General features: G+C 42.2%; 1 protein-coding gene across 1 annotated transcript; it reads left to right on the top strand.

The window, feature by feature from the left end:
* The first annotated feature begins 34,271 nt into the window (after positions 1-34,271).
* Positions 34,272-35,381, top strand: LOC147526419 (E3 ubiquitin-protein ligase Topors-like). The gene has a single exon (XM_086629751.1). It carries the CDS (start codon positions 34,347-34,349, stop codon positions 35,379-35,381), a length of 1,035 nt encoding a protein of 344 aa, XP_086485877.1. The 5' UTR covers positions 34,272-34,346.
* The last annotated feature ends 36,708 nt before the right edge of the window (positions 35,382-72,089 follow it).

Here is a 72,089-nt window from a genome sequence, read left to right as displayed (position 1 = left end):
GTTGTCATCACGTGCTTTCACAGCTTGTTCCAAAGCCGACGTAAATCAATCCTACTAAGGTTGGTAGACACTTGATGAAGACACTTGCATTGTACCAGTTTCACCCTTGTCCCCATTTTCACTCTGGCTTGGTGGTACAAAGACATTAAGGTAAGCAGCTAAGTGACTTTTGTTCTATGACAGTAATAGAGGAAGCTTGGAGCAGATGGTCACAGGTCAAACAAGTCTTCAGAGCAATGAAACCTTCTGAACATCATGTCAGCCTGCTCTTCTCCATGGCCTTGTTTTCCTCCCTGTTTTACACGTTCTTAGATCTGTTCTAAAGCAAACACACAGATAATATAAAATTACCAATAAATTGGTTAAAGTTGTTACATAATTCAGCCCAGGAACTGACATTTTCCTCTTTTCATTCATCAAGACCTAGGCTATTTTTAGAAGTTCCTGGTTAGAAATGGATCTACGTATGTGTCCTGAACACCTTACAGAAAAGTTTGATTTCCCATGGTTTATAATACTCTCCATGGGTCAAAAAAAAGCTGAGGCAAGCTCCTGGTAGAAGTTATTTGCAAAATCTTTTTGTAATGAATATGTAGTTTTAGAGACAGTAAATGAATGGTTTTACTACTCGTCTTTCTGATCATCGGGGGAAAAAGTCTGTGCCTGTTTGCATGCCTCTGACATCCCTAGTTATGCTAGAACACTGAAACAAGACCAATAAACTTTGCTTCATAAATTGTGTTGCATATCCATTTGGAAAAACTGATTATTCAGAAGAGAACCGTAAGCAGAGAGATCAAGCGAAATACTGCATAGGCTGTGATGCTGGCCCTCAAGAATTACAGAAGTGCTTCCACTGAAGAACAGAATTGGAGATAAAAAGAGAGGCAGATTGAAACGCGAGCTCTGAAATCTCCCATGTCCTCTGGTTGACTGTAGACTTTTCAAGACTAGGAGGTTTGTTTAGCACATAAACTACCCAGCACAGTGGGGTTTTTTTGGATAACCATTGCTTCAGTGTGTGTGCTCAGTAAGCACGTTACTATATGCACACACAAATACAAAAGGCTGCTAACTTAATCTGGTACTTTACATCATGATTCTAAGCATGGAGAAGTCTGAAGCACCTTGCAGGATCTCTTCCCAGTGTCATCTCTAAATCACAACAGTTTCCTTCTAAATAGTGACAGATAATTCCTTCTCTGAGAAGCTTTCCTTTTCCCAACCAGCCACAGCCAGAGATACTGCCATGGACTTCTATAGTCAGCTGCAGTTTCTTACTTAGATACATCTCTGGGAAGCTGCTGGGAGCTGGGTTGTCTGCCCAAGGATTGGGTTTCTTTCATCCGAGGTCAGAAGGGGGTTACCCTAGGTTTTGAGAACTGAGAGCTGTGTTTTACTATGATTTCCCTATACCCATAGCAGTACTGAACCAACTCTTTCTACCAAAATTCTACCAAATTCCTCAAATTCTTCTACCAAATTCTACCAAAATTCCTCTTCCTTGTTCCCTGCTAAAGCCGAAAAGAGAGTGAAAGAGCTGAGAGAGCAATGAAGATGAAACAGTCCCTTACTTTATTGCCAGAATAGCTGACAGATTAAGTCTTGCCATTTCTTCTGCTGAGAACACACATTTTGTAAAGCAAATTAGAAACCTAATTGAAACCAAATTAGAAACTCAACCTTGTCTGACCGCTAGATTCCAGTAACAAGGAAAAGCAAAGCACAGGTTAAAATCACATCCAGATACATGGGAAAACAGAAGATCAAAACTATAGTTACAGGAAGATAAAAGAGCTACCGAAACTTGGGCTAGCATTTTGCAGATAATATGCACTCTATCATTTTGTGGGCAAGTGTTCTTACATGTTACAGTTCTGGAGAAATACACTAGGAGTGGAAACAGGCTCTTGTAATAACTGACAATGACAGAGTCTCTCCTTATGCTGCGTATAGTGAAGGACTTTAAAAAGCTGCTTTCTACATAAAATCATTAAAGTTAAAGAAGCTGAAAGCATTCGTATAATTTAGAGTTAATTCCAAACAGAATCCCCCTTAAAGAATGAAAAATAAACAGATTCTACCTGCTACAAGATTAGCCAAAAAGCACAAGCTGCTCACTGTAATCTAAACCAGCTGAATACCTCCTCAATCACTCTGTTAGCTGACACTCCTGCTAACGGAGCAAAGATTTTTCCTGTCTCTGCTTACATGGCACTTAAATGGAGCATTCTGGGTTTGGAAGACGGATTCAGGCTTCTTGCTTGTTGAGTTCCAGCTTGTTCATGCACCTCTTGCTTTGCACAGCACGGCCTTTTGTTCTCCCCTGGTAGCAGGCTTACCAGATGCCTGTGGCAAAATGCTCAGAGGCTGAAACATACTGCTAGCAGACCTGGCTATCAAGCCAGCTTTTCAGTGTCTGGCTAGGGATCTCTGCGCTAAGCAGCTGAGACAGATGAAATGGATGTACTTATCTGACTCCTTTTGCATTGTTTATCGTGAATACGAAGTCCAACAGAAGAAAAGAATTTTTTTTTTTTTAAATATTATTATTCAGTTGCTTAGCCTCCTTAAGTACTGCTTTAAGTTTACTCAGTATAAACACTTTTAAGTTTACTAAGTATAAACTCTTCTGTGCCAGTGCAGGTTGACAAAGCAACTGACAAAAAAAAAAATTATGGGGAAAGTTAGAGAATGGATACCATCTAGTGGTACCGCCAATAAAATAGTGGATTTAGCAGCTGCTTCATTTGCCCATGGCTGTCTTCTATTTGGGGTTCTGGTACTTCACCTCATTCATGTTTGTCACTATCTTTCGGCAACATTGGCCTTTGAGTTGGCGACTGCTGGGGAGCACAGAAGGCAGTACTGGACTGAACCTTTAAGCTCCCCAGTTGCTTTTACATGTCACATGTTATTCTCTCAGCTCCTCTGTGGAGAAGTTGTACCTTTTTAGGGGACCGAAAAATGGTGTGGAAGAGCATTAGAGCCTCAGAAGAGAAGAATACACAGACTTTGTTTTCATGTAGTCCTTAGTGTTGAAGAGATGTATTTCGAGGGGGCATGTCCCACCTTTCCTCCTTCCCACATGCCCAAACACAGGGCCTTTCTCTCTCACAGGGAGCACAAAGCTTGCCTATGTCAGCAAAGGCTTTTGCTTTTGCTAAAAGGGATTAATCTTGAGACCGATCACAGTAGTCTCTTACTCTGAACCACATGCTGACTCTGAGGAGTTCTTACTCCTGCAGGAGGGTGCAGTGCCTTTGATGACGAGGTTTTCACCTGTCTGATGGGAGGTGATGCAATCTGGCCCTACATAAGAAGCTTTAGGAAGTATTTTTCTTGCTGTCAGACGCAGGATTGCAGAACATGCAGGCATACACAAATTAACTCTTATCTAATTGGTTTGACACTAGGAAGTCAAAAAACTACCTCACACTGCTGTCGGTTGCCGAATCTGTGGGATGGGAAGGACTTCTGCCCTCTCTGCCACCCTGGCACTTTACGGCACTGCATCATGCCTCTCGTGCAGTCATACCGTGTGTGCTGTAAGTGTGGTCCCTAACCGAGTGCCAGATCTCCACCCCTGAACGCTGGGTGGAGCGTTCTACTCCATAGGCAAGTGGAAGGAACCATGAACACACCTCGTGTTCCTGAGTTTGTAACACTTGCCTCATCCTTTCTCATTACCTTTCTAAATAGAGAAAATTGTTGTATTTCAAGGCCATATTTAATTGTTATATTGCAATCTGTGTTGTCTTGGTCAGAGTTCAGGATTGGAAGGCAATGATTTTTTTTCTTTTTTTTTTGGTTAGTTTTGATTCTAATATTATGCTTTAGTTCCCTGCAATGTGTGAGGTCTCTGAGTTACTAGAAAAGCTCATCATTTTTTTCTCCATAGACATTTTTAATTTTTGTTAGAAATGTTGGCTCTTTTTTTTAAACCATCAGAAAAAACAAGGTTTTTCAGTAGTTTTCCATTGGTTTGGGAACATCACCCATCTGCATGCCACACAAATGCTTCCAAAAATATATTCCAGTTTGATTGAAAAGCTTAATTTTGGGCTTTTAAAAAATATTCATTTTATTGGAAGTCAAACATTTTCTTATTCTAAGATTGTTATAATATTTTTCTTAAAGTCTAATTAAAAATGCTTAAATTTTCACAATAGTCAGTAGTAAATCTTTGCATACTCTTTGTTTGTTTTACTAATTATACTTCCGGGAACCACTTTTCCCCTCGTGGCTCTACTCTAAAGTGCTACATGCTACTCTAGCAATCAGAGCTGTTAATCCAGCATCTCTGAAGTCTGTGCAGACATACATTCAATGCCTGTCTCCCTTGTTCTGTATTTTTAACCATCAGTAAAGCTTGACTGGAAGACATTGTCCCAGAACAGGAATTGTGTGCTTTCATGTTAGAAGAGTTGAAAGAAGGACATGTTCTTCTAGAAGCCAAAATTGCCAAAACTTTTTATAATGCTAAATGGGGATTTTGTTTGCAGTTTAGCCTGCAGCTGAGCTTGAACGTGTCTCCTCATTCATTCAAGGCTGACCCATACTTCTTGGCCAAACCCTCAAAAGTTTTATTCCTTCAAAAGGCTTTAAAGCTGTAATAACCCTTTTTCCTATTAAAACTGTTTTAAGTAACAAACTTAGTGTTACTGTTTAATTAGAAAATCCTTTTGGTGAAAAAAATGCTCAAAGAGACTGAAGTAAAAGATTTTGCATTCAACTAAACATCTACCTGTGGATAATATTCCTGCTGACCTCAAGGCTTTTTGGACACAGTGAAAATCTCATTTTTACGCACATTGTGTTCACTCCCCAGCGTGCCCTGCTGCTTGTTAAAGGTGTGGACATTTGGCTGCTGCACTCCTTGTCTCATCTTTAGACAGCTCAAATGCCTGACATTTGCATCCAGTCTGTGTCCTTCTATGTGATCATTTGTCAGACTTAAGTATTTACACCAACCCCACTAATAATCATAATATAAAAATTATAATTATAGTTATTTTGTCTTCAAGAAGTCTACCATCTGATACCTTTGTCACATACCACAGAGCTTGCCAGTGGAGTGGCTCCTTGTCACACTCTAGGGCCTCCTATAGGCTGACCTTATGCAGAGATGGCCTACACCTCCATCCCATTACGAAATCTTTGCTTCTGCTATCAGGATTCACTCTGGTTCTGCAAAAGGGTCACGTCTACCCTCAGTGATTGCTCTTTTAACCAGCTTCAACAAGCCAAGAAGGCAGAAGTACATCCAGACACTGTCAGGGTGGAATATTGTCTTTAAATTCTCCAGAAGATGACTCAAACCTGAAACAGAGCTTAGAGAACAAAATCTTTACTATATTGGAACATGTCATGGTAGCAGTGAGGGGATGCAGAGAAGAGAATGGGATGCACTGAAAAAAATAGTCAATGGAAGATGGCCAAAGCATTAGAGAAAAAGATGGACTTTCTCAAACTGTCAGGATGTATCAGATATTCAGGACAACAAAGAAGAGAAAAACACACAGGAGAATTGTTTGAAAATATGTTTATAATACCCTTTCTGAAAATAAGTCACATATTTTAATTGAAAATAAGTGGTAGAAGAAAAGAACAAATATTTTGAGAAAAAGATCTCTTATTCTTGGGAACAGGAAAAGGGAGAAATGACAAAAGAAAAAAGGGGGGAAATTCTGATGAAAATATTTTACCAGTCATAACAGAAACCTGATATACATCTACACAGTGTTAAACTAATCTGACACAAGATCCACAAGATGAAAAAGACCTTCAACCATGCTTTTTCAACTCTGGTAAAGCCATCGATACTGAGGAAAACTGAGAAGTAAAAATATCAACTGAGGCATGCTTATCTTCTGCAACCTATGGATTACTTCAGCAGATACAGAATTTCACTCAAAGTCTCTTACAAGTAAATGTTCAGACTAAAGGAGAAGGAAAAAAAGACTCTAGAAACGATGTAAAATTTGAAGATTTTTTTAAAGATATGTGACTTTTAAACATTTTAACAACTATTGGTCCAATTACATCCAGTGCATCATTTCTAAAAATATTACATTAAAAAAATAAATGAGTGAAGAAGACTGTTTATATTCAAGAAAGATTTTCCTATTTCTCAGAAGGAAAAATCTAAGGTATATGATAATTGTGTTGAAGGGTTGAAGAAATTATATACACAAGGTTCTATTTTTTTGTTTGCTTGTTTTATTTTTGGTTAAATTTAAGACTTACACGAATGGTAAATTTATAAAAGAAATAAGCAAAAAAGTCAATGAAGTTAGATAATAAAAAACTCAATGAAGATAGATTTATTAGAAGGATTTGTCTGTTTCTGCATAAAGCAATTGTAGACAGGCAGCATTTATATTGGGTTTATAGATGCTTCTTTTCACTGGGCCTAGGGTGAGCAGGTAACAACATTTCCTTCTCATTTTGAAGATGAGAATATGTGGAGCTGCTTTTAGAAAATCGGGTAAAAGCATTAATGTTCTTTGTGGCTGCTTGCCTATATTTTCAAATGCCACTTTCCCTTTTCTCATTGATATTGCTATGATGTTATATGCTCTGGGAGATATGGCTTACTATAAAGCTTACTGTACTTAGCAAGAACCTTTTCTTTGATCTCAGTGAGAATAAAATCTAACAGACATTCTCCATGTCCAGAATTTCTGCGTTGGCACCTTTCAGAGGTCATTTATATTAAAGTTTTATAAGGAAAGGAAAGGATAGTTTGTTTGTTTGTTTGTCTTTCTTTTAACTTCAGCTCTAACTCATTGGGTTTGGGGCTTCTATAGTTTGAAGTTGGGTGTCCAAATATATGGATTTTTTTTGTGCTACATATTTCTGGCACATCAGACAATTAAGCTTTGTTGCAGATGAAAAGGAATCCTCATTTCAAAATCATGGTCTGAAGTAGAAGTATAGTGAATATACAGTACACACACTTTTTCCCTCCTTAGAAAGCAAGCTTGGAAGATTATTCTGGAACTTATTGTATCTAAACATCAAATAAGTGTACCTTAAAACCTTACGTACAGGGACAAGACTTAGCTAGAACATGAGTGGGTGCAAACTTAGTGTGAATGTAAAGATGTTAATAAATAGTTTGGATAACCTGTAGAAAACTTGGTTTATTTCATACTCAGAAGATCATTTTTTCATATATCTTGGAAGAAAAAAGACAAATATTTAGGCAAAATTGCAGTCTAAATAATACAGAATTATAGTTTTTATATGTGGAGAGATCACTGTGATGACATAAAGAGTATACACTGTTCCATCCATAGGGTTGCAGAAGGCGTGTGAAAGCAGGAGATAACATACATTGAAATAACCATCAAGTAGATCATTGGACAGATCTAAAAGGCAGCTAAACCTTCTTAATAGGCTGGTAATTTATATTTAATTCTATATCTGATTGCTTATGAACAGTAGAAAAGTAGCAATACTAAAGTTTCTCTTCTTTATCATATTGACTAGATGTTCCCTGAAAATAGACTCTTTACAGGAAGAAATCTTGAGAATATAGAATAATAGATTTTTATTTTGCTGAATTCAGCAGGGTAAAGTAAAAATTGAATTTGCTTTAGAAGTCTAACATCTCCTCCTTTTAACTAAGCTAATGTGTTAACATAAACTTTTGACCTGCTCTAGTTTTCAGTAGAAAATTACTGTGAGTTGCCCCATTGGAACTGATATGAGGACTAAAGAAAGCTTCGCAAAATACAATATTTTTATATTGTAATAAAATGTGCAACGGAGTTCAAATGAAACTGTGAAAAAACAGTTTTGCTAAAATTTCACTTCAGGTCATAGCTCTAATTTCCACATGATGAGTTCACGTCTTTTGAGCTTCTGAGTCTAAATTTTATTTGTTTTTTAATTTTGAAACTACTTTTTAAAATCACATGTTTTCATGCTGTACATTTGATTATAGATGCTTTTGTAATTAAAAAAGTCTTGATGATGATCGAATAAATTATTCTTTTTCATGATATTCCAAAACGTTTCTGTTTCTCAGTCTCAAGCCCCTGAGTTCTTGAACTTTTTTTCGTTCTTTTTCTTTGAATTTTAAATGCACCTTTTAAATTCTGCTGACACATAACAAACATAAGAAGAGGGGGTCATGGTGGCTGTGAAGCCTAAAAACTGACTGTAGAGCTTTCTAAAAGCTTTTAGTTTCCAAGTGAAAACTTGTGGTTTAGCAGTTCCTATTTTATAAATACAATGAGCTTATTTTTCCAAAGTGAAAATTTGGTGCTGACTATCCAGTTGTTTGTATTCAAAGTTGCATATTAAGGTTTGTTATGTGACAAAAAACAGTTAGTTGGAAGTAAGAGAATTTTTTAAAAGTAGAACGATACACAGAACAATATCGACAGTCTAACCAATAAAAGAGTTTAAATACGGAATATCAGGAGCTGTCAGTTTGAGAGTGAAATGGAAAAATAGTCTTTCTTCCTCCCCTGTCCCTCCCCAATTTCTGCCATAGCCAGTTTGCATTCTGCATCGGTAGACTCATGCAAAGCAGCAAAGCAACTTATTATCCCTGTTTATTAATGCTTTTAAGAAGTTTAGTCCCCAGCTTCTTTCTTCTCTTGAATTACCATTGCAATATTCCCTTAATGATTTCATCTTCCTTGTCCATCCCACAACAGGAATGCAAAGTTGTATTCTGGCTGAAGGAGATTAAGTGGAGAGGAAGGTGAAACGTCAGGTATGTGCTGTTCAGCCCTGGAACCCAAACGCTGCTCATAAAGTTATCCTCCAGCCCTTGGAAATGGGGTAAATCAAACTTTGGCAAGGCCATAATGTCAATGGAAACTACTTGCAGGACTGGAAGATGCTCTCTTCTAAAAAAAAAATACAGGTTTTCTGGAATTCAGAAATTACCATTCAAAATTACAAACAGAGAATTAGTAAATAGTACAGAAGTGTAATACCTTTTTCATAGAAAAAAGATTTGCTCCTTTTACATTGTCTTACTCATCTACATTGACAATGTTCTTCTAATTAAATCTTTTTTGACAATCATTTGAGCCAAGTACAGTACAAGAAAACTTTTTTTTTTTTTTTTTTTCCCCAGAATACCTCCCAAACTGCCATGGCTAAATAGAGAACACCATCTCACAAAAAGACACAGAAAAACTGTGGTGATGTTCACTTAGTCTGTTAAATAACTCCCTTCTCTATGATCTATTGACTCATGATATTTAAGGTAAATGTTTTCAACAACAACAAGAAATGAATATAAAGTGGTGAGTGAAGTGAATTTTAGCTAAAGTAAATGAATTCTCACATAATAAAGTACAGGAAGTTTTGCCAAATCTCTTTTCAACAATGTGCACAAAGATGTTATGCGCTACTGTTGGAATCTATTTGTTCAACTGAAGCTTGTCTGATTTTGAAGTAACTTTTGTTACTCCAAGAAATTGACTGAGTTGTAATAATATCCACTTGACAACATTCAGGTGAACAGACACAGGGGGAGGAAACGGGCTAGCTTTCTTTTGCATTTCCTGATCTTCTTTGACAGACAAATAATAGAAGCCAGGAATTTTTAACCTTTAGTGGTTATATTAATACCTCTAGATTAACTAATAATTTAATTACATTGCAAATCTCTGCAAAGAGTATTCACCATTTCTCAGTCACTTTGTTTACACTTTGGAGGAAAGAGAAATGTTGCATTTGGAATTAACGTTCTTAATTGTCCCGAGTAATTTTAACCCTACACCAGCAGCATAAAAGAGAGGTGCCCAGCCATATGTTTTGCCATGAGAAAATGCCTATAATGTTACTAAAAAAAACATGCACAGAAGGAGGTCTTCCAGCCAGCTACTTTCTCTTTACGTCACACAAAAGACCACAGTTGTGCAAAGACAACATAAAAGATATCACCTTGCAAGGACCTTTCAGCTCTAAAAGTTACATTTTCTGCCACAGCTGGATATACTGGGACTGATCAGTGCTGGGAAGAGACAGGTGGGAAGAGGAAAGTGTAAGAAAAGGGAATGGAAGAGCACTGCCCCTGGGGCCACGGAGAGGATCCCTCAGGCAGAATGTGCAGCTCAGAGAAGTCCTCAGGTCAAGGCTGCTATATTTCTGCTTCTCTGCCTCAGCCATAATGTTAGTGCTGTACCTCACTTCAAATATGGCAACAGTTATTTCTTAAATCAGAGTTTTGTACTGGGGCTGGAAATAGGGCTTGGCTAAAAAGCTTCTTTCACTTCAACAGCAATAACTACACATGGCTGTTGCTGACCTGATTGGTTTTAATTAGTTCCGTTATTTATGTTTGGGGTAACACTGACTCTAATAAAAGTTTAGCACATGTAGAGCTGACCTAAATATTTCTGGTTTCTCACTCAGTGGAAACATAATGCTGTATTAGCATACCAGTGTAATGCTGTATGGAAGCTATTGTTTGTACCTCCATTCTTCATTTGTGGGCTTGTTGAAGGATTCTATTTTTTGTAATACTGCTTCTTGTAAGGCAATCTTGTGCTTCCACCTTGAGCTGCAAGGTGCTACAGAGGAGGTATGAGTCTCATGTTTTACAGAAGATGCATTTTTGCCTGGTAGTGGGGGAAGAAGGAGCATCAGGCATCCAAAACACATGGAGGCAGGGAGAATGGGGAAAATACAATGTAACACTAAAATGACATAAGTTCATTTCTGCAAAGGGCAGCTTTCAGTGCAGTAAAGATGGAAGTGGATTAGGCAGATTTTTAAAAATCTTGTGAAGTTTCAAATTCGGAAACATTTGGATTTTTTTTTTTCCTGCAAAACTTAATAAATGTAAAAAAGATATTTTCATGCTCAACTAATTTGTGATTAAGAAGTATGTTAAATTTGAGATATTACAGATACATCCATGTGATCTGTACAGAAATTGAACGCAGAAAATGCCAGACAGAAAACTAAATTTTATCTGGTGACATTGCAAACATTTCTGTATGCAGGTATGAAGAATTATGTCTCTACAAGTTGAGGTAAGGGACAGTACACAAGCATAAATTTCTGGTCAGACACCTTGACTTGGACACCACCACTGAATTTCAGAGAACATCTCAAAAAAAAAAAAATCTTTTTTAATAGGTTAATAAGAAACAGCTCTGATCTTCTTTTGCATTATAACAGTTTCTCTTATCACAATAAAATCTTCTGGTTGAAGTTGGCCACCAGTGTTATGCTACCTCTACTCTTTTTCCTTTAAAATGAAAAATGATGTGTGTGTCTCATGTCAATTTTAAATGAATGAAGTATTAACATGGCTGAGATTTTTTAAGGAAAGCTGATTCAGAATTTTCAGCAGTATAATAGTGACTCACTTTAAGTCTAATTTTTGAGGTTGTAGATGATACAAACTATGTTTGATAGGGGATGGTATTCACAGTGAGCTTTTTTGAAATCTCTATGGGATATTACGATTATTCTATTAATTAAAAAAAGAATAATAGTGATTTTCCTTTTTATAATTCAATACTTATGTGTTGCTACTAGCCAAGAAAGAAAATTTAATTGACAAATTTCTGTTCTCCATTGTGATATGAAAGATGGAGACAGGTGGAAGATGATGTGATGATTCTACTTTTATGATAACTTCCAGGTGCTAAATTTAATTTGTTCTGTTTTGGATCACAGAGGAGCTTTCCAGGCCTCTTTGTATACGTATTTTAGCTGGTTTTCTGTTTGTGAATTATATTCAGATCCATAGAAATGTTCCTGTATGTAAAATAAATATTTTGACTTCTGCAGAAAACATATTCTAACAGAAGAATATTTCACCGTATATTTTCACTCTAGTAACGATCGATTTTTGTACTAGTTAAGAGAAGATTCTTTTTGGTAGTGGCTGTTTTGTCCAAACCTGGCAGCTTGTATGTGACTTAGGCTTCAAGATTCAGTAGAGCAGATGATGTGTGGTTAAATTACAATTACAACTTCCCAAAATTTAGCATTTAGAGATTGTTCACCTTTTTTTTTTAATTATTCCAGTCTCAAATGGACAAAAATCCCAATAATTGTCACTCCTTCAGGATAAAGAATTACACACATATTTTGGAGTAGACAGACAAAAGAATACATTTCACAGTACTGGGGGGGGGGGTGTGCTGCAGAACCTATTCATCCAGGAGGCCCTAACCATAATCCTCTGGACTTTCAGACTTTTTTGGATAAAACAAGAGCTTTGGTCTTGAGAGTTCTCACTAGCAGGGCTGCCCAGAACCACCTGGTTCTCACAGGAGGAAACCTAACACTCCTGCTAAGGTTGTGCTTGTTTTCCATCTTCGCAACAAAGCCCTGGCATGCTCCAGCATGATAGCGTAAAAAGCTCTGAGGTATCCATCAGTCTCATGAATCCAGATAAGGCTGTGGCTGGGACTCAGATACCCCTTTACTGCAAAATCTGTTGAATTACTTTTCCAAGAATATAACTCCCAGTTTTGATATAAATAATCAGACCTGCTCAAACAATAGCCGGAATTTGTTTTGAGTTTATTTTTCTTATTCTTTCTCATTCTTATTCTTACGTGTACTCCTACTAAAAATTGCTCAAGAGTTTCACTACTGTTACCATTTAAAACTTGTTATATTACTTGCCTCTGTCAGGAACAGTTTATTAGCTCTCTAAAAATGTCTACCACCACCATTACTGGAGAGCAGAATCTGACTGAAAACAATGTATATTCCTCAGTACCTCAGTGTTTCATCTGCTGTGTTTAAGAAATAATTTAACAAAGATTGTAATTTCTGTTGTGAGTTAACCAAAAATCTTCTCCCTTGTATGTTCACAGATGTCACTGAAAAAATACCTATTTCTTATCTGTCGTGCTACCTCATTGTATCTCATATAAAGTGCCTTACCAGTCATGTAACACAAATAAACTGCTCATGTTTCCAAATGACATGATTTTAACTTTATCAGGGAATGACGTTTTTTGAAAACTTGAAGAAAACTGCAAGACTGTGACCTGTTTCTAATACTATTCCCTTTTGAATACCAGTTCTTAGTAACAAGCATTATCACTAAACCACTCTGACAACCCTAACGAGGTTTTGAAAATAAGACAATCACTAAGAAAAAATGTGCAACTTTGTTTGACTTCCCTTCCTCACAAAGCCTTTCCTTGAGCTTCAACATTTATTAATTTGAATATCTATTTCTATCCATCCAGGTAGTGTGCACGTGTGTGCACAAGCACACTGATTGCCAGAAAAGGATTCACTTTGGAATAAGTATGTACCACCCAGGCATCTGAGTAGGACAACATGGCATATGGCAGTGGGTAAACTAGCGCTGGGTCAATACCAGAGACAATAAGCATCTGCTCACCTTGGCATGTTACTGCTTCCAGGGGCAGAGGTGCTACCAATACTGCCAGATGATTAATCTTGCATTTTGGCCAGTGATTACTGCTGTTACTCTTGCCATCTGAAACAAGCAATCTGATCTAGTGGAAGGTGTGCCTGCCAACGGCAGGGGGTCTAGAACTACACGATATTTAAGATCCCTTCCAATCCAAACCATTCTACGATTCTATGAAATAAGGATTCCAACAAATCTTTTTTTTTTTTTCTAGCATGATATACTGAAAAGAAAGCCTACTTTTTTTATTCACATCATCGATAAGTCAGCAACATCCAACTGCCTTAAATGGGACATAGTCATGGCACCCCTGAAGATACCTTTTGCACTCTGTGACTGTGATTCCCCATTAGTGCTACTGAAGGTACAGCAGTGAGCTATGATGCCAACCGCTCAGGCAAAGAGAGCGAAAAAGCAGCCTGCTCCTTCCTTTGTCTGCTTGCAGTTGCCACTTGTCCTTCAGAAACAGTCATGCTTTTGTACAGAGTTGACATGAGCTCCCAGACATACTCATGCCTTACACAGTCCTCTGCTGCTGATGACTCTTTCTCTAAGATCCGCGTTTAGATAAAGAGATTTTGGTGAAAAATAGATTTCTACATACAGCTCAACAGATATCACATATTAAAAAAATCTCTTCAGAGCTGAGAAGAGGCTTCTCGTCTTTGAATTTGAAATCTGCCATATGTCTGGGATGGTTTTTTTCAAAGCCTGATCTATTGAAGTAAGAAACTCCTGTGTTTCCATTCAAGGGTTTCAAGGTTTCAATTTAATTTATTAAATGGTGGGTTTACACGGTTACATTGAAGATAGTGCAGTTGAAATTGAAATATTCTTTAGAATTGTGAATTTCTGTGTTATGTCCTTGTCGTCAAATTGACTGCAATATGCAAAGCTAACTGCGAGCATCTATGTCTTTTAACAGCTGTGATTTTATCAGTCCAGATGGAGGCATGTCAGGCACATAAAATATTTCTAAAAAACTAAACTACTAAGGATTTCAAGGAGAAAAATCACAGAATCATAGAATGACTTGGGGTGGAAGGGACTTTAAAGGTCATCTAATTTCACCCTCCTGCCATGGACAGGGACAATTGGCTAGAACTACCCAGTCTTCTCTGACTGAACTTTCAATGCCTAGGTCAGGTTCTTTCCTTTATAGTGTACTTCCACAAGTGTAGTATAAAGAAACATGAAGGCAGAAAAAAACTACATCCACAAATAAGGAAACCCAAACATTTTTTGGCTGAACTGTAGCATTTCTATAGCAACATGCTGGATCTTACCAAAGCTGGTTTTGGACAATTAAAACTGATGGCAAGGGTATCGAAACATGTTTTATACATGCTTTAAAATTTATTTATTGCAGCAAATAACCTGAAAAATCAATTTAAGGTAGTAAATGTAATGTTACAGATAAGACAATTCCTTGGCTAGGTTGACTGGAAATTAAAGTTCATTGAATGTTTCTTTTTTTTCTTAGGAGATGGCATGAAATGTGTTATTTGCTGATAAAAGTAGTCTTCAGCTATATCCATCCTTTGCAGTTAGTTTGGCTGTGTTCATCTAAACTAGATTGATTTCAAAATCTCACAGCAGATTGTGTTCCCCATGCATAATAATTCACCTTGATAAGTTTTTGGCAGAAAAACAACTGAGCGATTGACAGCAATCAGGCAGCAAGTGTTACTCTTCATAACCCTAGGATGCTGACAGATTTTGTCCACAAACTGAAGAATTTCCAACCTAGTCCAAGTAATGTGATTTTCAAAAGTTTCATAAGGATGAAAATAGGTCATCTTTAGGCCTAATATCTTCTGTCTTGCAGTGGTCAGTAGCAGGTGCAGAGGGAAGAGCACAGAGTAGAAAGAGCATGGGGTAGTACCTCCCAGAACAGTGGAATTGTGAGTTGGAATTCAGGCACTACCTGAGACAGTTGTTGTTTATCAGTGTTCGATAGCCCTTAAAGTATTTTTAATCAGGACCTGGTAGGTACCCTAAGAACTCTTGAAAAACGTGGGTATGAAACATAACAGATTTTGAGAGTTCTGTACTTGAGGTTGCTTTCCCTCATGAGACGTTTCCCACGGAGAGCAGAGAGAAAGGGAATATCAACATTTCCTCCCTCAGTAAGGAGGGAGACAGCAATCTCAGATGAGCAGCTTAAGACTGAGTCCTGCTTGCACTCAGGGCCAGCCACTGGGGTACCTCTGAACTGCCAGAGATGCTGTAAGGAATCTTGGCATAGGTGAGTGTTACATACCTATAAATCAAAGTGGAATGTGTTTGATTTGAAATGTGGTTTGGAATACTGTACTGCCAAGCCAAAAAGTTTTATGCTTACAGGCATTTGTGACTACTTCTGCCTAAAGTATGTACCTCACTACTCAGCTAGTGGGAATAAACCTGCTTCCCCCTGTTCACAAGTCATTTTCAGTGAAAGCTGTCTATATAGGAAGTTATACTTTGAGGAAAGAATTATTGGATACCATCTTATGAGCTGCATTATACAAGAAGCTGCAATAAGTGGTCGTAATGATCCTCTCAGACCTTAAAGCTTGTGTTACCTGATATCAGAGGTCTGCTTTGTCTTACTTGATAGATTTATTTTGCTCAAGATGATAAATTCATCTGGTTAACCATAATGCTGCTTTTAGAAAAGCAAGCATTTTCAAAAAATGGGTGTATCACATTTCCAATGAAGCATCTACTTTTCAGTCCTGGAAATGAGCGATTTGCATATGGTGCATATAAGTGAGTCTGAGCGGAGACCATGAGCATGATGATCATTTTGTGATACAAAAGATTTATTGACATTAATTTTAGAAGATTGAGACTTAGGTGGGTGATGTAATCATCACATATTAAATCTGATTTATCACATCACAGCATTATACGTATCGCAGTAAAATTGTTCATAAGGATCAAGAGATATGTGTGGTTTTCTTCCATTACCTTTCTTTTTCTCTTTCCCTTTCCTTTTTACCTGACTGATACTTGTGCTGTACACTGGGTGCTTATCAGCTCCCAGAGAATGCTCCCGTGTTCTCTCTCTGTCATTTTGTGCTAGAAAAGGCAACTTTCATTTAGCAAGGCTATATGTATAGACCACAATGGTGATAGAAGGCAGTGGGCAAGGCAGGCATAGTTCATTTACAAATATCTTCTAAGACCAGATTCACAAAAGCACTGCAAAGCAAAACTTAACCTTTAGATTCTCGTCTTCCCAGCCTGTGTTGGTAGCTCTGAATTAGACTGGAACCACGTTCATCTCTTTGTAAGGAGGTGTGGGTGCCCAAGAATATCTATAAAAACCTGGAGACTAAGCTGAAATCCAGTTGAAATGAGAAAGGAGCAAGATTTGAGATACCTCATGCAGTCTTCAGTATCCTACTCAGGACTATAGTGAAGCTCAGATTATAAATGTCCATACTAAAGTGTGTCATAGCAGTAGATGCTACCTGGGTGTCTTCATTGTAAAACATGTCCAGAGAAGGAAAAGGAAATGTCAATGTACAACTCTGTTTAATTTCTTAGTGGTTGTGGGGCTCAATGAGGACACCATAGATATAAGCATACATCATATGAGTAACATAACTATGATTAAAAGACATGACCCCAGTCTCCTGTAGTCATTCTGTATAAAGAAGAGTAGCTTTCAGTAGAGGAACCAGCAACCACTGACCCCTCAAAAAGTTGAGGTCTGTAAGTCAGAAGCGCATTCCCAGAGGGACCTGGTAAGAGGAAGAGTGATCATGCCTCTTTTAAAAAAAGCCAGAACTTTTTTCTTTGAGGATAAGGATTCAAGATCCATTTTTCTTCTGGATATCCGAGGATCACACATGAATATCAAATTAACGAAGGACTATTGCTGTTTTGCCTTTATAATTGCATATATGATTTATTTTTCCTCCTATTTTTTTGGGGGGTGGACTTTGCATGTGTCTGAGGTGGAGTTATACAGAAAGGTAGGGTAAATACAAAGCTCCAGCTGTGATGACTAGGGATAGATGCCACTTCTCCTTTTTGGCGTTAATGATGATACATTTACACAGTTATTAACCAATACTCCTAAGACATGATTTTTGGCAAGTTTCAACCTTTACCCTTCCAAAACACACCTGTGTGGTACACACGCTCATATTAACACAGAGGAAGACTAAGAAAAACATGGTGAAAACATACATAAAAAATCTGAGGCTAGAAAGACCATTGTAGAGAGAAAACTGTGGAACACTGAAAGCAAACATTCATGCATGTGTTAATGATAACTGAAAGAAAGATACATCAAGTATCAGTAAGAACAATTAAACTATCAAAATGAGAATTTCCATTTGGGGAGTACTTAAAGCTGTCTGACAAGCACAGAGGAAAATCTTCCCAGTTCTCTTGACTCTATCTGTTATTGTTCATTGAAACACATAAACACTAAAGATAACTTACCCAGGTCTTCCATGTCTCCTTGTGTTTCTCCTGTATCCATGCTCATACTGATCAGAATTTTGTCTACAAGGAAAGCAAACTACTGAGCCGCTTCTTCAAGTGTGTATTATTTGCTCAAGGTCTCGATCAATGGCACATTTTTGCAGTTACTTGAAAGCAAGCTGTGAATTCGACAGCCAGCCATCAGAGAGGAGGCAGAGGACTGCGTGCCTCTGTGACAGGCAGACAGGGAGAAGAGTGAACTGTGAACAGCAAAGCCTGAAAGCTGGTGTTGTGCCTGGCACTTTGCAGGTTCCTGACAACTCAGACTTGACATTTTTGAGTAACCAGGTTTATATGAGGACAGCACACAGTGGTTTTGTGGCAGCTTAATTCTGTGTACACCAGAAGTATCTCTGTAACTCAATAGTTTTCCAAAGGGTTTAAGTGTTATTACAAACACTTAACGTCTTTACATTCCTTTCAATTGATGGTCAGCCACGTCTGCACCTTTCTGTGCAGAGTGCTGTGCAAATACAGAGAAATTAATTGGCTTTTCCAATATTCACATGTAAGATAAGATCTGATAAAATTTCAGAAAGGGAGTTTTACAAGGCAAAACAACAGATGGTCAGCAAGTGGAAGTCAGCAGAGCTGACCGATTTCAGTGACACTGTAAAAGTTGTACGTGGAAATTCTAACCCAGAACTTCTTGACTATAGCTGTACTATTTCATTCAAATGTGGTTTTCTTCTAGAAGACAAATACCAACTGTAAAATGTATTCTTTTTATAAGCATTTTATATTTTCTAAGATTCTTTTGTTATGTTTCATACCTATACCATGCACTTAATTATCACCTTTTTGCAATGCGATATTTCTTGTAAAGTTTATTGAAAGCAGAGTGAGTCTAGAGATTCAAAGGAATTGATTAAGAAATTATTTACAATGAAGTCATCATTCCAGCATGAGTTTTTCTAGTTAATGTCTTTCGCTAAGGCATAAAGGAAACAAAATACATCACATTTTAACAGTACCATTGCACTGTAACAGTTTTGTTGCCACGGAGACACATACTGTGTAGATGAAGTCATAAATTCTCTTGGAGGTTCTAGTAACTCAGTAGTGCTTAATAACTTGTTGGAAAAGTCCATATTCTTGTAACATTTCAAAGTGGGTAACAATAAACCATGAAAAATACCAAAATGTCGAGCATTCTTTAATTGTTGCTAATGCTTAGCCTACTAAAATTTCATTTTTACGTCTTGTTCTGTGCACTCTTTGGTACCATAGCTGTGTTAGACATAGAGTAGGTCTTGGTATGAAAGTGATAGCTCACTTTGTGGCAGCAGCTGCCTCCACATGAAGCCAATGATACCAAAGTAGAGGATGTTTCTGCTTGTTGATATCAATGTAGAGGATGATTCTCCATCAAGTACCCTCATGTAAAGATAATGTAGTAATTGAAGAGAAAAGTACTCAGTAATAAATGTGCAGTTTGCATATTTTAGCAATACCTGACAGGAACTGGAGTGCTGGGGTTCTTTCAGGATATTTAGATAACTAGGATGTACCACAGGCTGTGAAAAAATTTCTACTACTTGCCCCCAACTCAAGATGCCCAAGAGGATGAACTGGTTTTCAGTCTAATAATTTTTGCTTTTTCGAGGTTAACGATTTATTTCATTGCTTTAATTTTGTTTTCTATGGCCTATCCTTGACAGAAATGCAGATGTCCAAATACCATGTGGCTGGATAGGGACAGAGTACACCTGAAATCTAACTACTTCCTGAGATTTCTGAGCTACCTACTCACAACTTACACTATCTTTCTGATCCTGTTAAGTCAGATGGGACTTCTGCAATAAAATTCACGAAAATTAAAACCTAAAGTGGCTTTCTCTGTGTTCTCTGCGTACTGAGTCCTCTGTTCAAGTCACTGGAATGATGATATTTGTAGCTGACTGAGCCCCTTTCTGATCAGTGAGGGGGATTATCACTGCTCACAAAAAAGCCTTGCAAGGGCTGATTGCACCCTGCCAGATTCATGCATCAGATGGACACACACATCTTTGCTGTCCCTCTCCTTCCAAGTGGATTGTCCTGTTTTACAGCAATGGTTTACAACAGTCCCCAGCTCTCTAAAGAACACAACAAAACGTGTTTGCAAGTAAAACTAAGAGGCTGTTCTGCTCTTGCTGACTATGTTTTTAAAGTGCATTAGAAAAGATAATTAAGTCATCTGTTTTGCATCTAATGTCTGACACGGTGTGAAAAATATGTGTTGACTCTTTGTGAGATGTGAGAGTGTTCTGTTTTCGGTTTTGAACAGACTGATTTTCTACAACCTGTTAAAATGCATAGTCTGACTTTAATAACTATTGTCTCTCATTATTTAACTTTTCTTTCAAGACTTGAATGAGTACCCCTTCACTGTTTGGTTGTTGGTTTATTTTTTTCAGAAGAAAATACACAGATGGGCTCCAAATGCTGATTCAGAAAGTGAACATCTTGATGGAAAAGGTAGCTGACGTTTAATTTCACCTGAAAGCACAAGTCCAAACTTACATGAAGTTTCATATATACAGTTTCTACATTCAGTAGCATAAATGAAATGCAGATTATACAAAGGAAAATAGTACTGTTGATATGAGATGAGTCAGACTGCTGCCAAGTAGGCTATTATCGATGGAAGAAACTCTGAAGATGCCTCTGGATTTACATTGCCATCATTGGCTGCATCTTGATGATGGCTCCAGAAACACTTTGAAGCTGCTGCTGTGAGTGTAGGCTTTGGCCACATCTTGGGGTAGGGTGGGGAATAGGGGAGCACCTGCCCCAGTCATGTACTCTATACCTTGATTTTCATGGGAAGAAAGCAGAAAAACCCATGGGTTGTTAAGCAACGTTATGTCTTTTACCTAGGCATCTATTGTGAGAAGTTGAGAGGCAATGACCTCAGGGTCCTGCAGGTCATGCCTTTGCCATAAAGTATACACATAGCTCATATGTCTCCAGTTCTGACAGACATCCTTGGTAACCAAGACATTTGTCTTTGAGCTGGCCTTTCTCCCTTTGAGGTCAGTGAGAAATAATCACTTCCTTAAATTTACTTAAGTGCTTTGCTTGTTAGAACTGGTATTTAAGTTTAGGTCAAAACACTTTTCTGAACTGATGTCTGAAAATAGAATATGAGCTCTTAGGATCATAGAATCATAGAATCATAGAATCATAGAATCATAGAATGGTTAGTGCTGGAAGGGACCTTCAAAGGTCATCTAGTCCAACCCCCCTGCAAGGAACAAGGATATCTCCAACTAGATCGGGTTGCTCAGGGCCTCGTCCAACCTGGCCTTGAACGTCTCCAGGGATGGAGCATCCACCACCTCTCTGAGCAACCTGTTCCAGTGTTCTACAACTCTCATGGTAAAAAATTTTTTCCTAATATCCAACCTGAATCTACCTCCCTCTATTTTAAAACCATTACCCCTTGTCCTATCACAACAGGCCCTGCTGAACAGCCTCTCCCCATCTTTCTTGTAGGCCCCCTTGAGGTACTGGAAGACTGCTAATAATGGATAATAACGTAGGGTGCAATACAATATTTCGTTTTTTACTGCACTGTGCTGATACTCTGTGATGGCTTTATCCCTGTACCACAGCACACGTCATCCTCCTCCAGCTCCCCTGGGTGCTCCCTCTGTTATTTCTCACTCCTGCTTATGCTGTCGCTGCCACTGCCTGCCCACCCTTTTTCTGCCCTCTCTGACTCTACTCAGTGGTGCCCAGTGAAAGGATGAAAGGCCATGGGCTCAAAGTGAAATACAGGAAATTTGGCTTAAACATGAGAAAGCTCTTTTTTCAATTGTGAGGTTGGTCAACCAGTGTTTCAACACTGAAACAAGTTTCCCAGAAAGATTGTGGAGTCTCCATCCTCAGAGGTATATAAAAACTGATTGGACATGATCCTGTGCAATCTGCTGTATCTGACCATACTCTGAGCAGGTCTTGCACGTGAAGATAGTGGATTAGATGGTCTTCAGAGAACCAGAGAACCAACATGAACCATTTTGTGAGTCTCAGTGCTGGGATCGATACTGCTTAACCTCTTCTTTAATGACCTGGATGATGGGGTAGGGTGCACCCTCAGCAAGTTTGGTGATGATGCAAAACTGAGAGAAGTGTCTGATACACCAGTTGCATGTGTTGTCTTTCAGAGGCACCTAAACAGAGTGGAGAACTGGTCAGAGAAAAGCCTTATCATGTTAAGCAGAGAGAAATGTCCAGTCCTGCCCCTGGGGAGAAATAAACCCATGCACCCACCCAAAATGGGGGCCAGCTGACTGAAAAGCATCTTGCCAGAAAAGGAACTTGGGGTCCTGGTGGACAAGTACCTGAGCATGAGACAGTAGTATGTCCATCTGGCAAAAAAGGCCAAGACCCTCCAGGCTGCATTAGGAGGAACATTGGCATTAGGTTGAGGGAGATGATTCTTCCCCTTTAGGCTGTGGAGAGACATCTGGAGTGCTGTGTCCAGTGCTGGGCTCCACAGGACAAGAGAGAAGGATCTGGAAGGAATAAACCAAGCAGCGTCCTTACCTCTTTACTTGATCAGAATAGTTGGGAGAAAAAGACTTTCCCTATCAGTTATTCCCTTATTCAGTTCGGTTGTTCAGTTATTCCCTTTCCTCCTGCCTAATGGGGAAGAAGAAAATCTGTGATGTGTGAGAAAAAAACTGAATCCGACAGCCTCAGCATATGAAGGAAAGCTCTACAAAAGCCCCCAGCAGCAATAGCCCACTTCAAGTGGAAGGCAGTCTAAGTGAAACTTGGAACCAAACAATTACATCAAAGGTGAGGTATTGTCGTTAGCTCTTGTCTGCTCTTCTCCTGGGCTCACAGTAGCAACTGGAAACAGATGAAGAGGCTCAGATGGTTTTTTGTTGATATCAGTATATTTATATTTGTTTATTTTGAAATATTCCCTGTGATTATGCAAAGATTTTTAAAGGATCAGGTCAACTCAGGACAGTGGAGGCTACCTGTGCTAGTATAAATGCTTATTTGTTATTAGCAGATGATGGTTTCCCTTTGAAAGAGCAATTACATGAAATAGTGAGGTGATCTGAAGCCTTGTTTAGATTAGTGCACTGAAAAACCCAGCCTCTGTGTTAATGATCTGCTTCTCCTCCTAATCAGTGGGAAGAAATAGGATTTATTTTATATAATTCCAGTGACTTCAGATATCTGGTTTAATGTGTTTTGTCAGACACTCATATTCCTTTCCAATGAAAGACACTTTAGGTCACTAAGAGACAGAAAATTCTACTAGTTAATGCTATGTGAGACCGTATGCACTGTGAACAACCATGCAAAAACCATGACAACTTTGAAAAAAAGTCTTTATCATAGCTCTCATAAAATGCAATGTCCTTCTGAAAGCTCACGACTAAGAGGCGAATCGTCAGCGTGGATGACAAGGAGCTTCTGGACCAACTTGGGCACAAAAAGAAGGCCCATAGGGGGTGGAAGCAAGGACAGGCAGCCTGGGAAGAATACAGAGAGATTGTCCGAGCAACCAGAGATCAGGTTAGGAAAGCTAAAGCCCTGAGAGAGTTAAATCTGGCCAGGGACATCAAGGGCAACAAGACAGGCTTCTATAGATATGTCAGTGATTAAAAAAGATCTAGGGAAAATGTAGGCCCTATCCGGAAGGAAACAGGGGACCTGGCTACCTGGGATATGGAGAAGGCTGAGGTTCTCAATGACTTCTTTGCCTCAGTCTTCACTGGCAAGAGCTCCAGCGGCACAACCCAAGCCACAGAATGCAAAGGCAGGGACTGGGAGAATGAAGAAATGCCCACTGTAGAAGATCAGGTCCGAGACCATCTAAAGATCCTGAAGGTGGACAAGTCCATGGGACCAGACAAGGTGCATCTGCGGATGCTGAGGGAACTGGCAGATGAAGTTGCTAAGCCACTATCCATCATATTTCAGAAGTCGTGGCAGTCTGGTGAAGTTCCCAACGACTGGAAAAGGGGACACATAGCCCCCATTTTTAAAAAGGGGAAAAAGAAGACCCAGGGAACTACAGGCCAGTCAGTCTCACCTCTGTGCCAGGCAAGATCATGGAGCAGATCCTCCTGGCGACTATGGAAAATAAGGCACATGGAAAATAAGGAGGTGATTGGTGACAGACAACATGGCTTCACTAAATGCAAAGCCTGCCTGACTAATTTGGTGGCCTTCTATGATGAGGTTACAGCATTGATGGATAGGCGAAGAGCAACTGACATCATGGACCTGGACTTAGCCAAAGCATTTGATACTGTCCCACATGACACCCTTGTCTCTAAACTGGAAAGACATGGATTTGATGGATGGACCACTCGGTGGATAAGGAATTGGCTGGATGGTCACACTCAAAGAGTTGTGGTCAATGGTTCAATGTCCATGTGGAGGCCAGTGACGAGTGGTGTTCCTCAGGAGCCAGTACTGGGGCCGGTGCTATTTAACATCTTTGTTGGCAACATGGATAGTGGGATCGAGTGCACCCTCAGCAAGTTTGCTGATAACACCAAGATGTGTGATGTTGTGGACACACTGGAGGGAAGGGATGCCATCCAGAGGGGCCTTGACAGGCTGGAGAGATGGGGCTGTGCGAAACTCATGAAGTTCAACAAGGCCAAGTGCAAGGTCCTGCACGTGGATCGGGGCAATCCCAAGCACAAGTACAGGCTGGGCGGAGAATGGATTGAGAGCAGCCCTGAGGAAAAGGACTTGGGAGTGCTGGTGGATGAGAAGCTCAACACGAGCCGGCAATGTGCGCTGGCAGCCCAGAAAGCCAACCGTATCCTGGGCTGAATCAAAAAGAGCGTGGCCAGCAGGTTGAGGGAAGTGATTCTGCCCCTCTACTCAGCTCTCGTGAGACTCCACCTCGAATACTGTGTTCATCTCTGGAGTCCCCAACACAAGAAGGACATGGAGCTACTGGAACGAGTCCAGAGGAGGGCCACGAAGATGATCCGAGGGCTGGAGCACCTCTGCTATGAAGACAGGCTGAGAGAGTTGGGGCTGTTCAGCCTGGAGAAGAGAAGGCTGCAGGGTGATCTTATAGCAGCTTTACAGTACCTAAAGGAGGCCTACGGGAAAGCTGGAGAGGGACTTTTTCCAAGGGCGTGTAGTGATAGGACAAGGGGCAATGGCTTTAAATTGAAAGAGGGGAGATTTCGATTAGATATACGGAAGAAATTTTTTACATTGAGGGTGGTGAGGCAGTGGAACGTGTTGCCCAGAGAAGTTGTGGATGCCCCATCCCTGGAGGTGTTCAAGGCCAGGTTGAACGAGGCTTTGGGCAACCTGGTGTAGTGGAGGGTTTCTCTGCCCATGGCAGGGGCTTTGGAACTAGATGATCTTTGAGGTGCCTTCCAAGCCTAACCATTCTATGATTCTATGATTCTTTGACTATCAGTTCACTTGAACTAAATTGAACTTGCATTTGGTTTTCTTTCTCCCCAACATGTCATTATGGAAATGAACTTGAAAAAGACCATAAGACATCTAGAAAATTGATATGCCAAATGCTATATTCTGCATTAAATGGGAGCTGAGACTTGTGATTTTTGAATTCTTGAGCTTGATATTATCAAATATAGAGCACAATTAAACTTCTAGTAAAAGTGGGTTTCTAGGGGAAAAAAACGGTATGTGAACCTGCTTTTCTCCCTATTTTTTGACGGTTTCTGGAAGGTTTTACATAAGTTCTGATTTGTAAGATTATTTCCCTTTTTGTTTCCTTCATTAGGGAGATACTAATTTGCACTCAGGTACAAAGACATTTTTACCTACAGAAAAGCAAAACAAAGAAAAGGTATTCCTTAAATGCAAAAATCTGTGATGGATGAAAAACTCAAATTTCTTAGCTATAATGGATGTATTTGGCAGGAAACTAAATAAAAAAATGCTTGAAAAAAAAAATACTATCTGAGCTTCTGTGTACATAGGTATGTTCCAGGAAATCTGTCTGTGAGAGTCTCTGTAATGACCAAAATTTGTTCTGTACAGCAGAGATGGAGGCCATCCATCCTTCTCCCCTTTCTCTGTCTGCCTTGGCCCAATCCCCTACTCTGGCATTGGCTAGAGCTTTTTGGACGCAGCTTCCTCAGCTGGTAGCAGTTTCTGGTGAATTCACTAACAATTGCTGAGGTTAATCATCCTGTGACCACTGTGCATGGAACACAAATAGTAACCTATTCTTTTTGGAGCAATGAAAGTGACCGATGCCAAAAAATTCCTCTAACAAAAATAGCAAGTTTTAAGAGGACCTGATGAACATCTGACTGAAAGTCATGTATATATCTATATGTATATATGCATGCATGCATATTTATATTCACAATGCAAATGGTGAGATTCAGTTGTGTATTGCCTCATATCATCTAATGGTGACATGTATATTACCAACAGTGCACCATGTTTTCTAGTAGGATTTGAAGGGCACCTTGAGTCAGGTCAAGGGCATCTCCTGCCTGATTACAGCACTTGTTTGGAGTTTTTCTTCTCTTTGTGGTTTTAGCTCTCCTGGCTGGCCTCTGCTTCCCCACAGGGCACAGCGTGTTGCCCTCCAGTGTATGGCACCCACGGAGGTGACGTGGCTGCCAACATGAGTGCCACTCAGCCTCAAGGGATTGACTTAGATTTGCCTCCTGTTTCTGGATCTCCAAATTCCTGCTGCTTCATGGAAGTGGCAGAAACAAGGGACTCCATTAAAGGCCCTTCATCTGTAAGTTTCCAACAACAAATGCCACAGTGCCCTCCTTTGAGCTCTCCTGTTTCTCCAAATGTCCTTCTTCAGAGGAAGAAAAGGATACCTCAGTTCATGTGGTCTTTTTTCCTTCTCAGTCCCCCTGGCTTCAGAACACTGCACTGGGATAACTCCTGGGATAACTCTGAGTCCCGCTGCATTTTGGAGGCATCGCCCTGTAAAGAGCATGACTCATGCTGGGCAAGTTGCGTGTGGGTTGCAGGGACTTCTCTGTGGCTCTGTGTCCTTCTTGGTAGAGAAGAGAGGAACCAGAGAGGAAACTTTCCTCTGACCTCCCAACTTCATGACTACAGTCTTGGCCTGTCTGTGTTCTCCCTTCAAAACCAAATCTCACGGAAGAAACTGGCAAAACCCTATTTTCCTGTCTAACAATTCCATACTGATATGCAGCTGTTTTCAGACACAGGATACCCAAGTGAACAGTTTTCTGGGGAGGTGGTATCTTTCCGTTTCTTCTTGAATAATTAACAGTCTGACATGTGTGCTTGGTTTGTGTGATGGGGTTTTGGTAGCAGGGGAGGGACAGCAGAGATAGCCTATGTAAGAAGCTGGGAGAAGCTTCCCAGGCTCCAAAACAGGTCACACCAGTCTCTGGCCAGGTCAGACCCCGCCTTCCCTGTGGCCAGGGCCAAGCCAACTGGTGCCTCTGAGAATGCCCTATTTAAGAAGCGGACAGAAGAACCTGAAAGGGACTGGACTTACAGTGAAGAGAGGGAGGAGGCAGGGAGACAGTGCCCAGCCTCCCGGGCAGGTGGCTGCCCTTGTTGAGCTGCCATCACTTGTCACGGCAGCACAGCTTGGAGAGCTCCAAAGGTCCCTGCTCCCAGGGCACTCACTGGGCCGAGTTCCTCCAGCCAGGACTGTCAAGGTTCGTCAGGCCAGCCGGGCCTGGCATGGCTGTGACAGAGAGAGGACTGAGACTGGAGAGAAATGACTCCACAGACACGGAGGTCAGCGAAGGTGGAGGAGGAGGAGGTGTACTGGAGTGGAGGTTCCCCTGCAGCCCATGGTGAGATGGCAGGTGGGCCCCCTGCAGATCCACCAGCAGCCTGTGGAGAACCCCATGCTGGAGCAGAGATGCCTGCGCCTGAAGGAGGTCAAAGAGGATTGTCTCCATGGGATGGATGCCCCACGCTACTGAAGACTAACGATGAAGCACAGATGTACCTGCCATGGAGGACTCCACACTGGAGTGGCTGACTGCGCTCTAAGAGGTTGTGACTCTGGGAAAAGCCCACAGTGGAGCAATCTGATAGGTAAGGATTGCATCCTACAGAAAGGACTCATGTTGGAGAAGTCTGTGGACTATCTTTTCTGTGAGGAGGGGTCCCAATGGGTCAGGGGAAAGAGTGTAAGGAGTCCTCCTCCTTTAAGGAAGGAGTGGCAGAAACAACATGTGAGGAAATGACCTGCAACCTCCTCTTCCCTGTCCCCATGTGCTGATGGGAGGACCAGGTAGAGTCAGGAAGAAAGGAAGGGGTGAGGGGAAAGTGTTTTTAAGATCTGGCTTTGTTTCTCATTATCCTCGCTGAACGAACTGTTATCAAATCATATTGATTTGACTCCAAGCTGAGTCTGTTTTGCGCGGGACTGTGGTTGGTGGGTGATGCCTCCCTGTTCTCATCTTGACCCTCAGGCCCATTTTAACATTTTTCTCCTCTCCACTGCACCAAGGGGAGGAGTGAGAAAGCAACCACGTGGTGGCTTAGCTGCTGGCTGAGCTAAACAATGACAACTTGAAATGTGGAAAATACAGTTCTTGTCACATTCTTTTTTGAAAATTAAAAAAAAAAAATTAATTTGATAATGCATGTGAATATCAGAGGGAGCTTTTAATCAATGTTTCCAGAAAAGAAATGGATATTTTACTTTTCTTTCTCACAAGAATGAGTACACTAAGTACTTACTGCATCACACAACATCCTTGTCTCTAAATTAGAGAGGCATGGCTTTGACAGATGGACCACTTGGTGGATAAGGAATTGACTGGATGGTCACACTCAAAGAGTTGCAGTCAATGGCTCGATGCTCAAGTGGAGATGCAAGCACAAGTACAGGCCGGGCGGAGAATGGATTGAAAGCAGCCCGGAGGAAAAGGACTTGGGGGTGCTGGTGGATGAGAAGCTCAAGATGAGTCAGCAATGTGCACTGGCAGCCCAGAAAGCCAACAATATCCTGGGCTGCATCAAAAGAAGCATGGTCAGCAGGTCAAAGGAGGTGATTCTGCCCCTCTACTCTGCTCTCGTGAGACCCCACCTGGAATACTCCCTTCAGCTCTGGAGTCCCCAACACAAGAAGGACATGGAGCTGTTGGAATGAGTCCAGAGGAGGCCCACAAAGATGATCTGAGGAACTGGACCACCTCTCCTCTGAAGACAGGCTGAGAGAGTTGGGGTTGTTCAGCTTGGAGAAGAGAAGACTCTGAGGAGACCTTCTAGCAGCCTTCCAGTACCTAAAGGGGGCCTACAAGAGAGCTAGAGAGAGACTTTTTGCAAGGGCATGTGGTGATAGGACAAGGGGCAGTGGCTTTAAACTAAAAGAGGTAAATCCAAGGAAGAAATTCTTCCCTCTGAGGGTGACGAGGCACTGGAACAGGTTGCCCAGAGAAGTTGTGGATGTTCCGTCCCTGGAGGTGTTCAAGGCCAGGTTGAATGAGGCTTTGAGCAACCTTATTTAGGGGAAGGTGTCCCTGCTCATGGCAGGGAGCTGGAACTATATGACCTTTAATGTCCCTTCCAATCCATACCATTCGATGATTCTAAGCACGAGATCTTTAGATTTTCCTATCCAGTACAAGCTTTACAAAGTCATGGACGAAAAGCATAGGGAGATATTCGCATCCTGTGTGCATTCATTAAGGGCAAATAACCTGAAAAGTGGCCTCTTTCAACAAAGTAACTGTACACTGTGGTGTGAGCTCATGCACATGGAGGAGAGGAGTGTGTTGACTTTCCTGTACGGACATTCTGGTGTCAGTCTAACTGAGATACCACTGCCTCTCCGTCGTGATATTAGTGCCATGAAGACAGTAGTGAAAACATAGGCAGGACCTTACTTTTATGCTGTTAGTATTAAATATGTGAAAATGCAAGTTCTCATGGGAAAAATAGCACTTTCAAAGCACTCTGCTAAATTTAAGCTGGTTTTTATCTTTACTAAAGCTTATTTTATTAAAATAATGATACTACAATTAGCAAGATAATTATCAAATTAAGCTGTTTCTTCTATAGGAAAAATAACACAATTTAAAAGATTAAAGTTTGAAACAATCATGCTCTCATGTCAAGCTTCCTTGGTCAAGGCAGCCCAGTTTTCTTGTTAAATCCAACAGAAGCTGCAGCATTGACTAAAATAGGACTGTGCCAAAATACATGAACTAATTAATTTGAAACTGGAAAACATGGAGAACACAACCAAAGGCCTTTACACCTTTGAAGAAATATGTAAAACCACAGTGTCCACTAGTGGAATCTTCCTCCAGAGTACCTGGGAGATAGCTATGGTGCAAACCTGTATGGGAAAAACTGTCCTGCCAGATCAGACCCACAACATACCTTTCCCAGAAACCTCTTTCCACCAGGGGCCAATGAGCTCTGCTTAAGAGGAAGGTCGAGTTCCCTTTCTCCTTCCTCCCACCCCCCAAAATCTTCAACAACTGTGAAAGAAAATTCTTTCCCCTGCTCATGGTGCAAGGTGACATAGACTTTACAGCAAGACGATATACTGGCCTACTGAAAGGCACTACTGAAAGACATGGTTAAGGGGTTTTCTCAAACTTCTGGTCAATTTATGTTACTCGTGAAATTATCTCACCCTATTTTGAAGTATTTGCTGCAGTGAAATCTGGGGTCAATGAGACTTACTAGCTAATTGTGAATAGTGCTAACAATTTTCCTTTCACTTTTTAATTAACATGTAATTTTGTTCTCAAATTCATATGTTTTCCTTTCCTTTTTCTTCCTACCTTCCATTTTAAAGCTTTTTTGAAGGCTTATTTTATGGATAATTCAGGCACACATACTGCGGAGATAAATTTCTTCTCATAAACAGTCTATGTAGTAATGTATTTGATATTACAGTTATTCAGAGGCACTTTTGGTAGAGAAGATAACAAATGCCACAAAATGGCCCAAGAGAAGAGCTAAACCGTGTCATTAAATAGTTCATGATTAGCAGTGGAACGCATTATGGGGCAACACATTATCTAGCTCTATCTGCACTGACTTGAATCTGAACAGGCCCTGAATCTGAAAGATTCAACAGACTTCAAGTGGAAGTCCCCAGCACCTTCTCCTTAATTGTATGACAAAATGCTGCTTGCCTTGACTTGCCTGACCATTCAATATACACACTCAGAACTATCAAGATCAAGAATAAATTTGCCTTTTACATCTCTGTTGTGTTTTCTTCTGTACGTTTGCACTGTGCCATGAAAAAACATCTGTTTTCAGGGAAGGATAAGGACAGAACCAGAATGCAATTCTGTCCTCAACGTGGCATCAGATGAAATGTGGAGATACCAAGTATTGGTTCTTAATACTGTTACTCTCTGGTTTCAGGGGAGCTGCCACAAGACATGCTCAAACAGCCACGTTTTCGGATGTAAGCCCACATCTTGCAGAGAAACGTGCTTCTAAGGAATTAAAGTATTCAGAAGGAATAGGAGAGAAGTTCCTACCTCTTCTGGGAACAAATCCTAAGCCCAGTTTCAATGACAACACTACTTCAGGGGAGTAAAAGGCTTGAGTCCCTTTTCCTCTCAGCTCAAGGAACCACGAACTGCACTGTGACCTCAAATCTTCCCTTCTGTGTATCACCTTTTCTGAGCTGCTCTTCTTTCATGCAGTTTAAGATATTCCTTTGATTTTGGCAAGAATACATGCCTTGTTAGGGATGTTTTGCTTAGATTACTGAGTACTGGTGGAAGAAAAGAGTGGTCATTGAAATTACGTGGTACTTCCTTCACCTCTTTTATTTGCTTGCTTGTTTTTCTTGTCTTTGTCTGATGCTTTGTGGCTGTGTTGCACAACAAGTTAGAAATATATGATTAAATTGGAGGATGGCTTTTGATAACATAATACATTCAAGAGCCTTTTTTTGCTATATGCCTGTTAATGAGATGAGGCAACTTATATTGAAATATCTAATGAAAACAGAGAACCTGGGGAGCTGTAAGTAAAGGCCATGCTATTCTTCCAGACTCCCTAGAGCACACTGTACACATCTATAAATGGAACGACTTTAACCTCTGAATAGCAATCTGCCCCCCCATCTCGCAAATCCTGTGTGCCAAGCCATACAAGTAATCTTATCCTTTAATTGTTTAGATCATGTCTCACCACTGGTCTGTAGGCAAAGTCTGTGAGGGTCTCTCTAGGCGTTCTGGGCATTCCAGCCCAAAACGTCTGTTGCAAACTGCATCAACAAATCTCAATAATGTTTCAAAGTTCCAAGCAAGGAGGGGAGGGAGATTTTTGCTTATAACTAAAATTGATTTCAGCCATTATCATGCATGCTGTCATATGTCACCATGCCCCTCGCTTTAAGAGAGGTATTTAGCTCCTGGGGCGAGTCCAAAGAAGGGCGACTAAACTGGTCAAGGGGCTGGAAAATAAAACTTATGAGGAGCGGCTGAGGGAGTTGGGGCTGTTTAGCCTGGAGAAGAGGAGGCTGAGGGGAGACCTGATTACAGCCTACAAATACTTGAGAAGGGATAGTGGGGAGGTGGGGGAAGGGCTCTTTACATTAGTGTTGGGTGATAGAACAAGAAGAAATGGGTATAAGCTTAGTCAGGGGAGATTCAGGTTGGATGTTAGAAAGTATTTCTTCTCTGAAAGGGTTGTCAGCCACTGGAATAGGCTGCCCAGGGAGGTGGTCGAGTCCCCATCCCTGGATGTGTTTAAGAATAGGGTGGATGAACTACTTAGGGATATGGTTTAATGGGGGATTAGGGACGGTTGGACTGGATGATCTCTAAGGTCTTTTCCAACCTAGAAATCTATGAGCCTATGAATCTATATTCACCTATTTGCAAGCAGCTAAATGTGTATTCCCACCTAGTCTGGACGGACTTACCTGAGATGGGACAGAGGACAAGAGACACAACCTTTGGAGGTCTCTTCACATCTTCTGGACTGTCCCTGCCTGGGTGTCCTGGGAGAAGCTGCACACAGATGTGATCTTGATGAAGTGTGAGTGCCATCAACACCTGCCATTCTCACAGCCCTTTCTCTGACAGTCCTGAGGCATCTGTGCTCAGATGTTCCCCTTCAACCTTGGTCATACCAACAACCAAACCACTGAACCACTCCTACTAGGAGAAGGCTGAGGAGGTCTCTTGTCCAGCCACTGGCTCGACAGGATGAACAATGAATACAGACCTGGATACTCCGAGTTGTGGCCACTCAGGTTTTGAAGGCTGGCTTCCAGGCCTTCCACTTCCTCTCCAGGCAACCCACTCCATTGCCTCATGATCCTCGCAAGGATTTTGGTTTTGATTCCTTAGCTCCAGCCTGAACCCCTCTAGTTTCAACAGATGCCATAATCTTTCACCCTCTCACCAGGCAGTGCTGGGAAAAGTCTGTCCCCATCCCCTTGATGCCTTCCCCATAGGCACCGGGTGTGCTATGAGGTGCATTGACAGCTTCTCAGCAAAGTGCTGAACCAGCCCCAGCCCCACAGACCGTCCTTGCCTCCCATGAGCCCCTCTGGTCTGTTGGCTTCCATCCTGTCCAGGACCCTAAATGAGACGTCGTGCCCGGATGAGGCCTGACACATGCTGAGCAAAGGGAATCAGTCCTACCCACCTCCCTCCACCCTGGATAGGACAGAAAATAGGAGAAAATTCCTGAGAGGAGCCAAATGCTGCCTGTGACATCCTGCAGTCTCCCAGGGAGGAGGCACAAGGTGTTATCCGCATGTGCCTGGAGACATCTGGCCCGGCCAGAATAACCTGGGAAGACATGGCCGAGGCCTCAGTGACGGGCATGGAACACCAATGCCAAGCACTAAACAAGAGATGGGGGGATGGAGGGGACACTGGAGTTGCGGTAACCCCGGACAAGAGCACTGGGGCCACAGCGCTGCTGGGGCTACAGCGCTGCTGGGGCTATCGCCATGGGTGAGGATCACCCATGGTGATGTCCCCCAACGATGGATGCTGATGTCACCTAGTGATGGATTGTGAGTTCCCTGAGCAATGGATGTTGATGTCGCCTAGCAATGGATCTTGACGTCCCTGAGCAACGGATTGTGACCTCACTTCCCTCACTGCTTAAACTCGGGCGCCAAGCATTCCCCAGCCAGTTCGTGCCAATGCTCCAGCCAAGCAAGTTAGCCAGGTGTGGAGTGTTGACAGACACCCGGTGCTGGTGTTGTGCTTGAGGAGTTGTTTCTCACAGCTCTCCGTGCCCAAGCCCAGAGCCACCTGAGGATCTCCCCCAACCCTGACAGCTTCAGACAGCTGGGGCACCCAGGAGGCGCACTCACAGCAGTGGAGGTGAGCTATGCGGGGACACCTGGCCCTGGAGTGGGGAGCTGGGAGGGTTTCCTTCTGGAGGGACCTGGGCGTTTCTTCCACCCCTCCCCAGGCCAGTCAATGACCGTGGCCTCTCTCCCTTTTCTAGCATGACACCCACTGCTGCAGCACCAGTGTGAGGGAGTGTCTAAACACCACCAGTTCCCCTCAGCCCACCGCAGCACTTGGAAACCATGGCCACAGAGCTGGACAACCGCTGTCCAATATGCCTGGACAGCTGGGAGGAGGCCAGCTACGTGATGCCATGCCTCCACCAATTCTGCTACACGTGCATCATGCGGTGGGCTGGGAGTAAGCCTGAGTGCCCCCTCTGCAAGAGGAGGGTGACCTCCATCGTGCACTCGGTGCGGGCGGACCACGACTTTGAGGAGCATGTCATCACACCACCTGCTGCTCCATCAGTCATTGTCCAACCAATGGAAGGAGCTCCTGGACATGCGAACACTCTCAACCTCCATCGCCCTGCAGCATCCCAACCACCAGCTGCAGGGCTAGTGCTCAGGGCTCCGGTGGGAGGCCTCCATCTCCACATGTGGGCCTTTCTCTTCCGACATGACCGAGCTCTGCTCCGGCCCATGCTTCCCTGGCTGCAGCAGGAGCTGGGCCTGATCTTTGGAGGTGGCCACAGGGAAGCAACAGCAGGACTGCAGAGGCGCGTCTTGTCCAGCCTGTGCCTCTTTGGGCTGGATGAGGAGACTCTGTTCCAGCTGCTGCGGGCTGCCCTGGGCAGGCACACAGGGAGCTTTGTGCACCGGCTGATAGAGACCATCCTGCACCGGTGCAGCAGGGAGGTCCATCATCGGATGAGCCTGGAGGACACCCCAGTTGCCTGGGAGGGGGAGGGCAGCTCTGCAGCTGCCCCTGGACCTGCGGCTGCCCCTGGCCCTGCTGCCTCCGAGAGGGGGTCTCCTGCCCCCAGTCCAGCCCTGTACAGCAGCCTTGGCAGATCGGAGGCAGAACAGGTCCCCAACATCTCATCGGCTTCCCTTCGTGGGGGTCTGGACAGCCCCCACTCTGCCCTCGTTCCCACCCACGGGGAGCAAGAAGAGCCCCAGGAGGACCTTCAGGAGGCTGCACCTGGGCCCTCCACCCCAAGCCGGGGCAGCCAACACCCCCCTGGGGAGCCGCAGCGAACCTGGAAGAGAAGGGCCAGCAGCCCTGAGGCCACTTCATCGCCCAACAAGAGGCCACCCTGCCAGCGACAGTAGGAGGTGCCCCAGGAGCTGCCACAACCAGAGCTGGGCCAGCAGCTGGGGCACCCACTGGCCCCCAAGGGAACCCCTAGACTGTTATTCTTTCTCTGGCTCTAATTATCAAATAATACCATAAATATATGAAAACTATAGAAAAAGTCTTGGTATTTCTAACAATGTAGTTGGCGTTGCTATCCCCACCCAGGTTGGTTTCTCATGTGGCCAGAAATGGCTACCAAGAGGACTCGGCCCATGCTTTCCCCATGGGCAGAAGCAAGGATGACTGTCCTAGAGGTCCTCAGATCATCTTCTTGCCTTTTTTAAAGATGGGATGCAATATTTGGCATTCTCTAGCCTTTGGTGCCACCCCCAAGATCCACAACATTTCCAAGATGGCAGAAAGCAGGCCTGCAGTGACATCAGCCAGCTCACTCAACACCCTCAGATAAATCCCATCAGAGTTGACGGACCTGTATGGGACAAGATTTCTCAGGAGACCCATGACTTGAATGTCCTCTGAGACTAGAATTCCTCTGCTCCTGAATCCCCATCTCTGGGCTAAAATGCCTGGGAACAGTGTCAGTGAAGACCGAGATGAAGAAGGCACCGAGAACCTCAGCTTTGCCCGCATTTGCTGTTACTGTATCACTCAATTCCTGTTGAGACAAGCAGGCACGTGCTTTCCTTGCCTGATTTACTATTTACGCAGCAGCAGAAGCCCTTCTTGTTGCTCTTCGTATCCCTTGCTAATCCTGGCTTAGCTTTGGTTTTCCCAGTTGCACCTCTGCACATGTCCGCAGTGCTTCTGTATCCTCTTTCGTAACCTGCCCTAACTCCCACCATTTTTTTTTGCATTGCTCTACCGTGAATTCCCTGGTGAGGCATGACAGCCTCCTGATACATCTGTTGTGGTTTTCTCTTGAGCATCAGCATAGACTTTTCTTGTGCCTGGAGAAGATTGTCTTTAAAGGCCTGCTAGCCCTTTTGACCTCCTTTGCCCTGCAGAGTTGGCTCCCATAAGACCTCTCTCCCACCTATCTTCTCCTTGAATAAGCTACAGCTTTCTCTCGTGAAATCCAGGGCTAGTTGCCTTCCTAACCACCCCACCCCCACCAGCATGTTAAACTCCTCTGTATCAGGATTGTTGCAGTCATGGCTCCTATTCACTATCACAGCCATGACCAGTTTTAACTTATTCTTAAGCAGTGCATCCAGGACAGCATCACTCCAAGTTGGTCCACACAGCATCTGTCTTGCAGAATCATAGAATCGTTGAGGTTGGAAATAACCTTGAAGATCATCCAGTTCAACTGTTAACCTAGCACTGCCAATTCCACCACTAAACCTTGTCCTTAAGTGACACATCTACACATCTTTTAAATATCTCCAGGGATGGCGACTCAACCACTTCCCTGGGCAGCCTATTCCAATGCTTGACAACCCTTTCGGTGAAGAAATTTTTCCTAATATCCAATCTAAACCTCCTCTAGCACAACTGGAGGCCATTTCCCCTTGTCCGACTACTTGTTACTGGGCAGAAGAGAGTGCCCCCCGGTTTTCTCCAGCCCTGCCAGCTTCAGACAGCCAGGACACCCGGGAGGCACGCTTACAGCTGCAGAAGTGAGCTGTCTGGGGACACCTGTACCTGGGGTGGGGAGCTGGGAAGGTTTCCTTCTGGAGGGACCTAGGCGTTTCTTCCACACCCCTCTCTGGGCCAGCCAGTGACTGTGGCCTCTCTTCCTTCTCTAGAGTGACACTCGCTTCTGCAGTGCCAGTGTGAGGGGTTGTCTCAACATCATCAGCTTCCCCCAGCCCACCACAGCGAGGGGAGAGCATGGCCATGGAGCTGGACAACCACTGTCCAATACACCCAGATAGCTGGGACAATGCTGCTGTCATGGTTTTAGGCTGATCCAGCAACTAAAACTCACACAGTCTCTCCTTCGGCAGTAAAGCGGAGAGGAGAAAAATATAATAAAGGGACTGAGGGTCGAGACAAGAACAGAGAGGGAGCATCCACCAACCATGGTCCCGGGCAAAACAGACTTAGCTTTCTTAAAAGCAAAACAATTTATTGATGGTTACTTAAAAGGACAAAGGGAAACAAAACCGGTTACGTCAGAGGATAAAAAGAAACAAAGCCAGATCTTAAAACTGACATCTTCGTTCCCCTGCCCCGCCCCGCCCCCCCCCCCTTTCCTTTTCCTCCCAGCTCTACCTCCTCCCCACAGCGACGCAGGGGGCAGGGACTGGGGAAGTGCAGGTCAGTTCATTCCGTGCTTCTTCTTTCTTAAAGGAGGAGGAGTCCGTACACCCTTTTCCCCTGCTCCAGTGGATCCCCTACTCACGAGGAAAAATCCACAAACTTCTCCAGCGTGAGTTCAGCCCACAGAAAACAATCCTTCCCCATGGATTGCCCCAGCGTGGGCTTTACCACAGTCTCAGATACTTAGGGAGTTGTAGCCACTCGCTCCGGCGTGGGTCGTCACGCAGACTCCAGATGCCTCTTTGCCTTGTCGTGCGTCCCAACACGACCATCCTCAGGCTCAGGCATCTTCTCCCCACGGGCTGCGAGTGGGTCTCTACTCCACTGAGGCCGTCCTGGTTGCAGGGGGGCCACCTGCTATCTCACCACCAGCTGCAGGGGAAACTCAGCTCCGGCACACCTCCTCCCGCTCCATCCGCACTGATCTGGTGTCGATGCAGCTGTTTCTCTCAGATCTCAGTCCTCTCCGGGTGAACTCAGCCCAGCAGGCACCCCGGGAGTGGGGCGCTCCCGAGTTCCCCAGCCAGCTCTGCCACCGCCATCCTCAGTGGGCGGCGCCGGCCCGACGCAGGCAGCTGCCCGGCCGGGAGCCAGGGAGTGGGGGTAGTGCCCTCCTCCTTTCTCTCCTCACCCCTGGGCAAAGCACCTTTTTGCAGTTCCTTTGTCCCGACTTAAATAGGCCAATTCGCAGAGGCGTTGATTGGCTCAACCCCAAGGGGGATGGCAGTCCGATCTGGTGGCCAGAACCAGGTCTGACCCGGTTCCAAAACCAGGGAGGTCACAGGGAGCAAAGCCTCTCTCCTGCCATCAGAACCCCCCACCTCCCCCCCCCCGCCATCAAACCATGACAGCCGCTTATGTGATTCCATGTCTCCACCAACTCTGTTACACGTGCATCATGTGGTGTGCTGGCAGCAAGCCTGAGTGTCTCCTCTGCAAGAGGAGTGTCCTCTCCATCATGCATTTTGTGTGACTGGATGACAATTTTGAGAAGCATGTCGTCACACACCATCTGTGGCATCATCAGTCATCCGCCACCAGAGAGAAGGATGTCCTGGCCATCTAGCTGCCTACAACCCTGCAGCAACAGAACAACAGCCTGTGGAGCATCAGCTGATTAGGGCTTCTCTGAGCAGCTTCCCGCCACAAACCTTGGTGCTCCTTTTCCAGGACTACCCAGGTCTCTTTTAGCCCCTTCTGCCCTGGGTGCATTAGGAGATGAGACTGATCTTTATGAACCAATATTCACAGGTATTCATAATGGAGGACCTCCTCATGTCTGCCCTGACCCTCTTTGGATTGGACAAAGATCTCCTGTTCTGGCTACTGTGGTTCAGCCTCCTAAACCACATGGTGATGTTCGTACAGCACCTTGTGTATGTCACTGGTTAACACTGCAGCGGGGAGGGCCATCGACTGCTGGACCTTGAGAAAGGCCATGCTGTCAAGTAGCAGCAGGGGCAGCCCTGCAGCTGTCCCTCATCCTGCTGCCTCCTGAAGGGGGTTTCCTGCCCTCGGCCCAGCCCCTTCTGGCAGCACGACTGCAGCTGATGAAGAGGGTTGCCCCAGCACCTTCACCGCTGCTCTTCATGGGGTCCCAGCAGCACCCCTGATGCCGCTGTTCCCACTTACAGGGAGCAAGAAGAGGCACACAAGAATCCAGGGAAGGCTGTGGCAGGTCTTTCTGTTCTCTGCTGGGACAGGGGTAAAAGGTGTGAATGCCCTGCACCAAACACTTCCTCAGGGCCGCTCTGGTTTAAGCAGAGATGTTGTTCATCAGAAACACAACCACTCTGCTGTGATCTGAAGGTGTTACACATGCTTCGAGGTTGTCTGTGTGAAGCCCCATCATGGAAGTACTTTATGACACACAAAGGGAGATCGTGTGGCTCAGAGATGGCGGAAGGGTTCCCAAACACATCAGCTGATGGAAACTGAAACGCCATCAGTCTGCACTGTCTTCACATCTCCCCAGGTTCTTTCTAAGTGTATGTGGATCCCTGGAGGAGAGATCTGCTTCTTGTTTGTCACCTTGGTTTGGCTTTCAAAGCCAATGCTACAATCAGAAATGACATGCTGGGGCAGTTGGTCTGACCTGACAGAATGAAAACTGGACAGTTCACACAAGAAGTGGAGGTAAAGATGTGCCATCGCTTCCTCTCTTGGTGGAGTGTGAACGGCCTTCTGAAAAAGCAAGGAAGAAGAAACAAAAAGCAAAGCAAGAAAAATCAACTCAAAAGACAAAGACAATTGCCCCCTACAAAGCAGCCAGCCCCTCCCTGTGGGGTAGTGCCCTACCCCACCATCCCGCTGGTCCTCCCTGAGCCCCTCCAGTTTGACAACATGCTTCCTGTATGGGTCCCCAAACAGGAGGCAGTGCCCTGGATGAGGCATGATGAGTGCTGAGCAGAGGGGATCACCCCACCATCCCCTGGCACCCCGGGCCATGCCCTCTTTACACTGCCCCGGAACCTTGGTGCTGCCTGAGCACAGGCCTGTCCCTTGCTCAGCTCGCTGCCCATCCCAGCGCCGTCCCCCAGAACTGGTCCCCAGCCCTGCCAGCATCGCTGCTGGGGTCTGTCAGCCCAGGGCAGGGCTCCCTCTTCCTCCTGCCCAGACTGCACAAGGTCCAACCCCACTGTCCCAGTCCCTCTGGATGGCAGTCCCACCCTTAGACATAGAACTGTTTCCCCTGAGTTTCTATGCTATGCAAATTTGAGAGCGCACTCCATCACCTGCTCCAGATAGGCAATAATGTTACTTCACTCTTTGTGTTACAGATCTCAATACATGAATAACAAGAAGATAGTTGCTATCTCCGCAGTCCTCCAAAATGCCTCCAGCACTCAACATAGCCTAACTACTTCTCATTATTACAACAACAGAAGGACCTGGCACTTCTGGCATGCCTGAGTGCTTCCTCTTCAGAGTCTCAACCTATCTTCTTTGAAGCTCCCTTCTGCTGAAAGGAGGAAATCTGTGTCACAGACAATATTTGGTACTTAGCCAAATATCCCAGCAGAAGCCAAAATAAAGTAAAGTAAAGCTTAGAGTTCATCAATTTATCAATGCCATTGGCAATGAAAATACCAAACAAGTAAGACACACTAAGACTAAGGAAGAACAAATTAGCTTTCAGTGAATAATTTTCAACCAAATCACTGGTGCGTGAAACAATACCACTGTTATGGTAAGTTTCTCAAAATTGACCAAATCCTTCTGTGCAGAATCCCTACTTGCTGCTGCTCTCTGTTTCACCCTGGGGTCGTACCCTGCCAAGGCAGGAGTCCCAACAAGTTCAGCAAGGGGAAGTGCAAAGTCCTTCACCTGGGGAGGGACAATCCCATGCACCAGCACATGTGGCGAGCTGCCTGACTGGAAAGCAGCCAGGGAAAGGTGATCATGCTGCTGCCCTCGAGCACAGGCTTTCTTTCCACTCTTCCAGATCCAGCCTTGGCTGTTAAGAAAAATACATAGTCTGCCTGAATGTTGAATGTCAGTCCCACCACCATTGAAACTAATGGGACCAGTCAATATAGTCACGTGTTTATTGCTGTAAAGCTGATGAAATACCACTTCAAAATTTTACACCAAGCTGAGCTGAGCATTCAGTCATCTGCTAGACATGACATTCCCATGGGGACAGACTAACAGTACTTCATGAGATAATATATACAGGAAATACGGTGCTGAAGGACATACTTGTGAGCCAGATGTTTGACTAGCATTCACTGGTTTTGGCTTATGCTTTCTGAAAAAGCTGTGCATTTGAGCAATGCAAATGGGTCGTAAACAGAATCTTGAAAGCATGACAGTACTCCCTTCTTGCCTCCAGACACTTGCCACCTGCTCTGTGCAGGGCCTGAATCTCCATAATCCTTTGCTTTATATTGCCATTCAGACAGTGCAAGGAGGAGTCTTATATGCCACCATTCACAGTCTTGACAACAGGAATGCAACAAGACTGTGAGTGGGGAAAGAACCACAAAGCTTGCTGACAAATGATGCCATTTATTTGAAAAGATAAAAGAAATAAGCAACAAAGCCTTTTGTATTCATCACCCATTCAGCAACTTTTTAAAAGTTGTTTTTACAGCTGATAATCTCAGTTTTTAAGGGAAGGTTTCTTTTTAGCCAAACTGGATGTTCAGACTCTAAAAGTCAAAGATTTTTCAAGATTCTGTTAACAGCGACCCAGAACCAACTGAAAGCAGTACCAGGACACATGAAAATACTGTTGCCCCAAGTTTGACGTTTTCTTGAGTCTGGCAGGAGGCAGAGAAGGTGTTTCAGGCAAGCAGACTTATGCAAAGAGCCATTCAGTTTCTACAATGCAAATACAAAATGCCTTCTGTTTTTACTTTTTAACCCAACCTTTTCACTGTGAAGTCATTTTCAAAGAACATTTGGCAGGTTTTGATATGAGGGAGAGAGTTTTCTCTCTTTGTTTCCTTTTTTCTTTTTGTCCCCCCTCATTCTGTCCATGATTGCACTTTTTCTTACAGTGTTCTCAGGTGTGTCTGCACCCTGGGAAGATAAGGAGGCTTTTCAAAAGGCATTTCCATGTCCTGATCCTCCTGAGTACAAATCAAATATTGATCTATTTACTAAACTAACCTGATGAAGTCAAGACTGTAAAAGAGTGTTTATTCAGGAGACAGACCCCATGACAGCTGTTCAGTGATGGGATTCTGGTGTCACAGTAGTAAATACCCTATAAACAGTGGATACAGAGGAAAATAAAACATGAAAGGGAACTTTGATGCCTGTTACCAAGCAACAAAAAACACGTAACTTGAGATGTGACAAGCACATACATTTTCTAGAAAGCTTTCCAGATATCTTGACTTTATAGGCAATCTCAGTTTCGGTTTCAGTTTTGTTATTTTCTTCATCTATTTATTTCTCTGTCCTTACAAAGTGGGAGTGATTGTTTAGAGAGAAAAGAAGGAAAAGATTATCTTCTGTTAGTTGTTTTGAATATTTTTTCAGGGCAAGTGTTTCCTCTGTATATGATGAAGTTAAACGTTCTCCAGTGTGTGTATTCATCATTTTGTTCTTTCTTAAGATGATCTGTGTTGATATGTTTTCATCAAGGCTTGAAATTTAGGGCAAATCATACATTTGACTGTGAACTCCTGCCTCTTCTAAACAGCTATTGAAAATGTGTCTTGCTCTTTCTGGGACTGGGATTTTGCCCTTTCTTGTCTCCAGAGAAAGACAGGAGATTTAGGAAGCTTCCTACCTGTAAATGGTTCTGTGTTCAAGTCCTCTGTCCAAGTTCTCAGCCTGAGTAAATTTGACCATGTATTTCCTGCATGCACAAATATTCAAACATTGTCAAGAACTAAATCCACCAAAACGACGTGATGGTGATCTTCCTCACTAGAAGTGTTACAATGAAGGCCAAGGGAGACTTCCTTTTTAACTTCCACACCACATTTTTCATTTAGACACATGTGTATTTGTTGGTCTACCACAAAAAGGGACAGGGTTTTTTTCTAACATTAAGGAGAATTGTAGCTTATCACTTGCCTTAGCAATGACATTCTCTTTTTCTTCTTTGTGAAGAAGGCATTTCTTTCGGGGCCAGCATTTGGAGAAGCTCAGTTCCTGTACCACAGTGAGGAAAGGAATGCTTGGAAGGTTTTTCCATCTGCACAGGGAAGAGATCAATTCTCTCCTAGTTTGATGGGCAGAAGTTTGTCCCTTTTATGTGCACTAAAGAGACTGTAAAATATTCTTTTATTTCTTTATTTATAAAATAGGCAAAAGATATTTGGGTTTTTTTCTTTCACTGAAGTTGTGGAAGAGACTAATTAAATGTTCATAAAGAGGAATATACTGAGATATTTCTTCTTCCTGCAAGAAGCAGGGAGGAATACTGTTTTTTTCCTTCTGTAATTTCTTTTTTCCATCAAAACGTACACCTGATAGATGTGATCCTTTTGGTTAAATCTGTTCCCTTTTAGAGGAGGAAGAATGAAGGGAATGTCTTTTAAAAAAGAAAAGAGTAATTCTTTTATGTAATTGTTATTATTTCATTTTAATGGGAAAATATGAAGAAAGGAGAAAATAAATCAAGAAGTGCTTAGCTTTCCACTCCAGCAAGTTATGTGAACATTTTTGTTTCCCAGCCTGCTGTAATAAGCATGAAACTTTGAAGAAAGTACAGTTGAAAATGCCTGCTTGTATGCTATCTGGGAGTAACTAAGAATTAAAAATTGAATGTCTTTCACAACAGTATATACTCTCCAGAGGAGGAACATGGTGTTCCTAACTACAAGGAAGAGTTGACTTACAGGTCAAAAAAGAATTCATAAATCACAACAAGAGACTTCTTGTAATTGGTGTGAAAGCTGTCATATGTAAGAATGTGGTTACTTGAATGACAGGTGAGGGTCCTTTCTTGGCAGAACACACATGATGTGAATGATAAGTATAGCAACTCTTACCTTTGTTGCATGAGAGATATCAATAGATTCCCAGGTACCAGTTAGGGACTGCAGAACATTTTAAAATATAAACATTTAACATAACTCAGGAAAGGCTCCTGGCACAAAACACCATGTCTATATCCCTTAGAGTCAGTGCAATGATGATCTTGAACCCTAGGGAAAGAATCATATGCCTATTTCTTGCTAGTAGCTCTGTGGGAAAGAATAATACTTGTTAGTTTACTTTCTGGCGCTTCAAAGTCCTCCTTCCTCGTTTCTTTTACTTGTAGGTGCCACAAACTCCAAGCGCCTTCTTCATATACTCTAAGCCTGATTGTCCTCCACCATAGCTCCTGGAGAACACAGGCACACATTGAATTAAGATTAAAGATTAAGAATTAAGATTGAAGTCTTCTCAGAAACATAAGAACTGAACTCAGATCTAGTTTAATGCTTTCCAGCCTTTGAAGCACACAGCCTCTACATACTAGAAAAGGGAAAGGAGATCCGCCTCACATTTCTCTTAACCCATGCTGCAGCTGTCATACTGCTGTTCTTCTGAAGTCCATGGGACCATCAGGAATTCTCAGTTATGATGGACTATAAATTACATCTGAGAACGTGAAATGCAGTTTTCTTTTCACACAAGGAAGCCTACTCCTTTCGAACAACACAAGATTAACACCAAAGTGGAAAATGACCCGAGCAACACAACTTAATTGTAAACCCAGAGTCCTCACCTCATAAAAGCACAGCTAGGTAGTTCAGATGACAGCTAACACTGTTACTAATAATTATAATTTAATGGAAAATAAATCACAAGGGCAGGTATCTATAAATAAACACCCATAAAGCAGACCAAATAACACTTCACAATACCTCCAGCTCAGAAAGCCAGGGAACCGTGCTGACCAGAGAGCACCATGAACTCTTTGCAAGGAAGCCTTCTCATTGCTCTCAAAAATTTAAAAGCAAACATGAAGCAGATGGACTTGCATTTGGCTCTGAACTTCCCACAAAAGCTGGATTTATGTTGTGCTAGACGGGCATCCGAGCGACAGAAACAGAAAGACTGTCCCTGAGCAGAGCCTGCCATGGCATGAGTCATTCTGTTCTGTGCATGACAGAGGTCCCCTGCAATATCCCTTTTGCTCTGAATATCGACAGTCTTTGCAAGACATCCTTTCCTCCAAAGCCTTGTCTTTGGATGTTTTTTTCACTTCCAGAAGCCATCCGTTCAAGAGCATGCCTCCTTCCACTACTGTGCAAAATCCAGGTGTTCTTTCCTTCTGCCTGAGGCATCTCAGAGAAAGTCACAGATCCTTTATGTTGTGAAGGTGCTGATGCGCCTCTAGCAATTCCAAACAAGCAGACTATAAAAGTAAACGGAAACAAGTGCAACATAGGATAGAGGTCAGAATATCTGATCGTCAAAAGTAAACCTTTGCAAATGCAGTAAAAATGGGGCTCAGAGAGCAACAGCTTTCCCTATAAATGGTACTAGCGTCTATCATAATATTGCTGTAGCATGCAGGAGGCCCCATCACACACCAGGCTCCATCATGCTAGAACGTACTAAAGTACATAGAAAGACAGCCCCTGCTGCAAAAAGCTGGCCGTGCAAACAAATATTGTTAAGTATTTACCTTAAGCGATTACATTCTTAGGGGATTAAGAAGTATCCATAAAAATGGGACCTTTTAAAATTGGTAAAATACGTTGAGGTGGAATGTACACTGAAACTGTAGAAACAAAGAAGAGAAAAAAAGTAGCCCTCAAAAAGAAAGTCACTTCTAATTTTAGAAATTTGAGGCTGTATTTTTTAAATTGGTTGGGTACATATATTCTCATCACTGTTATTAACAAAAGACAGGAGGCTTTTGTAGTTCATGTTTTTTTGCTATACGAACAATGCTACTCCCAGGTATTTTGGTAAGCGTTCCCACTAGAAGAAAACCTTTCCTCTGTCAAAGCCAGGAGTTCAAGCAAACTTTTTTTCTGTAACCCTCCATGGTTTGAATAATAAAAATAATTATTTCAATATTTTTATTTTAAATTTACAGTCTTCTTTCAAAAGTTCTTCTTACATGTCATTTATTGTGGACATTTTGGGAACAAAACTAATAGCTCCGACTTGACATAAAATGCAAAGGGTTATTACTTTTCCCATGATAATGTTACCAGAGATGAAGACGAGAGGCTAGTCTAAAGAAGCACCCGCTCTGTTGCTGACAGATAGATGCAAAAAGGGCTGTCAGTATGGCACACTCTGCTGTCTGCTTATGTTAAAATCACAATGTCTCCAAGTAAAAAGTCCACACATTCTTTGGGTGTGCCTGGAATATTTAGGGCATGAAGACTCCTCCATGTTATAGGAATGTGGGGTCGGCCCAGACAGTTATGTCACTCACTATCTTTACTGACCAGTGCTTAAGGAATCTTTATACAGTTATTAAGATGCTGTATAAACTCTTCTAAAATATTCTTATGATGTTTACAGAGGATCGAGTGATCAATGAATTATCACTACCTTCATTAATGTCAGCAACAGGAAATGGAGATGGTAGATGGCTTTCCTTCAGAATCACACTTGTAAAATCCTTCACCATCCATAATGAAAGCCCATTGTAATTTCATTAGAAGTAAGAAGACTTTACCCATCACTTTCAGTGGACTAATAAGAGAGAAAACAAAGCAAGACAAAACATTTTCTGCCGAAAAAAAACCATCGCCAACTCCACAAATGCTTATTCTTTGCCATTTCAGTTTGAAGTTTGGAGAAACTCCACTGAGTTCAGTGACACTAATCCAATTTATACACATAGATGATCTGGCCCTAGTTGTGTGTGATTATGCCTGTTATAAATGAAATGCAGTTACTAAGAATATCGAATTCTGGCATAAATAGCCAGAATGGCTAGCACTGGGGTCAGTGCTATTTAACATCTTTGTTGGCGACATGGACAGTGGGATCGAGTGCACACTCAGCAAGTTTGCTGATAACACCAAGATGTGTGATGTTGTGGACATGCTGGAGGGAAGGGATGCCATCCAGAGGGACCTTGACAGGCTGGAGAGGTGGGCCTGTGAGAACCTTATGAAGTTCAACAAGGCCAAGTGCAAGGTCCTGCACGTGGGTTGGGGCAATCCCAAGCACAAGTACAGGCTGGGCAGAGAATGGATTGAGAGCAGCCCTGAGGAAAAGGACTTGGGAGTGCTGGTGGATGAGAAGCTCAACATGAGCCGGCAATGTGCACTGGCAGCCCAGAAAGCCAACCGTATCCTGGGCTGTATCAAAAGAAGTGTGGCCAGCAGGTCGAGGGAAGTGATTCTGCCCCTCTACTCAGCTCTTGTGAGACCCCACCTGGAATACTGTGTTCAGCTCTGGAGTCCCCAGCACAAGAAGGACATGGAGCTACTGGAACAAGTCCAGAGGAGGGCCATGAAGATGATCCGAGGGCTGGAGCACCTCTGCTATGAAGACAGGCTGAGAGAGTTGGGGCTGTTCACGCTGGAGAAGGCTCTGGGGTGATCTTATAGCAGCCTTCCAGTACATAAAGGGGGCCTACAGGAAAGCTGGGGAAGCACTTTTTCCAAGGGAATGTAGTGATAGGACAAGGGGCGATGACTTTAAACTGAAAAAGGGGAGATTTAGATTAGATATAAGAAAGAAATTCTTTACATTGAGGGTGGTGAGGTACTGGAACAGGTTTCCCAGAGAAGTTGTAGATGCCCCATCCCTGGAAGTGTTCAAGGCCAGGTTGGATGAGGCTTTGGGCAACCTGGTGTAACGGAGGGTTTCCCTGCCCGTGGCAGGGGAATTGGAACTAGATGATCTTTGAGGTCCCTTCCAACCCTAACCATTCTATGATTGTATGATTGTATGATTGTATGATTGTATGATTGTATGATTGTATGATTCTATGATTCTATGATTCTATGATTCTATGATTCTATGATTCTATGATTCTATGAATGAGGAGGAGTTATCAAAAGAAACTCACCCAAGGATGGAAGGTAATGTCCTTTCTCTAGTAACAGTTGATAATAGCTTGTCTTGTCATGACAAGTCTCCGTGGAGTCAAAATAAACATGCTGACTGAGTGCCTACTACCTGATTCCTCTGCAGTACAAGTACAAGATAATCTGGAAACTTCTTGATCTGGGTCATGATGAGACATGTTTCTCCATAACTTGTGACAGCTCTTGGCTTCTTTTAGGGCTTTCATATAAATGGAAGGATTTGTCATAAATGCTATCCTGAGAGATGGATTTACAGCAAAGCTGGAGGTGGTTTCTTTTGCGAATGTTGCTAATTCACTGTTGAAGGACAGAGCTGTAAACAGATCAACTGTAGCCTTTTTCCTTTTAATTTCTTCTATTCAACTGGCATCAGAGTGTGCCCATGACGCTCAAGGACAGCCTTGGCTGCAGTGATCATGAAATGGTAGAATTCAAGATACTTAGAGAAGCAAGGAGGGTACATAGCAGGCTCACTACTCTGGATTTCAGCAGAGCAGACATTGGCCTCTTCAAGGATCTCCCTACTAGAGTACAATGGGATGAGGCCCTGGAGGGAAGAGGGGCACAAGAAAGCTGGTTAATATTCAAGGATCACCTCCTCCAAGCTCAGGAGCGGTGCATCACAACAAAGAAAAGTCAGGTAGGAACACCAGGAGGCCCGCATGGATGAAGAAGGAGCTCCTGGACCAACTTGGGCACAAAAAGAAAGCCTATAGGGGGTGGAAGCAAGGACAGGTAGCCTGGGAAGAATACAGAAAAATTGTCCGAGCAACCAGAGATCAGGTTAGGAAAGTCAAAGCCCTGAGAGAGTTAAATCTGGCCAGGGACATCAAGGGCAACAAGAAAAACTTCTATAGATATGTCAGTGATAAAAAGAGATCTAGGGAAAATGTAGGCCCTCTCCAGAAGGAAACGGGGGACCTGGCCACCCAGGATATGGAGAAGGCTGAGGTTCTCAATGACTTCTTTGCCTCAGTCTTCACTGGCAAGAGCCCTAGCGGCATGGCCCAAGTCACGGAAGGCAAAGGCAGGGACTGGGAGAATGAAGAAATGCCCACTGTAGGAGAAGATCAGGTCTGAGACCATCTAAAGAACCTGAAGGTGGACAAGTCCATGGGACCAGACAAGGTGCATCTGCGGATACTGAGGGAACTGGCAGATGAAGTTGCTAAGCCACTATCCATTATATTTCAGAAGTCGTGGCAATCTGGTGAAGTTCCCAACGACTGGAAAAGGGGAAACATAGCCCCCATCTTTAAAAAGGGGAAAAAAGAAGACCCAGGGAACTACAGGCCAGTCAGTCTCACCTCTGTGCCCAGCAAGATCATGGAGCAGATCCTCCTGGCGACTATGCTAAGGCACATAGTAAACAAGGAGGTGATTGGTGACAGCCAGCATGGCTTCACTAAGGGCAAATCCTGCCTGACTTATTTGGTGGCCTTCTAGATTACAGCATTGATGGATACGGGAAGAGCAACTGACATCATGGACCTGGACTTATCTAAAGCATTTGATACTGTCCCACACAACATCCTTGTCTCTAAACTGAAACGACATGGTCTTGATGGATGGACGAATCGGTGGATAAGGAATTGGCTGGATGGTCGCTCTCAAAGAGTTGTGGTCAACGGTTCAATGTCCACGTGGAGGCCAGTGACGAGTGGTGTTCATCAGGTGCCCGTACTGGGACCAGTGTTATTTAACATCTTTGTTGGCGACATGGATAGTGGGATCGAGTGCACCCTCAGCAAGTTTGCAGATGACACCAAGTTTTGTGATGTTGTGGACACGCTGGAGGGAAGGGATGCCATTCAGAGGGACCTCGACAGGCTGGAGAGATGGGCCTGTGAGAACCTTATGAAGTTCAACAAGGCCAAGTGCAAGGTCCTGCACATGGGTCGGGGCAATCCCAAGCACAAGTACAGGCTGGGCAGAGAATGGATTGAGAGCAGCCCTGAGGAAAAGGACTTGAGAGTGCTGGTGGACGAGAAACTCAACATGAGCCGGCAATGTGCACTGGCAGCCCAGAAAGCCAACCATATCCTGGGCTGTATCAAAAGGAGCGTGGCCAGCAGGTTGAGGGAAGTGATTCTGCCCCTCGACTCAGCTCTCGTGAGACCCCACCTGGAATACTGTGTTCAGCTCTGGAGTCCCCAACACAAGAAGGACATGGAGCTGCTGGAACGAGTCCAGAGGAGGGCCACAAAGATGATCCGAGGGCTGGAGCACCTCTGCTATGAAGACAGGCTGAGAGAGTTGGGGCTGTTCAGCCTGGAGAAGAGAAGGCTCTGGAGGGATCTTCTAGCAGCCTTCCAGTACATAAAGGGGGCCTACAGGAAACCTGGAGAGAGACTTTTTACAAGGGCATGTAACGATAGGACAAGGGGCAATGGCTTTAAACTGAAAGAGGGCAGATTTAGATTAGATATAAGAAAGAAATTCTTTACATTGAGGATGGTGAGGTACTGGAACATGTTGCCCAGAGAAGTTGTGGATGCCCCATCCCTGGAAGTGTTCAAGGCCAGGTTGGATGAGGCTTTGGGCAACCTGGTGTAGTGGAGGATTTCCCTGCCCATGGCAGGGCGGTTGGAACTAGATGATCTTTGAGGTCCCTTCCAACCCTAACCATTCTATGATTCTATGATTCTATGTTAGACAGGGATAGCAGTCCCGTCCAGCCCAGGTTTCCTGTGTAAGCCGTCCAGCTGATCCCAGCACGTTGGAAAGACGTCTACACTCTCCTTACTTGACCCCATGTGCGTGATGGGCTCTTCATATGAGTTAAAGTGCCTACATGTTATACAAATACTACCCAGAACTGATAGAGATGAAGAGAAGCACTTTTCTGAGAGAAGTGTCATTTCTTTTTTGCTTCTGAAACTAAGAGAGTACTTCCTACTGTTTGCAGTCCCTCGAGTCAAAGAGTTGTGTCACAAGGCAAACAGGTAGATTTGGATTGAGAGGAGTACATGAGAGCAAAAACACATGAGATTTTGTATATATGTGTAGGTGGAATCTCTTCACCATCTTGTATGCCAAGACGCGTTCCCAGTAGTTTAATTCCACCTAAAGGTGGCCTGCTTTCTCCCGTGTGTCTCCCCTGACATCGCACAGCTGAATCACAGACGCACATGAAACTCTCAGGTGGAGAGACACCTCTGTAGATCTTGCAAATTAGTAAGGTAAAGACCGATTGCAGCAGGAGTGTGAATAAGTAGGCAGACATAGCTGCTTTTAGGTCAGTTCAAGTACTGCAGTAACAGACAATGCGAGACAAAATCCTGTGATTTAGAGACCACAACAGTCCAAATTCCATGGCTGTGTGTACTGCATTATCTCATTTTAATAGCAAGATAGATCTCATCCACTGAAAATCTGACCCTCCAGGGCTGTTCTTTAAGAAGTCAGGCCTCAGCGGTCAGTGCAGCTGACTTTTGGTTTGTCGCTGAGGGAGCAACAAACCAATTTTGCCAAAATTTTTGGTGACAATGAAAATGCCTAATTGGAAATGTAGTCTCATGTGAAGAACACTGCCATGAATGGTATGGTGGTCTGAGTTAAAAAGAAATCTTGGTCTGGACCTTTCTGAAATTTAGACTAGGGACTTATATGCTTGTAAAGATGTTTCTAGGACTTAAAACCCCCAAAATCGTTATGAAATAAATTGTTAAAGAGACCATTTGGGAAGTCAAGCTGAGTCTCTTTCACTTATAATAAAATATGCTATATGTTTATAAACATTTGAATACTATCATGTGCAAGCCAAGGTGTTCAGAGATGTTGGTCATCTTCACGTTCAGAGAAAAGGCAGCAGCCTCTTCTCTCTCCCTTGCAATCATTTGAGCATCTGGTAAAGTCTGCTAGCTAAGCAAGTGAAGTGATTTTTTAAAAATGCTGAAGAATGTATAACAGCTACAAAAATAGACAGTGTACTTATTTTGAGAACCTGTTATTCTCTCAGAGCAGCCATGAATTCTTCAGTGATGTTTTAACGCATGCTGTGAGCACTGGCCTTGTGATTTTTACAGAAGACATTTAAATTGGCAAGACAGCAACACAATAGTGTTATTGCAGCAGTTGAAACAGGTTTTGGTTAGATACTGCTGAATTTTGGTGGCTTTATTTTATTTCTACTTTTGCCTCTTCTGTGTTATTTTTGTTTCAAAGGCATTTGGCCCTTAAAAGTGATATTTGAAAACTTTTAGGCCTTGACTGGGGCAGCTTGAGCCAAAACCAAGCTGCAGTAGTGGGTGATGTTGAAGAGCTGACATCTGAGGTGCTTGGATGTCCACTGTGGTCTCTCAACACCTGCCCATGCTATTGAGAGCGAAGCAGGAGCAGACTTGTGTCCTTCAAGGTAACAAAGGAGTTCTCCTGACATCCTCCTGAACCTGAATCTCAATGAAAGAATACATGTCATTCCTTTTAACTCCTCTGTCTCTGGAAATGTCAGTTATTGGCTGCCTTTTTGCATCGGAAACAAGCAAGGATGCCTTTTTCACAGAGACCATCAGACCCACCAAGTAAGCCATAAACGAAGACTAAACTTTAGTTTACTTTTATACTGTAACTCATTAAAATGGATAAAGGTCCTTATTCATTAGTCTTTATCTTCATCTGAAATATTTCCATTATGTAAAACAGGTACTGTATAAACAAACCTCATGCAATATAACCCACATGACATATACATAATCTTTTTGACTTAAATAAATTTATTCAATTGGAAATTGCATAACCAACAGCATTTCTTAAATAGTCATGTCTAGATTTAAGCTTAGTTAATATCCAAGGCAATAGATCTAACAAAAAATACATAGAGATGAGATCCATAATATGCTCCAGAAAAACATATATGCCTTGCATATATTTATCCCCCTTTTTTTTAGTGGCTAATTGAAGAAGCCTTCCTCTTTTTCGACCAGTTCAGTGTGTGCGATTAAGATCTACAAGGGAGACGGGAAGTCATCGCAGTTTGGTGTCAAAAATATCCAGAACTATTCTATTTCCTGAACTGGAAATAGTTATACCTTTATACACAGAATTGCTATCTCTTCCTCAAAAAGAAAAAACAAATTGAAACAAAACAAAAAACAACCACTCCGTTTTTCTTTTCTGGACTTGCTAAATAAGGCTTCTTTCCTGCTTGATTCTGCCACCGTTATTCATTCAAATATCTCACTGTCTGAGAGGTGAGTTTGATCTTCTTAAAGCTATTTTCCTGAGAAAGTTTCCTCTTTCTAGTGAAATCAGTGACAAAATTTCTACAGTCATTAGCCAAGCCATCTATGAACATGAACCAGGTAAAACTGATACAATTCAATTTTTCCTTTTGCTATCAAACTTTCCACTTCATGCTAGAAAACAGCAAGTTTTTCTAGCCCGGGTTTAAGGCTGACAAATCTTCTTGAATATAACTCTTTGTAACCATTACCTTTGTTCATATAATCCATACTTAAAGGTGTAACTTTTTTCCACCCAGTATCTTTGAGGATCATTAATTCCTAGTGATTAAACTACTAGGAAAATAACATCACAAAATAAATAATTAATTCTAATGAAAAATAACCGCTTTACTTTCCTTCTTCAGTTCACAGAGGTAATTTTGGATAATTTCTGGATGAATGTCTTGGGTCTGAATCAGTCAACAGAAAAGAAAACTACTTCTAACAAAAATAACTGTTCACAAGTAACACTCTTCTCAGCCAATACTAACAGGAATTGCTCTATTCTCTTCATTGTCCTGTTTAGAAATTGTTGTAAAGCCTCCTTAATATTTCATAGCTTTCATGTTTCAAATGTGACTTATGCAGTATCTAGGGAAAAATTATTTCATCAGCTACCCAAAAAACATAGAAATATTTTATAGACATAAAAATAAGTGCAGTAACATGCACAATAAAGGGATTATAGAATTATAGAATCATAGAATGTCTTAGGCTGGAAGGGACCTTAGAGATCATCTATTAAATCTGTAGTAATTCACAGATCCTTTTGCTGTTGCAGATACACCTACCTGCATTGGCTCCAAACAGTAGGACTAGTTAATTTCATCCATTTTCCTGTCTAATGGTTTTAATTTATTTGTGAAGAGAGATGACATTGACACAGATGACTTTGTCATAAAAGGGGCAAGCGCACACCACTTTTCTAATGTCTCAATGTTACAAAATTGAGACTATATTGCAACAATGTGAAAAAATCAACTGTATTAGCTAAGGAGGAAAGGATGTTCCTTAGTTCCTTTAGTCATGTAATTCAGCATGCTTTTCTTAAAAGGCTGCATAAGAGAAACGGAGAAGCTTATTCTCACCTTCCTGTGTGCATTAGGGCTAGAAAAAGGTATGAAGCCTGAAAAGGAAATGTGAGGTGTTCACAAACAAACATCATAAGCATTTTGAATCTGTGTTTCACACCAAGTGTGGCCAAAATTTAATAAAAGAATATTGATTAATTTCCATTAAAAAAAAAATTATGAACTAGATGGAAATTTCAGTGCTTTTATGGGCAGAAAATGTCATAGGTGATAAACGAAACATGTCTATCCCCAACTCTCAGCATGGACAAGACCTTCCACAGGTGAGCTGACTGATTTATGCGTGTGGACAAAGACCAACTTGAGAGAATCTGACATGAGGAAAGGTGAACAAAGAACTGAGCTTCTCAGTGTGACACACAGGTTGGCCAAAGGTGTGTGCACCAGTGTCATCACTGGGATGGCCAGCTGGTCTTTTCTTCTTTGAAGGTGCCAGGCTGCCTAGAGCTGCAACACTGTGAAAATGCTGCTGGAGTCCCAGCAGATAGCCAGAGAGAGATAGACTGTGGGGGAAAAAGAAAAAGTCACCAGTGGCATAAGGCACTGGAAAGCTTCTGCCTCTTGACCATACCAAAGTTTGTCCTGAGATTTTGCTGGGAAATAAATTCAAGCGGAATTTTGCCAATCTGAAACTTTCCAGACCATCTTGGAGAGGAAAATTCATGGGACTTGGTGCTGGCTAGGAGCAGTTCTGCACACCATGGAGGAAGCCTTTTTCCTTAGGAAGGATTCTATTCCCACCTGCAGGCAATCAAATTAGGGACCTTGTATTTAAATGAGCTCAGTATGTGATCATGGAAGAAATTCTCGGGGTTTTGACAAGAAATAAGAAGCTAAAAATTATGAGACAGAGGGAATGGCAAAGAGGGGAAGGGAATATACAAGTAGAATGATTCAGAAGAGGAGGCTTTTCCATAGGAAATTTTTTAGTTGCAAGTATTAACGTTTTGACAGAATTTATGCCTTCAGTATCTCCAAGGTGAAAAACTAAAAAAGAACAACTAACCCAAACAATTGAAACTTTGCATTTGGAGCTGAAAAAAATGTTGAGATTATTTTTTCACCCCTAATTTAAATAAGAGAGACTTCCCCTTGTAAATTTATGCTTAGTTAAATTCTAATTTTCCATCAGGGGAGGAAGTTCCAACAGAAAGCTTCTACTTAAGTTGACTGCTACTCATTGGCACTGAGATTCTTCTCTCCCCATTCACTGACTTTCATATGGGAGCACTGGTGTTGTCTGGTCTCATCGACGGCACTTTTGGGATAGGCAGGTATTTTCGTGGGCGTGCTGTGGCTTTACTCAATGTTTCACATGCTAGTTAAACAATGTGGTCTTTCCTCATTCCTCAGAAAAATCTGTACAGTAAGCTTTGATTTCTCTTACAGAAAAGCTGAACAATTCTCAAAAAAATTGTGACATGTGCCCTCTCGTTAGAGGTAACTCGAATGGACTTCTAAAATGTATTGAAATATGAAGGCATACTCTTATTAAAACTATAGATTGCTCAAGAGAAAATAGTTGCCAACAAAGTAATTGAATTGTTGTGATGAGCAAATGTCATTTTCCCTGAATCAGCATATCTTTTAAAACAGCAGACGACACGGTATAAGAGGGTCTGTTCAAATGAGGTATTTTGAATAGATGAAGAACAGAATTTGAAGCAGCGACTCAATTCCTACTGTATTTCAAGGTACATAAAATAGAAGTGACAGATTGTTCTTCAGCAATTTAAAAATTTGTTGAGTATTACCTCTTCTATTTTAAAAAACAGCATGTTGACTTGAAAGTATATGACGAAATCGTGCAAATTTAAGGGTGGAAGAGATCAAAAACATGATACAGAGGAGCTGTAACTGAGGAGAAGTGCTCAATGTCTCTTCCTAAGACAAAAAAATGTAAGAATAACAAGAATATACACAATTTGTGGAGTACATACAAAAAATTCTAACTTTCAGGAAGGTTGCACAGGGAATATCTGACTAATGGAGATGACTAGGACATATTCTTTGTGATCTGACTACCTGCCATTACTCTCTGCACACTTTTTTACTTGTCCTGGATGAGCGTCGTACCAGCCACTATGTGAGACAAGGTACCAGAGTAGTTAGACTGTTCGTGTGACCCAGTACAGGGTAACATAAGGACTCACTGGGTGTTTAAAGTTGTCTTCCTCACTTCTCAAACGAAAAATGATCAGTTGGCCTATTTCTCTTATTTAGCCTTGACAAAAGGCTGGCAGAAGGGAAGAGGGAGAGTTCTAGAAGATTCATCAGACTGCTGTAAAACTAAAGGACTGAAAGATTTGAGAATGCAAGGGTGTGAATCCAATCACTCAAAACCACCTTAACTAGAAAGAAAGCAAAGCAAAACATTTTGTAACAAAAATCTTAAGACTGGCCTTAGGCAAATAGCCAACTATGTATAAGCAACTCAGCTCTTCCAAAGGAGTGTCCTGCTGCTATTGAAGCGGAGCTGAAAAGGTATTGCAACATATTCTTTAGAAAAGATGCAGCTGTGTCAGGTACATTAATTGAAGCATTGTGCAACAGTAATAACAAAACTCAGATTTAGATACTGACAAACAGAATAAATAGAATCTTTTCTGACAGTACACAATGATGATGAGTATTATAGTCTAAACTGGAGCACTGTATAAAAGACAAAGAAAGATAATAAAAGTCGTGAGTTACAGTGGAAGAATACCAGGTTCTCTCTGTTCACAAGGTAACAGAGTGTTCAGAAGTTGCTGTACCCACAGAAACTACTTGTGAAAACCTGTAATGAAGTCCGTCCATCCATGTGTTCCTCCCCCTGCAGTTCTGGAGCTGAGACCAAACCCTTTGCCAGGACACTCTTTACTCTGATGTTTGGGTAACGTTTGAGGGAGAAATTAATCAATTCTGCAGAGACAGAAACTTCCTCACTTGCTGCTTAGTGCAGAGGTAGGAGAGATTCGTTGCCCTGAAATCAGGCAACCAGCAGCACCAGGCTGCAGAAATGGCTCAAACACTCTGCATGGAGGACCGACCCTATCTTTGGCCCAGCGTTTTCGCCTGAAGTCTCCAGGGAAATTATTGTCCTTTCCAGTTGTCAACATAGATGAGGAAAACATGCGGGAGAAGAAAAGGACATAACTGGTAGGGGTGGGTTGTTGTTAGCTTCAAGCAAATTATGAAAGTTCGGATTTCAATCTGTCTCAGTCCTTCTGAGTGCTGCCTATTTGTTCATGGCCATGTGAACATTTCGTCTACTTTCCTTGGTTTGACAGTGTTTTGAAGGTGAACTGGATAGCTGTGAATATTGGAAAGAGAGAATGAAAAAGAGTAGCCTTGCTTCAGTTCTGATTTTCTATGTGACTCCAGGTAAATGACTTGTGTCCTAGTTTTAGCTGGGACAGAGTTTTTTAACAGCCAGAAGAGCTCCGTGTTTTGGTTTTACTCAGAGGCTCACTCTGAGAAGAATATTGATAGCAAGCTGATGTTTGTGGTTGGAAGTGAAACTCCAAGGACTTTTCAGTGTGCCGGAGTGCAGGAACACGGTGGGACAAGGGGGACATGATTCCCCTTGTGATTTGTAGTGGAACTTAAGATTGAGGGCCAAACTGGCCAATTAGTATTCCATATCATGCAGTGTCATGCCCAGTATAAAAGCGAGGGTCAGCCGGGAAGAAGGGCTTTTGCGCTTTGGCTCTTTTGCACTTCTGCTCTCTTGTGCTTGCTGCGCTGTTGCTCTGCTGTTTTTCTTTCTTTCTCTCTCTCTCTCTCTCTCTCTGCCCCTCTCTATTTCAGGGCCTCACATTCATCCGGGATTGCAGCTTCAGGACAAGACGGGCTTCGCATACGAGGGGGTGGTGAGCACCTACACTGTATTAAATCATCTGTATTAAATCATTCTTATCTCAACCCACGGGTTTCCCATTTATCCTTTAATTGTCTCCCTCATTCCTGGGGGTGGGAGAGGGGGAGTGACCAGCTGTGTGTGGGGGGGAAGTTTTCAACCTAACCCATGACAACTTGCTCCCTTTCTGTTTTGTTCTCTCCCTATTAAAGGAATAACAGTACAATGGCAGGTGCTGTGTAGCAGTGAAGTCTTAAAGTCTTAACAGCATCACATTATGAAAGCTACATTTTGTATGCCATCAACTTTTCTTCTGTAAGACAGAAAGTTTAGCTATCTTGACTTTGAGTTCCATAATCAGTGAAGTTCAGCTGTTCTGAAGCTGTTTTACAATACATATTACTGAGAGAAAGTGAGCTTCTCATGAAAAAAGTTTTCACTTTTTTAGTTTCTTCTGGTCAACAGTTTTTTCCTTCAACATTTAAGTATTGGGAGAAGATCGCTGAAAATAAACGCGGAATTCATGTACATTTGGACAAACTTGCTTGTAGTTAGTTGAGGCTGTAATGGCTGTTGAATCTTTTATTCACAATTGCCATTCTACTCCATAACTTACAGGATGACTTAACATAGAAATTATTGATCAAACTACCTGTTAAATCACATGGAGCTTGACAGAAATGGTGGAAGGTAGTGGCAGCCTCATGGAGTTGAGGTGATGATTAAGAAATATACTTTTCTGTAGCTGAGCAGAAACTGACAAAAAGTAAAGGTAGAAGAGTGCAAATTCTTAGTGAGGGTTATCCACAGGACAGCAGTTGCAAAATTCAGCCTCTGTCAAATGTCTGTGATGCCCACAGCTTCTTGTGGCTGACTTGTTGGAATATGCATGACTTAATAGTTTGTAAGTTTGTCCTGCTGAGGACAGTAGACCCTCTTGTACTGAGATTTGTGGTTGGATGTGTTACACTCTCCCAGTCAGACTAGCATTTGCCAGTCTTCATCTCAAATAGACTGAATACTGCTGGTCAAACATGTACCCCAAAAGCAGAGCATCTTCAAGAAAATGGCCATCAGATTTCTTTCACAATGTCTTAATTTTTGTACAAATACAACTAGTTGATTTCGGCCCTTTCTCCCTCTTGTGGTTTTCGTTCACCTGTGTTTGGTATTTTAGCCTGTTCCTAAGAACAAATTATTACTCTAACTCTCTTTCTACCAAGTCTTGTTGCAGGCTCTTGTTTCATTCACTAGGTGTAGACAATTTATTTCCCAGAAGGAAAAGACGCAACTTAATTCAAAAAATTCCCATTGTTCTACATTTCAGTGTATGTGCTGAACAGCATCTGTCAGCTACTCCAGAGTTCTCCATTGAAAGGAATATTATTTATTCAGACACCTACAGCTACAGTGTACCTACTAGCAAGCATATCTCCACAAAACTCTCAGAAGAGAGTTGAAGTGATGCCCGAAGGGAGAAGTCTGCAGAATTTGTTTTTTATCTTTGCCTAACAGGGTCATAGGTCTTCATTTTAATAGTTCCCCTGAGCAAACCCTGGCCTAAAGAACATACCGACCCTTAGAGTGAATTTACAAATAACATAAAGGCCAAAAATGTATTTTGTGTAATAACTTAAACTGGAAAGACACAAATTGGAATAAACCCCTGCTTCATATGTTAGATTGCCTATTATTATGTTATCAAGAATAACAAGTAAAAACCAACAATATAAGAGGTCTCAAGGAAAGGTGAAATACCACAGGAGGAGCCAGCTGTCCCATTTGCCCTTCCTATCTTAGAGAGGAGGACTCCTTGTTGTAAAAGTTTCTTTGCTAGTGTTTCAAGTGTCACTGAATACAGTAGAACTAACTTTACTTAAAGGCTAACTTGTTCAATTTGTTACCGTATTCAGTTTTTACTTAACAATGATAGGTGTGCTTAGTTTTCATCTGGGAGAGCTGCTCCGTGTGCTTGTGAGTCAGGTAAAAAGATGGTTTGGGAACTTTGCAGCATATGTGTGCTGTCAGATCTGCACTTCTGTACTGTGCTTCATACTGTACTTCATATAAGTACTTGAGTTAACTGTCAAAAATATTAGGTTAGGCACTGCTATCAGCACCGAGCAGCATGGAAAAATGCCTCTTTCACTTGGTGCTGATCATGTGCCATCACTTGATTAAAAGATCTTTTCCTCTGCAGAAACTCTTCCCTTTCAAAAGCTAAAGCAGCCCAGACAAGCCAAAATGCGCAAGTGAAAAAGAAAAGCTACCTGACAATTTTTGATTCTGAAATGCTGTTGAAGTACCCTGAAATTTTCAATGTTCTTTGTAATCACACAGATCTTCTTAAGAAGAAATAGAACTGATTTTTATTTTAGTAAGAAAAAGGTATGATTCATTGGCACTATTGTTCTTCCAGAAAGCACAGCTATTCCTCACCTCCAGACACGCCTTGCTCAATCCAACACACTCTGGTCTCTGTTCAGTTTTCGCTGAGTATATGCGAAATTTTCTGACAAACAAATTCATAGAATAGAATTGAATATTGACAATTGGTTAAAAGAAATTAAAAAACCAGACTGAGCTTCAATTTAACCTGGATGTTAAAGAAAAGGGAGAGCTAGCATGTGATTAAATTGAGGAAAATGGAGATGAAGATAATAGCGGCATAAGAGAAGTCCATTTCAAATAAATTGTTAACATTTCAAAGGTCATTCCTTTTTCCTACTGCTTACTGATGTGCATTTCATATTTCACAGAACTTGCATTTCTGAAGCCCGTATTCAAATCATGGTGAAAAAGCTTTTCAACTTGCAGAGATGACTGCTACTTGCAGCAGGAATGTGATCCATACAAGAGAAGACCTACACTTGACAGTAACTTCTGTTGATGGTGAAACTTCGAACTTTAGCACCAATTTGAGCATAAAAGGCACCTTGTGATTAACTGATCTGAAGATTTCACAGAGGACATTGGATGAGTAAGCTTCTAAGTTTCCTCAGAATTTAAGTCACAGGCTAGCTTTCAGAAATGTCTGTCCTTTACCTCTTCCTTCCCTGCCTTTCCTCCTCTAGTGCTAGAACACCCAAATATCTTGCAAGTGGTAAGGGTCTTTTTTATGTTATTCAGTGCACTTATAGGACAGATCTAACCTGGTAGAAGTGCTGGTGGGTTTGCTGACTGAAGACAAAGAATCTTTCATTTTGAGAGATAAGGTGGAGTTGTTTTTCTTATCAAATGTATTGAAAGTGACTGTTCATTTACAAACATTTTTCTTTATATTGATTGTGAAAGTAAGGAGGTGGTAGGAATTTCCAGTTCAAGACTAGATCATCATAAAAGAAAAACTAGGTACAATATTTTCCTGGAGTGGTGGAGTAGTGCAAGAGGTATGAAGCCATGCAATTAATTATCAATAATTGGGCTCCCTGTTATAAAACTGAGTGTTGTCATTTGATGCAAAAAGGAACGAGATCTGTATTACGTGTCAATAATTTTATTGCTTAGAACTGCTTAAATCTTCCTACTGGAGACAAAGCTAGGATACATGGAGTGAAATATTAGCATCAAAATGGAACATGGATATTCTTACATAAGGCACAGGTTCTGGATCTTGAAGCGTTCTGTTCTTGTGTCCTTTGAGAAACATTATGAACTTGAAGTGCAGCAAATGTCAGGCAAGGTTACTCAGATGATGATAGAATTGCAGGATCTGTGTTAGAAAACAAAGTAGAAAGTGTGGCTTTTTTCAGTCTGCTAAACAAGGGTGATATAATAACTTTTTATAAATACATTCAAGTTGGCTACACATCAAGAGAAGGGAAGAATTATCTTAAACTAATACTGGCACCACATCAAATAGTTGTAAATTGGTCATGTATAAATTTAGACTGGAATTTAAGAGAAATTTTCTAACTGCCCAAATAGTGAAGATCTGGAAATATCTTCAAAATGGGGCAAGGAATCCAAGTGGTTGTAAGATGGAGCTTGATAAGAATTCTTGGAAGGAGGAATTAAGTTGGCGGCATGAAAGCTTGAGTTTCTAAGGCAGTATAAAAAAACCCAGGGTCACTCCTTGTATACAGAATATTTGTAGCAGTGCATTCCAGGAGGGACTCTCTTTCCCCTTTAAGTAAAATTTAGCTCCAGCTCCCACCCATCATTTTTCTTTTCATTTTCCTCTGCCTCCCACAGAGGTACTGGAGGATACTGGCGGATTGATTTCTGTTCCCAGCAGCAATAGGTCTTTGGGAGCCATATGCTACATATGCGCTGCTCATGGGCTTGAACTCTGGATGGATCAGATGTCAGTTCACTCAGGCTAGGAGGATCATGGTTTAGTTGTAGCACAGATATAAAGATGCATGCATGCAACTGGCTACTGTCCAGCCATACTGACAAGGACTGTTAGATGAAGGGAAGTTTTTCACTAGCAGCAGAGACCACTTGCAAGGATCACTGGGGAGTTAAATTTCTTGAAGTGGTATTATAAGGAATATTTGCGATATGAATGTCTTCCTGATGGTTCCTTCTCTTCCGTCCAGACCGCCCCCCCCCAGCCCCGTGGCACTTTACAGTACTGACTTTTTCTTTTTGTCTTTTCCTTTAAGACTGATATGACATTGATTATGAGATGATAATAATGCTGGAATATTTTTCCACAGATTCTGTGTAGCATGGTGAACTGCAATGTGTTTACTGTGAGGCTTTCTAAGCCGTACCTTGGAGCTACAAAATATAACCAAAATAACACGCAACAGTCCAGGGTGCAGCAGACTCCCGTCTGAAACAAGTATACTTTTGATATCTGGGAATTAATGAAGTAGTTTAGTGCTTTTATAGAATAGGAACTGAATTATTATTTCACAGATAGGTTGTACAGGAGATTATTGCTGTTGTTATGATTATTTTCATAATCATAATTATTATTATGCTTTTGTTGTAATTTTCTCATTAGAAAAAACAGCTTTCTTAAGGCACGTTGAAAAAACTTTTTGAATCTGGTGATAAAAATCACCTACTGAGTTTGAATGCATGCCATATTTGTACAAGTAAAGGCAATGTAGAAGTACAAATTCACCCTGATTTTGTCCCACTGTTTCTTTAAGACACTATGATGCTATACTCAAATTTCAGATGGTAGCCTATCTTTAAACTGTTTCTTGGCTGCTTAGCCCTCAAGTTGTTTTAGCTTTTCCTTGCCTAACAACCTAAGCAGAAGAATAGAGACTCATCCGTGTCACTACAGTCCCAAAGGGCTTAGTGTTAGATAACCTGAGTTTGGCCACAGTGTTTTCGTATGATGAATTGCCAAGAAAGCAGACCTTGTTCATGCAAAGACTGTGAATCACACATGGCTGATACTCTCTAAAGGCTTTAACCCCTTATTTGGATGGGAAAATTTAGGCCAAGTATAGCCTTTGCATCTTGCATGTGCTCTGCCTTAAATAAAATACACAGGTGAATGTTAAATATACGTTAATTTAACTTAATCCAAGGAAACCTTCATATTGCAATAGTGAAGAATTACTATAAACATCCACTGAGTACTATTTCCTTTAGAGAACCCTGATATTTCTTTAAAAGACCTCCTAAAGCTTTTCCACTCCTCCACCTGTTATGTTTTAGTGCTTCAGGGCTCTGAAGCACGCAGTGATTAAGCAACCTGCTGAAGGACCTTACATTTTCTGTGGCAGATCTGGGATCGGCTCCAAATCTAAGCTTAGGTTCAGTGCTGCAATTGTAGGATTCCTTCATTTCTCACCATCTACAAGGCTTGGGAAGTGCACTGACTTCAAGACCCTCTTCCTTATTCAACGATATCTGGCAAAGAAAACCCTGCCTCCTTTCTTCTAATAATAGCTGTGGAACAATAAAGAGCACCGCTTGTGTCTTGGAGCATCTTTTTATTTCTCTTGGGTGTAGCTGTGTTAGTGCTGTTTACAGCAGGGTATGTGTTACTGGCATAAATCATGACTACACCCTTGCATTTACATCTGTGGCTAGAGTCCCAGGGCAGTGGAGGCTTCAGGATAGAGAAAAGAGACAGAAAATACATCAACACTTTAGGCAGGCACTAGGTGTAAAAGTGACTTTTCCTGGGGCTGAGCCAGAGCTCCAGGCTGAAAAAGACACATGGTTCCTAATTGACCGCAAATGGTTTAACATCTTCTCCTGTGGTAGGTCCCGCTGTGAGATGCCTGACAGCTTCAGCACTGATTCATAGGGAAGCAAGCCTCCCACTGCTGCTGAGTCACTGTCACCGCTTCCTATGGCACCTAATTTCACTTGGAAATGGCCCAGGAAAGTGGCTTTGGCCCATGAAGGCTGCTAAACTGATGGCTGATGGTGACTGGGAGCAGCCAACATGGTAATGGGTTCTGTTCTTTGCACCCTTGTGTTTCCCACTGCATTTCTCCAGCCTTACGCTCTTTGCTTCCTGGTCTCCTGCAAAAGTTTCCTGCCCACAGCTTTCCTCCTCCCTGCAGCACGCTTGTGCATGGGCAAGGCTGCGTTGCAGACACTCTCCAGATTCAGTAGATCACAGGCTCAATCCTGTGGATAGGTAGAGCTGTCAATCTCCCAGGCATTTGCCACAAGACAATGAAGCCACAAAGGAGGAAGCAGCCTTCATCACTGCCCTGTAGCTATAACGGGGGTGGTGACACCCCACAGAGCCTTGCGCTCCCAGGTAATACATAGTTGAATGCTTGTCTGGCAGTTCTGAGTGGTGCTCTCCTACAAGGAGAAAACTGGAGATGCCAACTGTTCGGGTGTTTTCTGCTCTACCATGTGAGCAGCACCACAAGTTGCAGCTTCTACTCCTCATGTTTTATTTGCACTTATTCCAATGTTCTTCAGCCAGACTATTTATGAAAAAACAAATAAAATGTCTGGGGATGATTCAAAACAGCTTTGGGCCAAGAGCTTGCCACTGTTTACCAATGTGAAAACACAGTAAGCTTCTGGTAGTTTTGGGGGTTTCCTCATATCTGTTGATTTTGTCTAATGTTTAGGGGACCTACTGGAGGGCTGAATCCTTACTTTTGTCTTTCACACTTACATAGGGTGTGAAAGTACCTATATGTATGTATGTACAATAAACATACATACACTTGTTTATTGTATCCTTTTTTTCATTCTTACCAATTAATACCTTTCATGGTTTTTTGGTCTTCAAATTAGGGAGTTGTTTTCTTCTGACTGTGTTACCTTTACTATCTAAAGTTATTTAATTCAAAGCTAATAAGTCTGATTCAAGTGATTTCTAAATTATTATTACCTTCCATGGATTAGTCCTTTCCAATTATAATTCCACATACTACTAACTTTTCCTTTGGTGCAAATAAATGAATGAGCTTAGGCACTTTGAATTATACTCCAGTGATATTATTTTATTGTTTTCTTTTCCTTTGAACTTTATACTAGTATATATGTAACTATAAACTCCATCTCAACTTTATACTCATATTTTATGTTTATATATTTAGCCTCTTTTAATGCAAATGTCATTTTTTGTATGTTAACCATTTCTTAAGTGTCAGTGTAAATTTGCTATATTTATTTTTTTATTCACAAAGAAATATATATATAGACAGTTTTGGATTGTGAATGCATGTACACTTATGTAGGTCTCTCTGCATGTACACACACAACCCAAATTGCCTGTATATAAATTCCTTTGCAAATTGTCAGATTAAATTTATGGACAATCTACAAAAGTGTTATATTGGAGAGGTAAAAATTATCTCTTAAGTGTGATGAAATACTATTGCTTGTAAGCACAGATAGAAAAATCATAGTTACCTCTAACAGAACTTGAGTATTTCAGTGCTATAGAAACAGTTTGATAAATGAGAATGAGAATGAGAAGCACTGGAACACCTCACCTATGAAGACAGTCTGAGAGAGTTTGAGTTGTTTGGCCTGGAGACGAGAAGGCTCCAGAGAGACCTTCTAGCAGCTTTCCAGTACCTAGAGGGAGCCTACAAGAAAGCTGGAAAGGGACTTTTTACAAGGGCATGTACCTACAGGACAAGAGGTAATGGCTTTAAACTGTAAGAGGGTAGATTTACATTAGATGTAAGGAAGAAATTCTTCATTCTGAGGGTGGTGAGGCACTGGAACAGATTGCCCAGAGAAGTTGTGGATGTCCCATCCCTGGAAGTGTTCAAGACCAGATTGGATGAGGCTTTGAGCAACCTGATCTAGGGGAAGGTGTCTCTGTCCATGGCAGGGGGTTGGAACCGGATGATCTTTGAGGTCCCTTCCAATCCAAACCATTCTATGACTCTGTGATTCTATTTCAGTGCTATGCAAGCAATTTTATAAATTAGATCCCCCAAAAATTACTCCAGATGGATGATCGTATCAAAAGAATCATATTCTCATGTCTTTCTTATGGAGTTCAGTGTAGATCTTTGGGGTTTTTTATATAGAAAAGCAATTTTTCATTCTAAACTTTTAGCTGAGAATAAACTGCTCCTATAACAAAATGGCACAGGCATTTCTGCTGTATAAAAGAAAGATATTATATGGGGTTTTAATCCAGCTATATGTCCAGAGATAATGCTTTATTGAGTAAGATCACTTCAGGAAAATGTCCTCCCACTAAATGTGCATACCATTCAAGTTGAGATCTGATATCAGATTCCCAGGAGGAAAATAAGCACCCACGTAGCATGTCCTGTTTGAGAACCTCGAAGGAAAATATTTGGTAGTGGTGACTCAGAGAGGTGGCTGTCTTCCCTCTGAGTCAGGACTGAATCAGCACCCCAGTGCACAGGGCACACAGCGCTGCTGAATATGCTGTGATTCGAGTGAGTCACTAAAACCATGCTCTTCACCCCACCGTGGTCACTGCAGATCCTAGAACACTCTCTGCATCCATCCAGGCAATCTCCTTGCTCTCCTTGCCAAACCAAATTGGGCAATTCTGCTGAAAGAAATCCCCTCTCCAGTTTCATTAGCTGTTACACTTTCTTCACTTCCTGTCATCAGCAGCCCTGGGCTCTTCCCTTTCACTGAGCATCTGCAACACGATTTTGCAGTACTCCTCAGATTTTATTGGGGTTGATGCAGTGACTCATGCATGACGGTCTGATCCTGCAATCTTGCTAAGTTAAAGCTCCTGTTTTGACTTACTGCTGTGTTCTGTATCTAACGATTTCAGGACTGATCATATACAGGAATTTCTAAGATGTCCTTTAATGCCCTCAGTTCCGCATCAAACCCAATTACTGAACATTGTTGAGCCTTTTCTCCTTGATGGTCTGAGATGTCACCCGCTTTGTTGATGTCAGCTATCAGTGAAGATACAGCTGTTATGGAAAGAAACCTACTTCTGATAGCTGCAGCTAGCACACCTTCTGAAGACCTGGCTAGGTGGTAGCATAGACTACAGAGTGGGCCAGCAAGAAAAAAAAAAGAGGTTTTCACTACTTTTATTCATTGTAGACCTAGTCCCTGCAGAGAAATGGATTTTCCTATGTCCAAGTTCACCTATAAGTGTCTTCATGATATAAACCTAACCATTTTTTTTTTTAAAGCTTTGCATCTTTTCTGAGTCAAAAGAGAACAGCACTTGCACTTTCTTTGAATCTTTTGTGACCAACACAGTACTTGTAGCTGCACATGCTGGTCTTAACAAAACCTTCTGTTATCCCACTGCATTTTCAGGCCTGAATTACTTAGAAAATTTTCTGAGACTTCGTTTAATTTAAGAATCAAGCATTCAGAGAAACTGAATTTTTTATCAGGAAAAAAAAAAAAAAAACCCAGACCTATTCTCAAACAGTTGTCATGTGTTGTCTTCACATGCTTAACTGCAAGACGAGATCCAGGAGCTGAGGTCTCTGAAGAAAAACATAGGTTGTGATCACTCATAGCCTGAAATTGAACAGATTTGTTGCTAGTTCACATGGAGCTGCCATTGTGTGAGTGACTGCTGTTATATTTTTCATTTTGTTATGTAAGTAAGAGAATTGCAATGGCTAGATATTAAAAACAGGGGTTTCTAAGAACTCTGGTTAGAGGCCACAGCAGCTGACCCCAAACGCAACCAGACCCTTTCAAGTCAGGCACCAGCTTGCTTCAAAACACTTGTAGTTCAAAGAGAGGAAAAGGAGTGGTGATGTGACACGGAATGGAGGCAGTACGATGTGGACAGTTATTCAAGATCATCACATCAGTATTTTGGCAGACCTAGGAAGGGAGCATTGAGCCTTGGACTCCTTCATCACGTTTTACAAAAGCAAGTGGGTTATGAAGTATATAACTTTCGCAAGACATTCATTTATAATATTGGGGTTTAATGACATCTTAATGGAGTGAGATGGTCTGAGAATCTTCAGAAATACTTGGATGTAGTGGTGACAAAGCCTGCGGACTGTCAGCAGTAGAAATACAGTAGGTATGCAATGGCCATGTTATCCTGAGTCACAGGCTGGCATGGGCAAATGTGTACGACTGTGGACACATCCCTTTCTCTCTCATGCATGTCATCAACAGACACTCAGCAAACACTGCAAGTTTTTTTATATCTTCCCCAACTCCTTTAAAATGCTGTCTCAGAGTGCAGACAACTGTTCATCCAGCCTACCTAGAGCCACCTGCTCAGCTGGTTTATCCGGAGACAGCAATGATACCATAGTACAGGGTCTCCAAGGAGACTGCTGGTTTGGGATCATCTGATGCACACTGCAGTTTGCAGGAGATGCTCAAAGCTGGCAGGCAGCAGCAGATGGCCTCCTGCAACCTCGATTGAAAGGTTGCAAGAGAGAAAAATCCTTTGCATAACAGACCCAAAGAATCTAAAAATGTGTAGCTGTATCAAACACAGGTTGGCTTCAGAGCTGCCCAAAATACTGGGCTTCAGACAGTGCTTTCAGGGACGTTAACTGGCCTTGGCCTGAAACATAATTATCTTCATTAGTTAGTTGAGGGAATGTCCGAGATCCAAGCCATGAAGCAAATAGTCACCTTGATTTTTTTCTTGAGCGTATTTATATTCCTGTAACATGTCAATTCTCAATAGTGAACTTAACTTTAACAGGTCAGCTTTCAGGAGTTCATAACTCAATTTGCCAGATACAAAAAAAGAGCCACAAAACCCCCAAACATATATAAGCTTCAGGGATGGATTATTTTTCTTTTCCTGAAAAACAAAACAAAACAAAACAAAACAAAGTTTTTAAAGTAATAAAATAATTATTGCTCTTTTAGAAGCTGTTTGACTTTTCAAGTGTCTCTTGTGAACAGCACCCACCACCCGTTCAGGAAAAGAGGACTTGAATAAGATCATGAAAAGCACAGCTCTTTTGGTTTCCACTATCTGCAAGGAAGGTTCCTTAGGAAAATGCTGCCTGGTGAGATGAAATGGTATAGTTGACAACTGGGTGGCTACTTGCCAAAATGCTTATCTTATTTTTTTTGTTCTCTTAAAGCAAGGGGAAAAAACATCCCTTGCAAACTTGTCACAGTTACTGTGTAAAAGTAAGAAGGAAAACTGTCTGCTTTCAGAGACTTAGAACTCCTCCTTAACAGTATTCATGTTCAAATGTGCAGTAGGGGTGTTTTACTTAAGAACGAGATGGGATTTTATATCTTGGATAGTCTCTGAGTTGTTAGCTTTCTTATTTTCGTGTGTATACCTCCATGTCTTTACAGTGTTTAGAGAAAGAAATCCATGTTTAATTATGATTGGAAAATCAGTGGAAAGCCATTGCTCATTAAAAACAGAGATGATGATGTTTATACAGGAAAATATGAAAGGTACTAAAAACCAGTTAAGTTAAATAACAATTAGATGTTAGCCTTCTCTGTTATCATCAGATAAAGATGATAACATTTCATTGTGGGGAAAAAAAAAAAACAAAACAACAAAACAAAACAAACAAACCCACACACTTTTCATAGAATCATAGAATCATAGAATGGTTTGGGTTGGAAGGGACCTCAAAGATCATCTAGTTCCAACCCCCCTGCCATGGGCAGGGAAATCCTCCACTACACCAGGTTGCCCAAAGCCTCATCCAACCTGGCCTTGAACACTTCCAGGGATGGGGCATCCACAACTTCTCTGGGCAACATGTTCCACTGCCTCACCACCCTCAATGTAAAGAATTTCTTTCTTATATCTAACCTAAATCTGCCCTCTTTCAGTTTAAATCCATTGCCCCTTGTCCTATCGCTACACGCCCTTGGAAAAAGTCCCTCTCCAGCTTTCCTGTAGGCTCTCTTTAGGTACTGGAAAGCTGCTATAAGATCACTCCGGAGCCTTCTCTTCTCCAGGCTGAACAGCCCCAACTCTCTCAGCCTGTCTTCATAGCAGAGGTGCTCCAGCCCTCGGATCATCTTCGTGGCCCTCCTCTGGACTTGTTCCAGTAGCTCCATGTCCTTCTTGTGTTGGGAACTCCAGAGCTGAACACAGTATTCCAGGTGGGGTCTCACGAGAGCTGAGTCGAGGGGCAGAATCACTTCCCTAGAACTGCTAGCCACACTTCTTTTGATACAGCCCAGGATACGGTTGGCTTTCTGGGCTGCCAGCGCACATTGCCGGCTCATGTTGAGCTTCTCATCCACCAGCACTCCCAAGTCCTTTTCCTCAGGGCTGCTCTCAATCCATTCTCCGCCCAGCCTGTACTTGTGCTTGGGATTGCCCTGACCCATGTGCAGGACCGCAAGGTCCTTGCACTTGGCCTTGTTGAACTTCATAAGGTTCTCACAGGCCCATCTCTCCAGCCTGTCGAGGTCCCTCTGGATGGCATCCCTTCCCTCCAGCGTGTCCACAACACCACACAACTTGGTGTCATCTGCAAACTTGCTGAGGGTGCACTCAATCCCACTGTCCATGTCTCCAACAAAGATGTTAAATAGCACTCGTCCCAGTACCGACCCCTGATGAACACCACTCGTCACTGGCCTCCACGTGGATATTGAACCGCTGACCACAACTCTTTGAGAGCGACCATCCAGCCAATTCCTTATCCACCGAGTGGTCCATCCATCAAAACCACATCTTTCCAGTTTAGAGATAAGGATGTCATGTGGGACAGTATCGAATGCTTTGGATAAGTCCAGGTAGACAATGTCAGTTGCTCTTCTCCTATCCATCAATGCTGTAACCTCATCATAGAAGGCCACCAAATTAGTCAGACAGGCTTTGCCCTTAGTGAAGCCATGTTGGCTGTCACCAATCACCTCCTTGTTTTCTATGTGCCTTAGAATAGTCGCCAGGAGGATCTGCTCCATGATCTTGCCGGGCACAGAGGTGAGACTGACCGGCCTGTAGTAAAAAAAAAGTGATAAATCTTTTTCATAAATAATATTAGACAAATACAATGGTCACTTCCATTACACTTACCCACTTTTTGTACTAGGCCTGTCCTTTGAATGACTGTAGGTCTCTTCCTGCCTTATACAAGGAAAGCACAATGACACCTTGATCGTGTGAACTACTTTCTGTGTTTAAGCTATGTTACCATGTACTTCACAAGTATGCTGAATTTGACCTGCAGAGCCTACTCTTGTCAACTTTCTTGCAATCTTGCCTAATTCCAGTTTTACAATAATTCTGTCTCCAGTCAGGTTGAGGCGCATTTCCTTTGCTATCCTCTTGGTTTGACGTTGTGTGGGTGCAGTGTGATCCAAAAGATAAGGTGTCAAACTTTGACTCAGCAGGCATGGATTTCTAACTAGATATGTGCCTTGGAATGAAGAATTTCATTTGTTTCTTGCCCCCTTCTTTCTCTCTTGTTTCTCTGTCGTGACTGTCTCTCACATCCTGTGTGCCCAACATCCAGTGCCTTAGGACCTGGCCTTTTCTGTGGCTGCTGTCCAC

The sequence above is a fragment of the Tauraco erythrolophus genome, chromosome Z, assembly GCF_009769465.1.
Source record: "Tauraco erythrolophus isolate bTauEry1 chromosome Z, bTauEry1.pri, whole genome shotgun sequence".
Classification (NCBI taxonomy): Eukaryota; Metazoa; Chordata; class Aves; order Musophagiformes; family Musophagidae; genus Tauraco; species Tauraco erythrolophus.
The sequence above is the reverse complement of the archived record's forward strand: the minus strand, read 5'-3'. Positions and strand labels throughout refer to the sequence as shown.

What these genes read in the sequence shown, in the direction of transcription:
- LOC147526419 (XM_086629751.1), top strand. Translation starts at nt 34,347, where the DNA reads ATGGCCACAGAGCTGGACAACCGCTGTCCAATATGCCTGGACAGCTGG.